The sequence below is a fragment of the Cibotium barometz genome, chromosome 1 (genome assembly GCF_041138505.1).
Source record: "Cibotium barometz isolate CiBa-2024 chromosome 1, ASM4113850v1, whole genome shotgun sequence".
NCBI lineage: Eukaryota > Viridiplantae > Streptophyta > Polypodiopsida > Cyatheales > Cibotiaceae > Cibotium > Cibotium barometz.
Window position 1 is genome coordinate 26,229,359 of NC_141046.1, and position 61,177 is coordinate 26,290,535.

The 61,177-nt window shown below is 42.8% G+C and overlaps 1 protein-coding gene across 4 annotated transcripts; it reads right to left on the reverse strand.

Moving 5' to 3' along the window:
- Nucleotides 1–27,690: 27,690 nt before the first annotated feature.
- On the reverse strand, nt 27,691–58,407 carry LOC147641797 (apoptosis inhibitor 5-like protein API5). Of its 4 annotated transcripts, none has more exons than XM_086799779.1 (16): nt 58,155–58,407; nt 57,840–58,001; nt 53,613–53,778; nt 31,216–31,281; nt 31,030–31,112; nt 30,804–30,878; nt 30,445–30,594; nt 30,292–30,348; nt 30,139–30,207; nt 29,884–29,994; nt 29,576–29,665; nt 29,287–29,393; nt 28,803–28,917; nt 28,618–28,683; nt 28,425–28,528; nt 27,691–28,299 (listed from the first exon to the last, which is right to left on the reverse strand). In XM_086799779.1, exons 1-16 carry the CDS (start codon nt 58,218–58,220, stop codon nt 28,116–28,118), a joined length of 1,671 nt encoding a protein of 556 aa, XP_086655905.1. In that variant the 5' UTR covers nt 58,221–58,407; the 3' UTR covers nt 27,691–28,115. The 4 variants fall into 4 exon arrangements, with proteins under 4 accessions (XP_086655905.1, XP_086655915.1, XP_086655928.1 ...); XM_086799789.1 differs by having other exon boundaries at nt 53,613–53,712; nt 58,155–58,406; XM_086799802.1 differs by having other exon boundaries at nt 53,613–53,712; nt 56,284–58,001; nt 58,155–58,378.
- Nucleotides 58,408–61,177: the final 2,770 nt, after the last annotated feature.

Here is a 61,177-nt window from a genome sequence, read left to right on the forward strand (position 1 = left end):
ATCTATAACTGTCGGGTTTTTTGAAGCTGAATTATATATTGGAGATAAAGTTGTATCTTGAAAGTTTTATGTGACCCTCATAGGTACAATGAAAGAGAGCATCATCCTTGAGAGGGGGGATGGATTACAACCATCCACTGATTGTGTATAGTCAATTAGCAAAAAAAAATATAGCACTCGAGCTTCCCCATGGAATGTGGTTACTATACCTTTGGTGGATAAGGGAACCCCGCACCTATCAGCATCCCAAGCATCATTCTTCACTTACAAGCCATCACCTTAAGTGACCCTTAGTACACAACACTCCTCTCGCCTCATCGTGTCGATGAGACCATCCCCTCAAAAATCATTATGGAGATCCAAAGCCTCATCCTTGGGAGGGGATGGATTACAATCATTGATTATGTAGTTAGTTAGCAGAAAAGAACTGCATGAGGGAACTCCAAACCTATATCAACATCCCAAGCCTTATCTTTCACTTACAAGCTATCGCCTCAAGTAACCCTTCTTAGTACTCAACACTCCTCTTGCCTCCACTATGGAGATCCAAAACCTTGGCGGTGGCGGTGAAGATAAAGACAACCTCCCAAACCTTAAACTCCTCTTGCCTCGTCATGTCGACCAACCCCTAAAACCACTATGGAGATCCAAGACCTTGGCAGTGAAGACGAAGACAACCCCCCAAACCTCAACCTCAACAACCCTTCAAGGAGGTCACCAAGAAGGATTGGGTACCTAAGAGTACCCTGGCTAGCTAAGGAAAATATATGATGCCTAGACCTAGCAGCCACTATTTTGCTAGAAGCCTACCTACTATAAGCGAAGATATGCCAATAAAAGTGAGAGCCAAATGCAATAGAGTTTTGCCCAAACCCTAAGCCTCTTGGATTCTCATAAAGATATTAGAAGCTCAAAGCTTCTACAATGGAGGCCCATGATGGAAACTCTTTTATTTGGGTCCCAAAAACCTTACAAACCACATCCCAATATCCAAAGCCAAAGAGAGTCAAGCGACCTTGAATGTCAGTTTGAGCCCAAAAGCTAACATTCTGTTCAGTCCCAACCAAGCTAGAAGCACAAGGCTTCTACAAAGGGAACCCCTATATTTAGGTTCCTAAGTCAAGAAAACTAGCACCATAAGCCTCTGTAATCATGCCATCAACAAATGCTAGACCAGAGATGGAGTGAAAACCATAGATCATATCTCTAACACCAACCCCAAAGCTTAAGTAGGAATGGAGAACAGTGGGTTTCACCTCAACTTATGTGCCGACACTACATTTAGAGAAGTCAAAGAAGTCTATGGACACACCAAGTAGTAAGAGGAAATACCTTGCCCATGTGTAGTGGCCTTATCCACATGTTTCCATCAATGAAGAGCCACACCCATGGTTCCAAATGTTAAATATTGTGGTGCACACACTTTCATGGCATCATTGAGTCGCCCTAAGGCTCAAAAAGATCACCACGATCCCATAACACCCATGTGCACCATGCGGTAACACTATCACCTGCTAGAACTGGAAAGACAAAGCTCAATCAAGCATGTTAAAAAAGCTAGCGGGCAGTGACATTAAGGCTTTTGTCATGGTGGATGGGCAAGCAACTCTCAACCTTCACTCCAATGAGGCCACACGGCGATAAGCCAAAACCCTGAAACCATGTTATACATATGTAACATAGCATGCTATTAATTGTACATACACATATACCAAGAAATGATTTAAAAAAAAAACTTGAGACCCAAAATAAAACTAAAAATGACCAAAAATTAAAAACACGTACATGTATCTAAGAGCACAACACATACACTCAGCCACATTCACCCGCATGTGCACCCACACATACATGCACACATACTCAACCCCTTCCCCGAAAAAAAAAGCTCCTTATGCTCTTTTAATTTCTCTTCCCCTTAGATCCTTTAAAATTCTTCCCCTAAATTTTTGAAATACCCCCTTCCTTGGAGAAAATTTCCACACACACAAACACACATAGACTTGAGACTTATACACACACACACACACACACACACACACATATCTATACACACACACACACGCACACACATACATACATACATACATACATACATACATACATACATATATATGAAATAAAGTGCCACATCATCACGTAGGTTCACATTGTCATGTTATCCAAAAAAATTTAAAAAAAATACCACGTCATCACGTAGGCTCTTGCCACATCATCACACCATGTTTCCACATCATTAAAAAAACTTGAAAAAAAAACAAAGTGCCACTTTATCACGTAGGCTCACATGTGTCATATCATCATGTAAGGTCACATGTGCCATGTCATCACATAGGCTCATGTCACCACATCATCACATAGGCTCATGCCACGTCATTAAAAAAATCCACACCATCATGTAGGCTCACATTGCCATGTTATCACATAGGCTCACATTAACCATGTCATTTAAAAAAATCTTGAAAAAAGTGCCACATCATCATGGAGGGTAACATATGCCACATCATTGTCCAAAATAAATAAATACATCTTAATAGTTAAAAATTATTTAAGATATATATATATATATATATATATATATATATATATATATATTCTTTCTTTCTTTCTTAAGAATAATAATATGAGAAACAAAGCAAGAGAACATAAGAGAAGAAGAAGAAGAGAGAGAGAGAGAGAGAGAGAGAGAGAGAGAGAGAGAGAGAGAGAGAGAGAGAGAGCGTGAAACCCTCCCCCAAAAGGAGAACTTGTGAAGAGAACCCAACCGAGGAGGTATGAATGATATCGTGGGAATAAAGACCATGTCTCCAATGTTTGTACCTATAATGATTTGTTCTTTTATCACCTTTGAGTGAAATTGCTTGCATATCAATTTGGTACCATTACAAAAAGTCCCCGTCGAGGGTCCAAATTGTGGAGGAGCAGCATGATAGGAGCATTAATATTTAGAAGCAAGCAGTGAGGAGGGTAACCACCACCTAAGTTTAAACTATTCAAGTACTCAATGGGGGATACAATATTATGTCATTCTTGGAAGAAACAACCAAATCTGCACTAAGGTATTCTCTTTCAAGACCAAGCAATGCACTCAAGGCTAGTTCATTGATCTCGTCAACCTCTAGATTTCGTGGTGCAGGAATAGCACGGTCTTTGAAGAAGCATGCATAATCCTCCACTCTCTGAAGATCTTTGTATACCCATTCTACCAAACTCAAAATGGAGTTCCCATGGATTAACATTCGTGGTGGAATTACCACTCTATCTTGATTGTTTGGATGGCCTATAGAGCCATCTCCAATTTGTAATGTCCATTTGACAAATTATTGTTCTACACAATCATAAGCACTCTATCTGACCCACATGTTTTGGGTGATCTTTAAAACATTCACATATCTCCAAATATATGACTAGCAAAATGTTGCATCAATAATATCCTCATGCAATCCCTTTGGCACAACTGGTAAGATTTGCATGAAGTCACCACCAAAGAGCATAACTTTTCCACCAAACACTATATCACTTTGCATAATGTCACTTTGCATAATGTCTTTCAATGTCATGTTCAATGCTTCATATGCGTACCAATGCATCATTGAAGCCTCATCCCAAATGATTAACCTTGCAAGCTTCAACACCTCAGCTAATGGGCTATTAGATTTGATACCACATGTACTAGAAGCATTGAGAACCCATGGGATTTTGAAACGTGAGTGAGTTGTACGACCGTTTTGAAAGTAATAATGCACATGCCAATGAAACTTGATTCTCTCCACGTAATCGAGATAGCAGGACATATAAAGATATGTTTTGCCTGATCCACCTGATCCATCAAGGAAAAATACACCACCCTGGTTCAAAGAAACAGCCTCAATGATAATATCAAATGCTCTTGATTGACAACTATTTAGACTCCTTTCCATGGAAATGGACAAATCAACCTGCTGAACAGAATTAAACATCATCTCTTCCATCAAGAAACCATTGTTGACAGTGGCAACACTTGATTTATCAAGAATAGGCAACCCTTCAAAATCATGTAGCTGCTTTCCATATTGTTGTAAGAGGTCTTGCATGTGCAACAGAGCTTGATTCTTTGCTATAGAATGACAAACACCAACATTAGCACACCTTCTCTGCTACAAGGAATGAAAAAAATTATCTAAAAGTTCGGTGGAGAATTTGTTCCAAAGCTATTCAGGTTATATAGGCTCACAAAAAACTAGTATAACGACAAACAGTTGATGTAGTTGGAATCCTGTTTTCTAAAATGCATCTTCTTGAAGACACATATACCACTCCTTATCACTCTCTAACATTCCTTTGGCTTCACATGCAGCCTTAAAGCAGGGATATAAATGTCCATTCATTGTTCATAAATCCTCAAAAGGTTTACAACCTTTGCACACTGTGAGTAACATGCGTAAGTAATATTGCTCACCTGCACTTGGGCTAACATTATACATACGTCTAATCATATTTTTCCTTTTCCTTTTAGTCCATGATCGAAGAGATGAATTCCACACCCACTTGCAAGGAAAATCAACATATAGCAAAATATTTGCATCTGCATACAATTGATTAGGTTTAAACCATTCGTCGAGGTGAGAGATGTTCTTTGGTTTTTGTCACAACTAATCACATCACGCAAATCATCTTGGTCATTGAATATCACATTATTGTGCATCGGGAGATGAAAATGCAACCTTTGTATATCAGGCTTTTCATCATGCAAATCATATTGGTATAAGTGCTAGCATGCCTCTGACATAGACACGTACCGTACATCCAAATATTGACTAACCTCGTCGATAACCCCATGTGTGTCTTACAACTCTATAGTAGCTCTATCATGTCCTTTGTATACATACTTATATAAATACTTCACTGTTGTAATGGTAGAGCATACTTCTATGTTAATATGGGCTTTGCACCTCATAGAGAGAAAAGGGTTGTATGGAACAACATATTGACTATCCACCCTATGATCCTTTACCTGGATGAAACTACCATCGTCTCACCGCATGTAAGTTGGATACCCATTATCATCAATGCTAGTAGTCTCAAAAAACTTTTGAGGAGGGTATCGATGTTTACAACTCCCATTAACCATGCAAAGAGATGTATATTTAGTTCCCCACAAGGTCTATGGACATTACAATGACTGATTATGTTGTGCAACTCAGGAAACATCACCTTATCGCCGGGAAGTTCAACACATACCAACATATCATAGTAAGCAATCTCAAGATTTGTATCCAGTTTTTGATATCAATAATATATGTACATGTGGCAAGCCTCTTTTTTGAAATTCAATAACAAAAACAAATCCTGATACCCTTCCAAATAATGCTTTTTTCACCAATAAGTGCATCATGTCCTTATGCTTCTCATAAAAGACCCGTGCCGTCAAGTCAGGCCACCTGACTAAGGCAATAAAGCATTGGTTATTTCATCCCACTTAGGATTGCAAGTAAAGGTAATAAATAAGTCAGGTTTATCCATCTTCCTAACAATTGTCATTGAATCCTAGTACAATTGATGCATATATCTAGGCCCCCATTATATATCTAGATATTATATATAGATGGTAGAACTACCCTACATCCAATAATGCCCCCAGAGATTTTATTGACCCCATTGCTTAAATTAACCATATCTGCAAGACCTTGGTATACTTCAGCATGCAATGCTTTCTGGTTATTGCGTATCTATACTAATCTTGATTCTTCCATGCTACTATATTCATCAACAATGTACTGCAAAAGTCGACCACCACATAGAAGGCCGGCATTTGTATCTTCCCTTATCTGTAGTCTATATGCATAATATTGCTATTGAGTTACGGTCTTTGTCTCCTCATTTGAACCTTGTCTATTCCTACCATTGACTGGAATTCCAACATGCCAACTATCCTCTCCTTGAGGAAATAGAAGAACATATAATATAGGCATATATGAACGATGCAAGTTAGATATTTTTTTATAGCACTTGTGCGTGACATTATTTGAATATCTCTATGCCCCACATGAAAATCATTTCCTTGATCCGGCATGAAAGCTGCTACCTCACTTCCTGTAGGAACCAAGTATTGCCTTGAGGTTGATCACGCTTCAATGATGACCATTCTCAAATCTACATGTGGACGACTGCAACATTTCTCTCTTTGTACGAAGTGCACAGGCGTACGGATTATGTCCATGCATCATTGTTTGCAACCTTTCAAGTACATTATGATTTAAAGAAGGAATCCCATGAAGTCTATTCTCTAATTTGTGCTTCGTATCATACACATATAGTTGGGCAAATCGAGAAGCCACATCTTGTGTTTCATCAGGTATTATAAAACCAACACGATGATAGGTAGTACCATGGATTCAAAAATTGAATAGTTCTCCCCCCCTAGTGAACTTATTATCCAAGTGAGCATCCAGTGAAATGAATGCCATGGCATTATTATAAGAGCATATATTTTTCCTGTATTCCTTACTTGCATTATCATTACCAAGTATCAACTTAACAATTCAAGAGATGGGTTTTCCAAAGGTAGTAAAGAGATTTTTCCACTTTCACAACAGTGTTTGCCCACATATTGTGCAAGCTTTCTTGCGCCTCACATTTCCAAATTAGTGTACCACAAAAATGACACTTATAGAAAGGGCTCCTAATAATTAGTGAAGAGTACAGTCTCTAGAATATACCACCATATTTGCTGGGTGCTTAACATTTTGAGGAAATGAAAACACATGCCTTATAGAGTGACATTCAGATTTAATACCCTTCACATCACCCACCAGAGCAAATAGAATGAAAATTATCATCCATAGGTAGCTCATTTAAATCAAATGAAAAAGGGCCTCGTGCCATATCTCTATGTGCCTGAACATTCTGATGTTCATTTGATAAGTTCTTGAAGTACCGTAGCATTGGCAATTGCTCTGTTACTTGAATCTAAGGGGATTCTAGCATAGAATTCTCTATGCTCCTCCTCATTTTTAACCCTTCCAAATGTTTCAATTCCATTTTCATTAAACTACGTTAAATTATTTTGTTTTTGAATGCAAGCTCATGTCCGTGAACGATTACGGTGAGACATGTGTGTTGCATTCAAAATTCAAAGCCTACAAACTTGCTTCAAACTCAAGTATATATACAACTCCTAACAATCTTCAACCTCCTTCGAAACACAAAATAATGAATACTAATTTGCTTTTCATAAACATTCTTAACTTCAAACAACAACATAGTATTACCTTATTACATTTATTCTACTTCAACAGCCATTATCACACATGTGACCCTACTCTTAGATAGACTCTGCTCAATAACAATGTAATTATTAGAGAAGTTTATAATAGATAAGTGAGTATAACATATACAATCCATATCCTACATAGATAAGTGAGTATAACATATACAATCCGTGTCCAAAGAGAGAGCGGAGAGAAGGACAGAGAGACAATGAGACAGAGAGAGAGAGAGAGAGAGAGAGAGAGAGAGAGAGAACCGAAATATAAAACATGTTGAGAGTGTTGGGGTAAAGGCGTTATGCCCACCCTTATAGTGTGTACAAGCCCATAAGTTATAGTACATAGTACACTTAGTACTTTAATGTACTAAGTGCACTATGTGTACTAGTGCAATATACATATACACACTCATGCTATTCCCATGAGTTGACTTATCCCCACAACTCTCTCTCTCTCTCCCTTGTTCTCTCTGTGTATGTCTCCCACATGAATTAACCTAACCCTAATTCATTCTCCCATTCAACTGGTATCAGAGCATAGGTTGCTGTCTTGATCCTCTGTAGTAGCTGAGTTTCTTCAGAAACGCCCTACCATCAAAGAGGAAAGCGTGGCTCAAATTCTGCTATGCAGGCTGTGTGTGTGTGTGTGTGTAGCTCCATGGAACCTGGAGGGCTGAAGTAGCTTGTCGGTGTGACCCAGTCAGTGTGAGCGTGGGCTGCCCAGCAGCCACGCTGGTCTGCCCAACATCGCCTTGCACACAGCCAAGCGTCTACACGTTTAGTGCGAAGGGGAGGCAGGCGAACACAGGCTGCGTACCAGAGCCAGGCGTCCAATGAAGGCGAACATACAAGCTTCTGCTGGGCGTGAGCGTTGGGCGTAGGCTGGCTGCTGGGCATGAGCGAAGAGGCGACGTCAATAAAAACATGCTTGTCGCGTGTAGCAGCCAGGCGAGTGTGGTAGCGGGACACCCAAGAGCACGCACGTTCTCTGAACGTGTAGCGAAAACACATGTAGCTCTACACGGCGAAGGCAGCAAAGCGAGCACTAGGCAAAGGCAGGCGAACACCTCTATGAGTCGCACGTCGCGTTAGCGTTGGTAGCCACAAAAAGCCTAGGCGCCAAAGGAAACATCAATCTACGCCAAGCGTTTTGCAAGGAGAGCTATGCAGCCCAGCCCGTACAGTACCTGCAGGTGATCTAAATCTGCAGCACAGCAGGTGCATCTCCATCAACACAAGCAGCATCAGACGTGCTCCCCCCTTTCTCCTGCAACAACTAAAATTCAGCCTGCAGATCAGAGAAATTCAAAAAATTAAGAGGTATTTGCCTTCAATTTTGGGAATTTCTTATCAATTCAATCAATTGAGTAGGTATAGGTGCCCAATTGCTCAATTTTTTAGCAAAATTGGCAAAATTGGGTGACATTGGTCACAATCAGGATCAATTTACAAGAAATTGGATGTCGAAATTTGGGGCTTTTGATGTAATTGTGCAATTAAGCAGTCATACATGCTGTATGATGTGAGAAATCGCACATTTGGGCAAAATTGCAGCAAATTGCAGTGCAAATCAAGGGGCTTTTGTGCCGATTGTATTGATTTGCAAAAATTGCAGCACTACAAAAAATCAAGGGGCTTTTGTGCCGATTGTATTGATTTGCAAAATTTGCAGCAAATTGCAGTGCAAATCAAGGGGCTTTTGTGCCGATTGAATTGATTTGCATGCAGGCACTCGCATTTGATGCTGTGGATAATGTGTTGATGCCTTACAAGCACTCAATGTGCCTGTAAATCAAGGGGCTTTCATGTATTGGATGTATATGTGGCCAGGGGGAAGCATCGCGAAGACTTTGGATGCCTTCATGTGCGTCAATGTACCATGTATGATCAGAAATTGATCTTAAATCAAGGGGCTTTTCAAGTTCGTATGCTTGTTGAGCTTGGCAAAGCAGCAGATGCTGTACTTGCCGGTACAGGTTTGGTACATCATTTGTGAGCAATTGGTATTGTTGTACAGTACTTTGGAAGGGCAACAGAGCACATTTAAGGTGCTGTCCAAAATCTGCAGCAACCAGATTTTGGTGATTTCATCACAAACAGTGGGAGAAAAGTTGCATTCTTGCTTCCGCAATGGGAGATAAAGCTTGGGAGAACAATTGTGAGCACTTTGTGTGCTTTTGGTGCAGTATTTGCACACTTGCAGGGAGTCAGGCATTGACAGGTTGCATATTGCTATGGCAACCACAGGTGAGAGGTCTTCATTGCTTCACATCAAGAAGCTTGAAGGCTCACATAACTATGATATTTGGCAAACCCAGTGCTATAATGTGTTGCTCCAGAAAAAGCAGCACAAGCCTATCAAAGAAAGGGGTGTAATGCCCGCTTCTCTTACTGCTGAAGAGTGGGAAGATATGGATGAGCTGGCAAGATCTACTATCATGTTGTCTGTGTCAGACTCGTTACTTTTCAGCATTCGTGAAGAGAAGACAACTTGGGGAATGTGGCAGAGATTGCAGGACTTGTATGCCCAACAAAGTGCCTCAAGCAAAGTGTATTGGTTGAAGAAACTCATAGGTCTTCAGATGAAGGAAGGGGCATCTATGACAGCCCATCTAAATGAGTTTAATGGTATTGTCAGCCAGGTCATTAATCAAAAGTTGGCAATGGACGATGAGTTCAAAGCCACTTTTCTGTTATGCACTTTGCCAGAGAGTTGGGACACATTCAGGACAGCCACTAGCAATTCGCATGCTATGCTGTCATATGCAGATGTTGAGGGTGCTCTTCTTCAAGAAGAGATGAACAGGAAAAACAACTCTGTTGGAAAGTCCAATGCAATGAATGCACGTGGGAGATCCCAGCAAAGGGGAAAAAGCCAAGAAAGGGGAAGGAGCAAGTCTCGCTCCAAAAAGGATTTGGAATGCCATTATTGTGGCAAGAAGGGACACATTAAAAAGCAATGCTACAAATGGAAAAATGATCAAAAGGAAAAGGGAAAAGGCAAAGACAAAGAGAAAGATGAAGCCAAAGATGTAAAGCCAAAGGGCAAAAGTGGAGTCAAGATTGAAGAAATCAATGTGTCACATGCAGGTGAAAGGGAGGATGAGGTCCTATTCATGTCTTCACTTGTGCCCATTCACTTCTTACAGGTGGTCATGGTATGCACTCATGGATCATTGATTCAGGTGCCTCCTTTCATGTCACAGGTTGCAGAGACTTGTTTGTCAGGTATACTGCTGGCAATGAAGGAGTGGTTTATTTGGGTGATAACCATGCATGCAAGATTCTTGGCAGAGGTGATGTGAGGCTTGTGTTTTCAGATGGCTCACAGCTTATGCTCCATGATGTTAGGCATGTGCCTGAGATCAAGAAGAATCTGCTTTCTACTGGACAGCTTGATGATGCTGATTATGTTACCACATTTGGTCGTGGAAAGTGGAAGATTAGTAAGGGCTCACTGGTTGTTGCCAGAGGCTCTAAGGTGGACACTCTTTATTTCATGCATGCAGGTGTTTGTCACCATGCTAATGTAAATGCAACCGAGCTGCCGGAAATTTCTATGTGGCATAGCCGGTTGGGACACGAGTGTCAAGGGAATGGAGCAATTGTCTCGTTTGGGTTACTTGCCTTCTCTAAAGTTTTCAAGTTTTCAGTTTTGTGAGCATTGTATATATGGCAGGCAACTGCAGTGCCCCCACAAGAAAGCTCTTGGACAGAAAGATGCTCAGTTAGAGCTTGTGCATACAGATGTATGTGAGATGCCTCAGCTTTCTTTGGGAGGGGCAAAATACTTTGTGTCTTTTATTGATGATGCCACATGCAAGGTGTGGGTCTATCCTCTTCGTTTGAAGAGTGATACATTCTCAGTGTTTCAGAAGTTTGTTGCTCATGTTGAGAATCAAACTGGCAAAACACTGAAGGCTTTGTGTTCCGACAATGGTGGAGAGCATATGTCCAAACAGTTTCAGGACTTTTGTGATGCTAAAGGCATCAAGAGGGAGCTCTCTACTCCTTATGATCCTCCACAAAACAGGACAGCAGAGAGGATGAACAGGACCATTTAGGAGAAGGTCCGTTCTATGTTGTCACATGCTGCGTTACCTCATGGTTTTTGGGCTGAAGCTGTTATGACAGCCGTTCACCTTATAAACAGGTCACCTAACACGAGGCTTGGTGGGAAAGTGCCAGAGGAAGTATGGATAGGGAAGCCTCCGTCATACAAGCACTTGAGAGTGTTTGGTTGCGTTGCGTACGTGCACATACGCAGGGAAATGCGCACCAAACTTGATCCTAAGTCTCACAAATGCATATTCCTAGGATATGGTGACAGAGGTGAAATGGGGTATAGACTTTGGGATCCCGTGAATAGAAAGATTATACACAGCAATGATGTCATTTTTGATGAAACATACATGTATAAGGAGCCTGCAAGGCAACAGGAGCCTAGCAGAGTCATCTTTGATGATGATGGACATCATGGACAACAACCAAGGGCTGTAAATCAGCCATTACAGCAGGAAAACCAGCCCTTAAATGGTGCTGAAAATGGTCCAAATGGACAGCCAGAGATGGCAGAAGATATCCCTATGGATATACCACAGTTAGAAGAAATACCGGGCATGATATTTCAGCCTTATGGCATGGAACAGAAGCCACCAATGGGTGATATGCAGGCTGGACAGCAACCTGCAAATGATGGTCATTGGGTACGGAGGTCCACTAGACCCTCCAGAGCCCCTGACAGGTTTGTTCCAGGGGTTGACTACTTGATGCTCACTGACTGTGGGGAGCCCTCATGTTATAAGGAGGCTTTACAGAGGGCAGACAAGGCTCTTTGGGAGCGTGCCATGAAGTCAGAGGTGGATTCTCTGCATAAAAATGAAACTTGGAAGTTGGTGCATTTGCCTGCAGGCAAGAAGGTTTTGCCATGCAAATGGGTTTACAGGCTCAAAGTTGCACCAGATGCAAAGCCAAGATACAAAGCCAGGTTAGTGGCTAAGGGCTTCAAGCAGGAATATGGTGTGGACTTTGATGAGATCTTCTCTCCAGTGGTCAAAATGACCACACTTAGAGCTGTGTTGGCTTTGGTTGCGCATGATGATCTGGACTTGATTCAGATGGATGTGAAGACTGCTTTTCTTCACGGTGATCTCCATGAGGAGATATATATGCAACAGCCAGAGGGTTATGCAGTAAGTGGAAAGGAGAAGCTTGTATGCAAGCTGAAAAAGAGTCTTTATGGGCTCAAACAGGCACCAAGGGAATGGTATCATAAATTTGATACATTCATGAAATCCCAGAAATTCAGGAAAAGTGACATAGATCACTGCTTGTACACCAAGAAAGCTTTGGATGGTAGTCTATTGATCCTCATCTTGTATGTTGATGCTATGTTGATTGCCGGGAAATCTCGTAAGGAGATGGATACCTTGAAGCAGAGGCTGCATCAAACCTTTGATATGAAGGATTTGGGTGATGCAAATCACATCTTGGGTATGCGGATACTTCGGGACAGAAATCAGCATGTGTTGTATTTGTCTCAGAAGGAATACATTGGCAAAGTCTTGCAGAGGTTCAATATGGACGGGGGGAAGAAGACTAGTACTCCTTTGCCTCCATATGTGAAACTCAGTGCTATGGACAGCCCACAGTCAGATAGAGACAGGGATGATATGGCCAAGGTTCCGTATGCTTCAGCTTGTGGCAGTCTCATGTATGCCATGGTTGCTACTAGGCCGGACATTGCATTTGCAGTGGGAGTGGTTTCTAGATACATGGCCAACCCTGGCAAGAAGCATTGGGAAGCAGTGAAAGGTGTCATGAGATACCTGAAGGGCACACAGGATATTGCATTTGCTTTGGCAAACAGGATGCATTAGTGCATGGTTACACGGATTCGGATTATGCCGGTCATCCAGATAACCTGGAGTCTACTACCGGTTATGTGTTTACATTCACAGGAGGTGCTGTGTCATGGATATCCAGGATGCAGAAGTGCACTGCCTTATCTACTACAGAGGCCGAGTATATTGCAGCCACAGAGGCTTGCAAGGAGGCATTATGGCTATCTCGGTTAGTGGTTGATTTGGGTTATACAGGGGATATTCCATTGTTGCATTGTGACAGTCAGAGTGCCATCCAGTTGGCAAAGAACCCTGTCTTTCATGCAAAGACGAAGCATGTGGATGTGAAGTATCACTTCATTAGAGAGGTGATAGAGAACAAGCAAATTCAGCTTGTTAAGATTCACACGGATGACAACCCGGCTGATCTGTTGTTGACAAAGAGTTTGCCTCCAGAGCGGTTTGCTCATTGCAGACACTTGATGGATGAGGCCAGTTTCAGCCTTGATATGGCCTTGTATATTATCATGTACATGCTGATTTTTTCTTTTCCTTTACTTAAGGGCACTTTGCCTTTAAGTGGGAGGTTGTTGGGGTAAAGGCGTTATGCCCACCCTTATAGTGTGTACAAGCCCATAAGTTATAGTACATAGTACACTTAGTACTTTTAATGTACTAAGTGCACTATGTGTACTAGTGCAATATACATGTGTGATAGGGGAGTCACACACTCATGCTATTCCCATGAGTTGACTTATCCTCACAACTCTCTCTCTCTCTCTCTCTCCCTTGTTCTCTCTGTGTATGTCTCCCACATGAATTAACCTAACCCTAATTCATTCTCCCATTCAGAGAGATCGAAAAAAAAGAGCGAGAGAACAAAATAGAAGAGAGAAGTATTGAATTTGAGAAAATAGGGAATTCATAAATATCACCAAAATGGAGAGCGAAATCTGAAAGTTGCAATACAATTTGTCCCTTGAGCAAAAGCATCATTACTCTCACAAAATCTCTAGGCAACTACCCTGGCTTCCAAGATACGGCTCATCTTTTTCATAATAGCATTGAGTCGATTAACAGATATCTTAAGACTCAATATCTCCAAGCCTAATGTACGTACTTTCTCTTTTAGAGAATTGACTTGTTCTTTACATTGCCCATTACATCCACCTAGACGTTTCTCAATTTCAACATGCATATTCTCCATAAAAGAAATCATGTCTAGTTGGTTAGCCTCCATGCGACCACTATTGTCAAGGACACGATGGAGATGATGAGTCTATTGCCATATATATAGACAGTGATGTGTGTGAACACACTTAGGACCGTCGGGGTACTTTTTCCCTCTTTAGGAGGTTTTTTTCCCCTACTTGTATATACGCCCATTATTCTAGGGCTAACTCATCTTTTGTACATTGAAACAATCTAATACACTGTGTGTTGTGTGCATTCTTGCTTCTTCTTCTCCAAGCTTTGTGTGCTTTTCTCTGCAACCCTAATTCCAACAATTGGTATCAGAGTAGGCATCGACTCCCAGGGCTACGCCGTTAGCACCCTCCGACTCACGTTCTCCGATTGAGGTGAGCTTTCACGAGCACTTGCAGGTCCCTATACTTTGCAGATAAACCCGTAAGACATTGCGTTCTCAGAAATTGCATCTGAGGTCGTTTCGGGCTCCGTTTTTGCATTACAAGTTCTGTACAGGTGTTTTCGTCATTTTGTGCAGAAATTTTGACAGTGCAGTTTTCTACAAAATAGGCATACGTATTCTATTGTGGACCATGCTACATAGCACGAGTTGTTTTCTGTTCAGTCTTTGCTTCATTACAGGTAGCTTTTGCATCAGTTTCAGCCAGTGGCCATGGCTGATAACAGTAATGATGTATTTCTCATGTTGTCTGCTGCTGCTGATGACAAATTGGATGGAGACAGTAACTACCCACTTTGGACATACATAATGCAGCATGTTTTGGTTGCAAAAGGAGTGTGGAACATTGTGCAGGGTATGGATGTACGTCCAGGTTCTGTGGATGTAGGATCTATTGAGGATGTTGCAGGTTCTAGCAGCTCTACTGTTGCTGCTGTTTTACCCACTGCTGAACAAGCTCGTTTTTGGGATGGTAAAGATGCGCAGGCGCATGCCTTGATTGCACTTTCTGTCAAACGTAACATCACTCCACATATTCGTTCAGCTAAAACAGCAAAACAGGCTTGGGATATTCTAGCTGGTTTGTATGCACGTCGTAACGAGGCAAAAATCTCTTACCTACGTAAAGAGCTAGAATCGAAGATTATGCAGGAAGATGATGACATGAATGTTTTTCTTGCTGAGATTAAAGATCTCAAGGAACAGTTGATTTCTGCAGGTGAGATTATTCCTGATCATTCTCTTGTGCAGACTGTTCTTGATGCTTTACCTGAGCCAATAATGCTTCTTACCCAATGAAGGGCGTTGGTAAAATTATACTTATTGCTGCAAATGGCAGCGTTTTCACACTTTCAGATGCTTTGTATGTGCCAGGGATAAAGAAGAATCTATTTTCTGTCTCTACGCTTGCTAGACTTGGACTTGTAGTCAAATTTGTGGATGATAGATGTACAGTTCATGATTTGACTTCTGGTGATACGATTATTGCATCTGGCACCTTGTTTCGTGGACTGTATAGGCTCAATTCTTATGACAAGTGTGTGGAAGATTCAGCAAATGCAGTTTCTGATGAAAAGGCAGTTTCAAATGCAAAACTATGGCATGCTCGTTTTGGTCATCTGAACTTTGCTAGTTTGCTGCATTTGCAGAAATTTGATATGGTTGCTTCATTGCCCCCTCTTGAGGCACCATCGAAACATGTTTGTGAAGGCTGTATTTTGGGCAAAATGCAGCGTTCTGCGTTTCCAAAGGATGGTTCTGTGTGGACCACTCGCAAATTGCAACTTATACATAGTGATGTATGTGGGCCTATGCAAACTCCGTCATTTGGTAAACACTTGTACTTCGTGACTTTCATTGATGATTACTCAAGGCATGCATGGGTATATCCACTGAAGGCAAAGTCCGAAGTGTTTTTGTGCTTCAAACAGTTTTTGCTTATGGTTGTAAATGTATCCAATTGTACTGTGGGCACCCTCCGTTTTGATCAACGGGGGGAGTACATGTCTAAAGAGTTTGATGCATTTCTGGCTAGTCGTGGGATAAAACACCAATGTACAGTGCCGTATACCCCTCAGCAAAATGGTGTTTGCTGAGAGAAAAAACATGTCACTTATGGAGATGGCACGATGTATGGTCAAGAGAGCCAAGCTTTGCCACATGCATTTTGGCTTGAGGCTATCATGTGTGCTGCATATGTACTCAACAAGTGTCCCACTAAGGCCTTGCAGTCTATTACTCCATACGAAGCTTGGCATGGCAAGAAGCCTTTTATTGGTCACTTGCGTGTGTTTGGTTGCTTGGCCTATGCATTAGTGCCTGTGCAACAACGTAGAAAATTGGATGATAAGGCTATCAAATGCATTTTTGTTGCTTGCAGTACTGAGAGCAAGGGTTACAAATTGTATCATCCGCGGTCAAAGCGTATCTTGATTAGTCGCTCGAGATGTTGTTTTTGTGGAAGATGTTGTGCAGCCTTTGTTATCATGTACCAAAGAGACAGGTGTGAGCTCACGGGATGTATTTGATACATTGTTGCCTCTGTTATAGGTGGGAATTCAAATGTAAGTCCTAATGAGGTAAATATTCAGCCTATGCAGATTTCAAACGACATCATAGATCAGCCTATTTTTGATGCAGATTTACAGGATGTAATTTATGAGGATAGGGCTGAAAATGAGCAGGCTAGAGGTATGCCTAAATGGCTGGTGCAAACCTTGCGTGATAGTAAAATTGATGCACCTATGTCTAGTCGTACTCGTTCAGGTTTTCAGCATGCCTCTTATGCATCAGATTGTTATGCTTTGGCTGTGTCTAGTATGTGTGAAGAGGAAGAACCTCTTTCATTTGATGAGGCACAAAAATCAGAAAATTGGTTGGCTGCAATGCAAAGTGAATATGATGCTATAATGAAGAATGGTACATGGTCTTTGTGTGATTTGCCTATTGGTAAAAAGGTCATTGGATGTAAGTGGGTTTTTAAGTTGAAACGAAAGCCAGATGGCAGTGTTGAACGCTATAAGGCTAGATTTGTTGCAAAGGGTTATGCTCAAGAAAAGGGCATTGATTTTGATGAGACCTTTGCTCCCACTTGTCGTATGACTACCATTCATAGCATTTGTGCGCATTGGCAGCTCATAATGGTTGGAATGTACATTAGTTGGACATAAAGACTGCGTTCTTGAATGGAGATTTGCATGAGGAGGTGTATGTATCACAGCCTCATGATTTTGTTCAAAGAGGGCAGGAAAACAAAGTGTGCAGGTTGAAAAAGGCTTTATATGGTTTAAAGCAAGCTCCACGAGCTTGGTATGAAAAGATACATGCATATTTGACTGCACATGGTTTTCAAAATAGTCCAACAGAAAGCACTTTGTATATTAAACGTGTGGATGATGTACATCTTATCATTGCTCTCTATGTCGATGACATGTTGCTCACAAGACCAAATGAGAGTCATATTGCTGATTTTAAGACTAGTTTGAATGCCTCTTTTGAGATATCAGATTTGGGGCATTTACATCATTATTTGGGGATACAATTTAAGCAGTGTGATGCAGGTATTGCTTTGTGTCAGACAAAGTATATTGAGACATTGTTGCGGAGATTTGGCCTTGAAGACTGCAAGCCTATTGCTACTCCAATGGAGACAGGTTTGAAGTTGAGTCTTCATTCATGATGCTGGAGATCACTTTGATGTCACACTCTATCAGACAGCTATTGGTTGCCTCATTTATGTATGCATTACGAGGCCAGACATTCAGTTTGCAGTCTCACAGGTGAGCAGGTTTATGCATAGCCCAGGGTCTCAGCATTGGAAGGCAGTTAAACGTATCTTTCTCTACTTGAGTGGCACCATATATCTTGGGTTGTTTTATCCCAAGAGAGGATCATTGCCGCCAGATTTACATGCTTTTTCGGACTCAGATTGGGATGGTTGCTATGACACAAGAATGTCCACGAGTGGTTTTTGTTTCATGCTTTGGTAGCTCATGCATATCTTGGTTGAGCAAGAAGCAACCTACTGTGGCCACTTCTAGTTGTGAAGCTGAGTACAGGGCAGCTTTCACAAAGTGTGTGTGGCTCAGACGGCTTATGGCTGACTTGGGTGTGTTGGACAGGAGTTTGCCACCTCTATCTACACTGACAGTTAGATACAATCTCAAAGGTAGTAGTCTAATAAATGAAATGTTTCTAGCTTAGGTAGCCAAGCATATCAATATTATAAATTGTTTAGACGTGGCAAAAATCGTTACTACATTGACATTTGCAATACAAATTATTAATATTAAAACACTCGATGATATAGAAAGAGATATAGAGAGTATTTTGATGTGCAGACTTCTCTCTCTCTCTCTCTCTCTCTCTCTCTCTCTCTCTCTCTCTCTCTCTCTCTCTAGTAGCTAACCAAACATATGAACAAAAAAAATTATTTATCTATGCATCACATATTGACAACAAACACATAAATAGATAGAGACAAAAAGGGCAACAATAAAACTAACCTCAAGTTGAAGAGAGAATTGTATTCGAAACCACCAACTTTGATGCTATCATCCTTATGCTTGCTTCTACACAATCACACACAGAGGCCAAAAAACTATGATCTCTCTACTTTTCTCACCCAATCCTAGAGCTACATTTCACACCAAATTTCACACCAAATACATAATAGAAGGCAGGAGTAACTATTTGTGTATTACGTGTGTGTGTGCGCGCGCGCGCGAGAGAGAGAGAGAGAGAGAGAGAGAGAGAGAGAGAGAGAGAGAGAGAGAGAGAGAGAGAGAGAGAGAGTGAAATGAAATGATATATTAACGTCCTCAAAAGGCCAAAATGACCTATGCGACCAAAAAGGTTACAACAATTGGTGGATCTGATACAATGTCTGTGTATAAGAAAAGCTAAAACAACTAAACAACTAACTGAAACCGAAACAACAACTATGAGGAAAAGTAAGGTACTAGGAGCTCCTAATGGATAACATCTGGGAAGGAAAACTCCAGCAACAAAGGTAAGCATCATATACATCACTATCCAAAGCTGTCTCTCATCGGTCGATGGCGGATATCCTCAATGTCCTCCATGGTGAGTGCTCTGACTGGACGTCTCCCATGCCGTGCTAGTATGGTCCTGATCCTCTGTTGTAGTCTCTGTCGGTGTCAGGATGGGCCTCTCATCTTGGGGCGCCTAGACCGCCCCAGCTCTATAGCCTGATCAATCAGTGTACCTTTGGTGCTGCTATACTCTGGGGCTAGCTGCAATGCCTCCTGGCCTGACTGCTCAATCTCTGGTCGAAAGAAGTCTGTAATCTGCCTCTGTAGGTGTCTCTCCCTCTCTGATCCCCTCCCTCTCAAGAGACCCTCTCTGTGTCTACGCAGCTCTAGCAAGTATAATCCGAGGCATCTCTGATCCTGGTATCTCATGACTCTGGAAAGTGGCAGTGAAAATGGAATCGTATCTCATAATATACTGGACAGTGACATATGTAATGTAACTCTGTCTCTGGCTCCATTTGTCACAACTGACAAATCCTGGCCTCAGCTGGTACTCCTCTGAATCTGCCAGTCTCAATCTCTAGCTGGTGTGAGGATGTGTGCATCTGAGAGAGAGAGAGAAATAGACAGAGAGAGCAAGAGAGAGACAAAGAGAAGAGACATCCATCAATAATCTTAAAGCTTATTACATTATCTTTACCAACTTCCTTAACGGAATGCACTTCAGTATTTGCCTAAAAATGAAGCGCTTTTCCTCAGAGCTTCTACATCTACTACCCACAATGTAAAAGCCATCTATAATCTCAATGCCTCTTTGATTAAGAGAATCTTGAGATTATTATCTAGCATATAAGGGTCTAAGACTATATAAATATACCGAGGATTAATATCATCCCACCCATCAAATCCAAGAACTTCCCATTTTGGGCTAGGCCGGTATCCAAAAAAGCCCAATTATGGCATCTCCTCAAACAAGATCGTATCTGACAATTTATTATTGTCATCATAGGTTAGGTCAACTTCTTTAAGATATTTAATGACATGTCTCTGCATAAAAAATAATCAAACTATACATTAATAACAATCATGATCTCTTTTATAGTTAGTGACAAAGAGAAAGAGTATAAGAAAAGAATAAAAAATAAAAACTATTTAAATACCAAAAGCAATATAGCACCAATGGTCACAGAAGAACACAACCATATTTATTTTCAAAGGAGCTTATGCTTTGGGATACATTTAATAACTTCATCAAATACTTATCGTACTTGTTCTCTATCACCATGGACATTATAGTCTATTTCATAAAGATCAATCAAGCCTAGGCTTTCTTTAATATTTATTAGCGTAATATTTTCATCTAATTTTTCTAAATCTAAACGTATAATAATTTGATAAACATCATTTCATCCAACAGCTTGAACCAGCCATGGCCCAAACTAGCTTAGACTATGAAAAAAGCGACGCTCAAATCCTGCAACCAAATTCACCCTTTCCTCAAAGGAAAGAGTACTCCTCATGTGCTTTAAAAAAAATGCAAGTCACCTCTTCCATCTCTGTCAATCATATATACATACATATAAGTAAGTAAGTAGATGCCATAATGTGTGTGAGTGTATAAATCATAATTGTAACATGCGCATAGGTGTAAAAAATCATAATTTTAACTACGATGTGTGTGTACATGTGTGTTTGGATTTGTACATTTGGGTGCTCACCCTTTGTGTGTCTACATGTGTGTTTGAATTAATACATGTAAGTACTTACCCTTTTCTCGGTGCGTGTGTGTGAGTGTGTGTGTGTGTGTGTGTGTGTGTGTGTGTGTGTATGTGTGTGTGTGAGAGAGAGAGAGAGAGAGACAACACTTCTTCATAATTTACAACATCATAATTAATGGAATAAGATAGTAAAAGGTGTCTTTCTTTAGCACCCCAACCATGATGATAAAGAAGTTTCTCTTACTAATCCACTCCCCCTAGGTGTAAGTTCAACTTGGATTCTTATAAACCTACTATACAAAACATAAGACATGGCAACACTTCTTCATTATTTATAACATCATAATTAATCAAATAAGATAATAAAATATGTCTTTTTAACACCCTAACCAAACTCTCTCTCTCTCTCTCTCTCTCTCTCTCTCTCTCTCTCTCTCTCACACATACACACACACACACACAAAGTTAATGCATGCCAAAGTTAAAGCACATAAACATCATACTTAAACAATAGAAGAAGATAATAAAAGTGTATGTATGTATACTCTCTCTCTCTCTCTCTCTCTCTCTCTCTCTCTCTCTCTCTCTCACACACACACACACACACACACACACACACATGCTAGCCATTCACATTACTAAAACATTTCAAAATACTAAAAACTTCAGAAAAAAGCGTGCACTTTAGAAACATAACACATTGGCCATCGTTAAACCTTAACCCAAAATAACCATCAATACCTGTTATTTACTGTTGGCACAGAGAGCAACCGGACCCACAACCGTGGACAAAGAGACAAACACTGCAGTCGTGGACAGAGAGAGGGACAGAGACGATCGTCGATCCTCTCTCTCTAATAGAGCCACCTCCAACCTCTCTCCTCTTTCTAGTAGACACACATGTGGATCTTCATAATACACACCACACTGCATGCTAATATACACAACATCATCCACAAACGAAACCATTGCACCATTGCAAGCGACTTACTTCCGAGAGTGCGACACGGACGACAAAGAAGGAGTTGCTGCCTGTTCGACGATGGTGTGAAAACAACCTGCCAAAACAGAAAGAAAGAGAGTGAGAGGATGAAAAAAACACACAAAGATTACGATTTGCAACTGTTAAAGGTACCCCCTCTCTCTCTCTCTCTCTCTCTCTCTCTCTCTCTCTCTCCTTTCCCATCGCTTTTACTTGCCCAACGCCCGCTTCCAACTTTTGCTAAATTCAAACATGTTGCATGTGGACTGTTGAACCATGCATGTCATCGATTGTTGATGCATGTGGATTGTTGACGCATGCTAGTGACTGTAGAACCATGCATGTAGACTATTGAAGGTACCCCCCCTCGCTCTCACTCTCTCTCCCTCCTTTCCCATCGCATGAGCATTCAGCATTCAGCATGGTCAGAGATAGAGATAGGGAGTGCCTACAATAAAAAAGGGATGTATAGGGAGGGCCAACCACCACACCAAAAGGGAGCACACGTCAACTTGAGAGCCAGTCGGGAGGGCGAACCACGAAAAATAGAGGAAGGGAGCACGTTCATCACTGGAGAGGATGCCTCCAATATCCTACACAACCACCAAAAAAAACATGAGTTAGAGAGAGAGAGAGAGAGAGAGAGAGAGAGATGCTCACCGCCTCCAGGGAACAGAGGAGAGCTTGCGTGCAATAATGAAGGTTGGATGTTGCGTGGATAGGAGGGGAGCTCGCTCGATTTGCAAAGGACAAAGATGAAGATGAAGCTGGTCGTCGTTGCATGAAGTTCAAATTCCCTCTCGCATTAATGAACGCGACGACCTGCAACCTATAGAGAGGCGGCCCAACAATGCAAGAGGGGCGGCGCTACATTGGAAAATTGGTGACCCTGGAGGCTGCAGTGTCGACGTGCATAAGTCAGGCAAAAAAATGCATAAGTCAGGCAAAAAAATGCGACACTTGAAGGCTGTAATTAACCCTGTAATATATAAATAGAAGGATCACAATGAACTTTCATATAAAGGGTACAATATATAAATAGAAGGATCACAATGGACTTTCATATAAAGGGTACAAAGTTTCAGGACACACTAAATCAAAACTCCAATACGGGAAGTTCACAAACAATGAGAAATGACAAGTATGAAGGGTCAACCATATTCAAAAGTGCATTTGAGACCCAAAATTTCCAACTGCGTACAAAATCATCTTGCATTCAAATTGTACGCATTCCATGTCCAATCTCATTTCTGTAGCGTATGCTTTCCAAGTTACCCCTAAACTCTATAAAAATTTCCTCTGGTTTTCTCTCACTTGCAAGCGAATCCACCACAAATTTCCATTCCTTCGCCTCCTTGTGCGCTTACTTTTGTTAACAACTCTAATTCTATACTGATGATTTATTAATCAAGATTATGAACTAATCAATCCCAAATTAACCAAATTCAACCTTTCGGGTAATCACACAACTAGCTTGACCTTGATTTTTTGATTGATTGTGATTGCCTTCTTCTTGTTGCAAGAAAGATAAATTCTTTCATTTAGAACTAACCAACCAAATATTTTCTAAGTGTTAGTAACCCTTTCCATTTGTAATCAGATTCAAATCGAGAGAGAGAGAGAGAGAGAGAGAGAGAGATATGGAAGGTGAAGGGGAGGCTGCTACCCCAATCACTTTGACAAAGAAGCAGGTGGCAGGGAGGAAAGCTGGACTTTCCTCTTGGAGATAGCTCATGGAAGAATCAAAGGGAGCTCACATGAAGGCCACCATCACGTTGGAGGAGAACTGAAGTACCTTCACTCTGCAGAGTACTTCAAAGTATTCAAGAGACTGGATGTGCAAGTGTGTATAACAGTTTGGGACCAATTATCCAAAGTCTGCCATTGGGGAATGGATTTTTAGAGGAGTATGTATGCACACCTCTAGAGGTGCATACAGTATGTATCCTTGTACAAGCTAACTACAAAGAAAGTCTACCGCACTTTGGTTTCTACTAAAGGCCGGTTTCACACTGCATAGCTTTTACCATCTTGCATACCCTTTGCATAGCATTCTGTTTTTTGTGTTTGGGACGCATGTATGAATGAAAACCCAAAAGGGCATTCATGCATGTGAGACCATGTAGATACCTTGCATTTGTGAGTTATAAGTGACAAGTTTAAAAACCCAAAGGTGAAATTCATGATGATGACATAGATGTGTTGGAAGTTCCCCCATCCAACAACCACCACAACAACAATAGTAACCCCCCCAATCATAGCTGCAAGCAATAAGGTAATGAGCTAATTTGGTTCAAACTACCAAAGATCTCACCTATCAAAACACATGACTTGGCAACAACCCAAGAACATGGGGAGTCAAGCTCTGCAAACGCTTGACTCCCACCATAACAACCACCACAACAATAATAGCAACCTCCCTAATCAAAACTGCAAGCCGCAGATACTTAGCTAATTTGGTTTAGCAGCCAAAATTTTCACCTATCAAAACACATGAGTTGACAACAAACATGGGGAGTCAAGCTTTGCAAAAGATGGCACAGGTGAACTCATGGAAGAGGCATATGCTTATGTGCTGAAGATGAAGGAGATCTACAGAACTCAAGAAACCTTTGAAGAGCTATTTGTGGACCCCATTGACAAGGATTTCAATGAGTCTCATTGGATCCTCTTGCAAAAGGAGATGCTTGATGGCACTGATGTAATGCTCCGCCGGCATAAGATCACAAGAAGGTCCATGCAAAAGAAGTTAGAGAAAGTAATGGCCAAGAACCAAAAGTAGGCTAAAGCACATGAGGAAGCACTCCAAGAGCACACATGAAGGGAATAAAGAGAGAGATTGATTTAGTAGAGAAATAAAGAGAAAAACTAACTTAGTGGAGATAGAAAAGAAGGTACAACAAGAAGCAGAGCCCACTAGGAAGAAAAGGCCAAAGAAGACATGTATTTAAAGGAAGAAGATATCAAGCACCTGAGCAAGGAACATGAGTAAGGACAACAAAGCTTTTGTATAGCCAACAACCACCCCAAAAATAATTGGATAATGTCTCAGAAATTCTCCACGAGGTGGTAGTGGATGGCCAAATACAAACATGGAAAATTCTAGAGAAGCAACGAGAGAGCACAAAGCCAACTTAAATTTCTATATCCAAAAAGAATATACGCATCAAAGAGCCTTGCAAGAAAAGGACAAAGAGATAAAGAAGGGCTTAGCTAAAGTTAGAGCAACCTCATCAGCAAAAGCAGTGCCAGGAATGAAAGAACTCAATACAAGGTTGAACCAAGTTTGATCCAAGAAGCAAAAAAAGGTGAGTTCTCATCTCTCTAAGTTTGCTTTCTCAGTCTTATAATATTTCTATTTCAACACTAACCCTCTCATTTCTCTATTTCAACATATCACTTCACTCACAATATTGAGCACACGATGCAATACACATACCCCTTGGTGGCCATGGCATTCTTTCACAGAAAAATCACATAAGAAACCCTAAGAACCATCCTCAAGTTGCCCCTCCACCCCAGTGGTACTTAACTTTAGCACATGGTGCCACATTTTGCAAGATCCCATGGTGCTCAATGATGAAGAAGAAGCCATCCTGGAGTTAAACTATGAGTTAGAAATGTAATGATGAATTGACACTAGAACCAACTTCAGTCCAAAAAATCCTCCAATGGTTCCAAAGTGATGGGGGACGCCTAGTGAACTACAACAATGTAGTACGCCATCCAATGGGGTATCTCACTGCATTTATCAATAATTGCTTGCCAAGATTAATATTTCAGGATGCCAAACATTTATAAATCCCCCTTCACTAGAAGCGACCAAAAACCAAGGATACATCATCAGCTGAAGACCATGGCCCCACATAAACACATATCCCCTCCCATACTAACACATAAGCCCCTGCACAAGCACCACCATCACATTTCACTATTTTTTTTCTCTTCTCTTGTTGCTTCTCCATTTCCTACTACCCCTCATGTAGCCTTGCAAAGCATAAGTACTTACCTAGACCATGAAATCAAAGTATAAATCCCCGCAGATGTGGGTGCCAAGGTCAGTAGTAATGAAGCGAAGGAAAGCAGTCATGGAGTAGTTGGAGATCATAACGTATAATGGTGAAATAAAAATGTCACGTCTCTCAAGTGCAGTGGAATATAGTATCTCATACAGCTCCGAGCCAGTCTCATAAGATCCATTGCTAATAGGGACATGGGCAACAGTATCTTATAAGTGTTAGACATCAAATCCAAGCTATGGAGTTGGGTTCAAATTTCTCCAAGCTTGATAATCTAGATCCTTATGCCTTGCAAGGGAAAGTACAGAATGGTAGGGTGCGTGGTTCTTTCCAAGGAGAGAGGTTAAGGGGCAATATCAAAAACTAGCACCAACAGGGAGTAAAAAGAAATGTAAGAAAAAGATTATAACCCCACAATTTTGGAGTTATTAGACCAAAGCACATGGAGGTCCTCAAAGAAGTGTTGAGAGTAGCCGCGAGAACAAAGGGCCTTTGAATTTGTGCTAATCCGTATCTTTGTTCTACTTTTGTGTGCATTGGTGGAATTGGTTTTCAAAATTGGGTAGGTTCCAAAGTAAGACATAGTCAAGTGAGGCCTTCAGGGTGATGGAGCTAGAAAAGTCTCTCAGTCCCGATGGATTTTCCACCAAATGGTATTTGTGAGAATGGGAGGTAAAAGAAGAAGATTGTTGGGCTATGGTTAAAGATAATATAACGACTCACACCTCTCTATTAATTGATCCATTCAAGGATGTACTTATCCCCAAAACATTTCTCCGATGTCAATGTTTGACTATAGGAAAGGCAAATGGATATAATAATATCACCACCACGCTTAACATGAGCCCTACATGCAAACCACCTTTCTTTGACAAAAGGGCTTGAAGGACTCCCCATCATCGGACAAGTTGGTGCCACAGCCTCTCCCATCCAATTTAGTCCTCATCATTTGCCATGTGAGACAAGGTGATGGCATTGTAGATATAAGCTCACAAGGACAAGCGAGGAAGACAAGCAAGGAAGAGTCTGCATAATGCTTGATGATGTGCTCCAATGCATGCAACTGATTGACCATTGCCATTCATTTTGGTTGGTTACTTTGGTAAGATAAGTTTTGAGCAGTGCTCAAAACGCCTCTAGAATTGAGATGAAATATAATCAAAAATTGAAGTCCTGAATCAACCAATGTGGCAAGTCCTTGTGCAGAAGGAGAGGTAGCTTGATGGATTAGGGAACAGCCTTGAGGAGGCCATCCCCGGCCGTCATGGCCAACTACCTCCAAAATTGCTCAATGGCTTAGCCTTGACACCCTTTCGTACACATTGGTCTAACAACATTTGGATGAGAACAAGGAGACTGTCAACAAGAGATATCAACCGTCTCAAAGACGAGAGAGCAGCTGTTAATCCTATTCGAGCCACCTATACTCACTGTGAAAAATGTACTTACTACAAAGGTCGCCATGCCAATGGCACCACAATCTCCTTGGGCACGTGCTTTCTGTGTATCTTACCTCAAAAACTTACATGTACCTAAAATGTACAAGCGCATCATTTTCAAACAATTGAACTATCTTCAACATTTGACATTTTCGAACATTTGCTGGTCTTCAACATTATGACATTTCACGTAAAACACACTGCAGCCACATTCATTATCACCAACCTTTTTCATTCACATTTTTTATAGCCCCAGAATGTATTCTTATTGCTTTGAAGGACAATAACCATAAAGAGAGACCAGCTTAAAAATGTGCAAATGCTTCATTAAACAATTTTACAAGTGTCAGCAGGCCCTTGCCTCAAGTGGCTATCACACCACACTGCCCAGCAGAGGGCATATGTTTGCATCTGGACACCTAAATAAATAATACGGTATATAACTCTCATTTTTCACAAGATTCAGATTGTGAGGTGGCATTAAAAGCAAGTACAAACTTAAAAGTTTGCTCCAATGTACAACGGGGTGAGGAGCAGTGCTCTTTATTTTAGCCTATGACTTTTGGATAGTCGATGAACAAGAGCATTCTCTTGTTAACACAATAATTCTAGGGTCTGCCTCCTATAACCGTAAACATCATTACAGCTGTTTGATTACTGTACATGCACGTCTCTCCATGCCTCTACGTTCCCACTTGCCCCACAAAAAAGAGAACACGGTGGTCCTATGTCAATAGAAACCTCTCCCTCTACCTCGGCCATGATGAAAGCCCCCCCTATCACCTCGTATTAATCCCCTACCACCTCTAGAGAGACCTGCAAGAGCGCGTGAAGGAGCACCATTTCCTCTACTTCTTTTCACTCCTACCTCTGCTGATCCCGGTCTATTCGAGATAGTCGCACCTCGTTTCGTTCTACAGAATCACACAAAAACACATTGCATGTGAGAGCGTGAACAATGTAACCAAGTACCCCCTCATACACTATTAAAATATGCAAAGATTGAGCAGTGCAAAGGTAGGTAAGGAAAGGAGGATACCCAGCCTTTGCAGCAGTAGGAATTGCAGACTCCTTTGGAGCTTCTTTCCATGAAAGGCTTATCTTTTTGTCACCAATAAAAGTAGGAGTTTTTTTCTGTAATGGCTGCAGGGAGACCAAAAGAAGGATTGACGGATTTGCATTCACAGAGGCTCCCCTACAATGGCTTGACAAAGGTTTAACAAAATGTATACCTGTATCAATGACAAAATGTTGTTGCATGCTTGCAATCTAGAAGCTATATTCTCTTGCTTCCCTCTCTGTATGACATAACCCACACATTGTCAATTGCACGCGTGACTGCAGAAAGCTAATGTGGCATGACAGGATAAATGCCCTCCAGGCAGCTTCAAAAAGAGAGAAACCAGGAGGAACATACCACTACATTCTTTGCAGATTCATCCTTTGCTGCAGCCATTTCCTTCCCGAACTCTGCAGCACTTTGTGTCAGTCTCTTGCTTGAGGTCTTCAATATGCCTTCAACTACCGTCAGCCTGTTCATCTCAAAACGCCCGAGTTACTCTCAGTCAGCAACTGATTCTCAAAGGTAACCCTCATTCAAAATTTCTCAGACCTGAATGAATCTACATCATCTACATGTAATGAAGGGGTTTCAAGCAGTAGCTTCTAGGCATCTGTCCCCAAAAAGTAGCTTTAAGTCAGGATATTGTTGACTTCCATATTTCCCTAAAGGGAACCTCCATTACTTCAGATCATTTGGAGGATGAACTCCCCAGGACATGATGATGGTCTTGAGTAGATCACAGGTGACATCAATATAGCACTGTTGACTGAAACCCCTTCTGCCTACTTCTTAGAACCATCACCAAAAGAGAGTATCATAAATGTATAACTGCACACACCTCTCTGTAAAATCTTTATACAGCTCAGTGAAATCCTCCCCCAAACGATCAGATGGTTGACCAGTCACTACCTTGTAGCCACACAAACTGTTCGTTGTGTTTGGTGTCTGCCCACAAGATTACAAGGTCAGTAAACAACTGCAATCACCTACTGCAAGGCCATATAAAGCGTTCTTGATGAGAGAGTATTTATAAAAACCCCTGATTACAAGGCAACAGACAAAGAACTCACAGATCTCACTATACTTTCTTGATACGTCTACAGATGCAGTTTCTAACCATTACTAACCTTGTGGGCAAGTTGGTGAAAAGCATAAAGCAGGCACTCTATAACTGTGTAGTTTAACTCTTCACCTGTTCTTCGGATAGGCATGTAGCTCTGCAAAAGTCACAGCTTAAATGCGTTCAGCCAATTTTGAGTAGGAAAGAAACACCAGAATGTACTCCTCCATGTGTGACAAGGAAGAAAGAAGCCACACAGATCCATGGACATCTTTAAAGCCCTTACATGCCAGCTACGTTATTCCTTGTTCATGATACCATCCATGTCATCTAGATAACTGCAGAAAGGTACCCAAAAACAAGGACATTTGTTACCTTCAAAAGCTTTACAATGGAAGGAAGCAGCTGTCTTGCATCCTGAGCTGTTGCACAAGGGGAGCTCTCTGCAAGGCTCTTCCCAAGTTCCAACTTTTTGTCTTCGGGAAACTGGAAAAGAACAGGCACAGCTCACAAAGACGGTTCAAGTTTCCCAAACATAGATAAGGGCAGGATTAATGCTCGCATGTTCACGGATGTCATCTCATGGGTTTGCTGCAGACCAAAGACCATCATTTTACAACACAGTCTCACCTTTTCAAATACAGGAAGCAAATGCCTGTTGATGTAGTTCAGAAACTTGCCAATGGATGCACATCGTTTCTGCACAGTTGTCCCAGAGGAGAAATGATCAGCAGTTCCCCACAGCTTGCTTCTCACAACTACCGTAGTTAAAAGAAGAATTACCATGTATAAAGGTAAAGCCATGCGAAAACAAGAAATCACCCGGTCCAAGTCAGAGACCTGTATAATTGGAGCATGGACCATTCCTTTAGTTGGCAAATCAGGCCTCTATTCAGAAACATACAATTAGAACACCAGACTTCAAACCACACCTACAAGGAACTGTGAATCTAGATCTGCGTGACCCTCCATAACTTCTAGAAGCTCCAGAACTCGCTCATCAGAAGCTTCTTTTCCAAAAATAGTAAGACTTTGGAGGAAGCCCATAAACAGGTCATATTCAGGTGTTGTAGCATCTTGAAGAATCTGAACATATTCACAGACGTGAGTGCATTTAGCAAATATTGACCCTCAAGCAGGCACAGATTGAACTCTCACATTCAGACATCCAAGTGGAAATCCTGCAGATGATTTGCATTTGCATATATAAATGTGATTGGTTTCCCAATCCTCAACCAGCCTTGCATTTCACAAGAAGTAAGGCCTTCCGGCTTCAATGCCAACATAGTACTTACCTTTTTTATCAGATCAGTTATGTGCCTTTCCATATCCTCCTGAGGTTGCAATAGCTCTTCTTTTAGAGGAAAAACCTGTCCATTGAATACATACAGGCAGAACGCACCAAGAAAAGCACTGTAAGATAACAAGCCCTAACTTGATCCCAAATGTCCATCGTTTGAATCAAACAGTTTACAAAACTGTAAAGAAAATATGACCAGGCACACAAGCGACCAAACAAACCTTTTCTTTTAGAAAGATGATCACTCTTTCTCGAATATTTTTGTCAGAGTCCTTGATTTGTTTGAATAGTCCAGACAAAGACTCTGCTCATGATGGAAAATAAATGAGAGAAGTTTAACTAACAGAGGCTTATGGAGATAGCTTTATTCCCCAACCCTAGTCTTCTCAAATAGAGTCATGATATACCTTTCTTGTCTTGCCGAATAACCATCATCAAGGCTCTTTGGACAGCATCCTTCTCCAGCATTTCCTCTAAAAGAACCAAGAGAAAAGCAATGTGTCACCAGGAAATTATCAAAGCACTAGTTGTTCATGGAATGCTAAGGGCTCAATGCAAGACAAAAGAGGGATGTTTTTTGAAAGCATGAAAGTGACAAGAAGCTGGAAGCATTGCTGATTCAAAAGCACAATCTCTTTGCCATAAGAAGACCAAAACGGAACATAGGTTCAGGGGGGCTTAAGTATTCTGTGTGGGTATGGACCATTTTCACCAAGACTACCATGGTAACACAAGTTTAAAAGCTCTGCTGCTAGCGCTACTCTTAAGGGCTTTTGTTAAATGAAGCATGGCAGGGAATATTAGTTATGGACATAACCATAAGGATGAGCAGGAGAGAATGTTTGTATGTTCACACCAGCTGTGTGGTTGGTCTCCTCCTGACATAGGTGTTCCAGCCTTCTCATCTTTGCCATATCAGAGGTGTTCTCCAAATTTTTGACATAAAGAAATCCTGAACCAGAGGCTCCACTGGTTCTAAACCTATAAATATGGAGGATTCAAAACTTTATATTCTCCAGCATTTGGGCCACTTGGCAACCAAAGAAATTTATCCATCTCTGCGAATGGCCGCTCACTTATGTGATGATCCCAGAAATGGCACAGTGGCCCATTATAGAGCATGGAAGCAGTGTACCGGTTTCCTGAACCTCTAAAGTCTACCAGGGAGAGGCTCCCTTTACTCAAGGAGAAGCATGGTATACAGGAGGAAACTTCAATGTGGAGTCACCCTCTTTCAGGTGTTGAAAGCCAAGGAGCTGCTCTTCTTTGCAATCCAAGGGCCGAATGCTTGGCACTTACCAAACTTCCACAGAATCCCCCAACAGCTAGCTTTCTATCACTTTGATCGCTACCACTCCTCGACTAGCCTAAATAAGCTCATCAGGTTCTATGTGCTTGAGTGGGCCATTGATACTGAAGGCATTCTTGCTAACATTACCAGTCGTCCTTTTCATAGATGATCTATGGCAGAGTGGTCTCAATGGCAGTCTCACACAAGACATACTCCTCTACAGCCTATATGTCAAGATGCAAATTGAATAACAGGTAACGCTGTTCACGCATTGGACCTCGCCTCCTCTAGTGTGAGTAGCTTTCTTCATGAGGATGTAGGGACTCGACTACAAGATTTTCACAAACAAGAGTGCAGCCAAAAAATGCTTTATATGGGAAGGAGATGTCCTAAGTGTCAATTGCATCCCACGCTTGATGCCACATGAGCATACAGTACAGACAAGTGCAAGGACCCACGGCACATTTTTTGAGCTCTTGTTCAGAACGAGTCCCCGTTGTGCAAGTCCCGCACTGTCCTATCTTGCTAGTCCCACACACTATATGTAACCCACTTGCAAAATGTGATGATGTATGAGGTGTCCGGGCGCTTATTAGACACTTGTCAGCACAGGACAACCCAGATAGAGTCTCTCTAGCATCGTCTCAAGTCCCATTGAGTGTGAGCGAGGAATGGTGTGTGAAGCCAAGGTAGGGCTGTGGGCACATAACCTATGGAGCCCTAGATAAGGGGTGTTTAGCCCATTGACTCCCCATCTTATGCATAAAGGCTGAAGTGACCCTCGAGCAAGGATCTGCAGAGCCTTCTCCAAACTAACCCCATGCTTGATATCCTTCATGGCTGTAGCATGCAAGAGGTTGGTCGTTGTAACACGCAACAAAGCCTTTTTTATACCCGTGAGTCTGTGCAATTCCACTTAGAGAGAGAGTAGCAAATAAGAGTCGACACAGTATTGGGTCGCAATTTACCCACTGAAGCCCCCCAAGCAGGAGTATTTGCTTATATAATCTTTGAAGAACTTACAATGAGAATGAAGGATGATTGAGGACTGCTAGACGCAAGGACGATGTACACCCGTGACCCAACGCAGGCTGATCCAGATGCTGTCCAAGCTCCTTTGAATGGCACTTCAATGACCACTATGCAACCTGTCATGGCCCTGTGAAAATGGAACAGTACAAGTGTGGGCATGGTGGTTGCAGAGTCAGAATATTTTATGATTCACATGGGAGGTGCCCGGACAGAGTTTAAGATGTGTGGACATCCTGTTAGAAAAAGTGATCTATGTCATATCATAGACAAGGTCAAAGGGATGTGGATGAATGTGGTGGAGGCTAGGAGTTATCCCACATGCAAAGGCAAAGCCCATATGGTACTTGGACCTATATAAAGGGTCATTTCAATGTAATGTCACACAACAATTCATTCTCAAGTACACAATCTCTTGGTCAAGTAAGTGCATCTTGTGTTGCTTTGTATTGCTTTTGTCATTTGTTTATAATCATGTTTAGCATTATGTTTGAGCCTCCTTAGGCTAGCCTAGTCCTAGATCCATGATTTCCAACATGGTATCAGAGCCTGGCAGGCTATGGCTTAGCTTAGTTTAGTTGTTTTACCATTTCTCTTCAATATGGTGCCCGTAAAAGGAAGTGCCATTGAGAAGAAGGAATATTGCATTAGTCTTTGCACCTTCAGGGATCTGGTAGGTTCAGCTCTCCAATAGCTTAGTTTTATCTCTCTTAGCTTAGCTTAGTATTTTTCATATCAGTAGCACTTCTATCTTGCAACGAGCGATAGAAAGTATGAAATAGTGGTAGGTAGCATCAGCACGACACCACATAAGAGAAGCAAAGCTTCACCGAGAACAAGAGGAGCAACAGTCCATTGGTTGAGGTAATAGCAGCTCAGCTTGGCGAAGAGAGAGAGAGGGCGCATCAGCGTCTACGAGTAGAAGTAGTCAACGAGTGTGCATGAGCAAATAGAGTGGAAAACACAAAAGAGAAGGAGAAGCTTCAGCAGATAGGAGCTGCCTTGTACCAGGAGGACGCCTCGGGGGTGATCTGCAGCAGGCGCAGAGAAGGTGGCAGCAGCCGCAGGTGTGAGATCAGAGAGCCGCAGCAGACGTGAGGACTGGGTTGCACAGCTCCTAGTGAGGACAAACAGAGGAAGTGCTTGAAGAGAAGCAGGCGGTGACGGCGAGACGAAGAAGGCAGTTGACCAGATCCATATCCAGCATCATCTGTGGAGCCTTCGAACGCTGACAGATCCTAAATCAGTGCAGCAGCCGCCGGACGAATAAATCTGGCCGTTTTCATTTGAAAATAAAGGATTTATTCTCTATTTAATGAGACTAAGGTTTAAAAACCTTTAAGAGGTTGTTCCTATGGCACTTAAGGAAGGATGTTCTTTTACCTCTTTTTTGGAAAATTCTATGCATTATGAAGATGCCTCAAGGATGGGAATGCACGCACAGTCTATGAGCAATATCAGGACGAAGAAGATGCTATGATGCAGATGAAGACGCAAAAATGGATGAAGATAAAGACGAAGATATCGATGAAGATGAACAAGATGCTGTCTATGATGATTCTTATGTCATGGCTCACATGTCATAATGATGAATGAATTATGCCCTCTCTTACCCAAATGTTTATGTATGTTCACCTCTGACCACCGATGATGTAGGTCATGTGATATGATGTATGCTCACAGTTCTCCTACGTTGGCCATGTAGCCCACAAGGGGGGATTGATGGGAGTTGGGTTTCCATGCTCAACACATGATGGTGCACATGAGGCACAATGTTCATGGATATGATGATGATGATGCTATGATGATGATGGGGTATGGGAGAGGAATGTTTTCATGTAGGAATGTTTTTCATGTCATGTCATTTTCTTTTCGCAATGTAGAAGCTATGCTCCCTATGAGCGATGCTAATTTCTTTTATGTACTGTAGAGCTATACTCCTTATGAGTTAAGCTTTTTCTTTCATGTAATGTTAGAAGCAAGGAAGGGCATTATGATATGCCATGATCAAGGAAGGGTGTTAGAAAAAGTGATCTATGTCATATCATAGACAAGGTCAAAGGGATGTGGATGAATGTGGTGGAGGCTAGGAGTTATCCCACATGCAAAGGCAAAGCCCATATGGTACTTGGACCTATATAAAGGGTCATTTCAATGTAATGTCACACAACAATTCATTCTCAAGTACACAATCTCTTGGTCAAGTAAGTGCATCTTGTGTTGCTTTGTATTGCTTTTGTCATTTGTTTATAATCATGTTTAGCATTATGTTTGAGCCTCCTTAGGCTAGCCTAGTCCTAGATCCATGATTTCCAACACATCCCTAGGTGTGAAGGGGGGAACTAGAAACATTAAGTTTTAATGTTTATTAAAGTTTGCCCCTAGGCCTTAGTGGCCCTAGGAACTTATTAAAGCTTGGGGCCCTAGGAATTAATTTGGGGGAGGAGTGTTTCTCTCTCCTCTCTCTCTCTCTTCCCTTTTTGGGGAGTCGTGTAGCAAAAGTGGAAGAGTTTTTTCTAGCCCATGAAGAGAAGCGTGGAAAAAGCATAGAAGCTCCAGGCGGCTGCAAAAGACCAGTTTGTTGCTGTTTTCTGTGGGCTGTGAGCTGTAACAGGCCGTACAGCAGCCGTACAGTGCTGTACGACTGCTGGTTTTGCTGTGGACAGAGGAGCGCAGGGTTGTGGGACTTTTTCACTGCTGGACTGGCTGCGCAGAGGACCTGTACAGGCTGTACAGTCAGTTTTTCAGCAAGTACATATTGTACGGCTGCCGTACAGTGTACGGACAGCCAGGTACAGCAAGTACAGTTGCTGCAGGCTGCTGCAGGTGGCGCAAACAGGTGCTGGACAGACTGTATACTCTGATTCAGGCAGGTACAAGAGTGGACAGCCGACTGTTTGTGCAAGTACAACTCCTGGCACGTCTCCCGAGGCGGTACAGACGGGTGCAGTGCTGATTTTCAGATCTGTATTTTCAAGGACAGCATAAGAGTGAACATCAGGAGGAGGATACAGGCAAGTACAAGCACATGTGTGAAGCAGGGTTGTGAATACAAGTGCCTGCAAGTACAAATTGGTGCTGTTGCTTCCTCCAGTGCTGTTTCACGAGCTGAACTTGGTAAGCTCTGTTTCTGTTCATCTATCTCTCTTTCTACTGCTTGATGTCTGTTGCAGATATGTGTTATCTGGCCCCTTGTGAGAGGAGGGGTATGGCAGATTGACAAGGGTTGAGACAGAGTTTGGACAGCACATGTATGTTTGAGCTGAGAAGATGTATCATGCACTTGAGTTATGCCAGATGTATGCCCATGGCTGGCCTGCTTAGTGATCTTGGCTGATCAGAGGGAGGCACAGTGTGTTGTTTGAAGACACAGATCTGTGTGCATAGATCCTCTGTGCTGAGAAGGATTTGTGGGCCGTCAGATTGGACTTACAGGTGTAAACTCTTGGCTGGTCTTTGTGTTGTACTCAGCCATTCATTTTATTATAATTGAATAAAGAAATACCGCAAGGGGCGCCAAGCTTTGGGGCCAACAGGTGTCGCTGTGTTTTCAGATTTGGGCACTCTAGCTCCAATCTGTGTTTTGTTTCTCATCTAGACTACAAGTGGACGGGTGATTGCTTCTACCGCACTCTGGTTTTCTATCAGAGGCCGGTTTCAAGGTTCCGTCCCCGGGACCAATCATCAACTTTCTGAAGGGGGTGAGCTCGTGGTTGCTTTGGAGAAAGCCATCGCTGAAAATTCAGCAATCATGTCTGATACAGAGGAAGAGTACTTCTATCATGAAGAAGAAGAGCAAGAGACTTCTCCTGAAAGAGATGTATCTGAGGATATTTTTGCAGGAGAACAGGCTACAGATGTTGAGCCTTATGAGGATGTAACACAGCCAGAAGATGTGCATGGTAAAGAGGATGATGATGCTCGGTTCAAAGATCGCTTGGCTAGTGTTATGGATACTTTTATGCAGCTCACACAGAGTGAGAGATTTGCTGAATTTATGAGATCTCGCACAGAACCCCGCACAGAGCCCCAGAAAAAGAAGAAGAAGGTTCGTTCGAAGAATCTTCCACAGGGTCATAGTGGTGCCATCCCACAGGAACCATCTTTTGGCCAGTTTCCGAATATGCAGCATGCTTATGGAGCAAACTCTCAGAGTTTCTTCTATGGACAGCCACCTATTTCTCAGCAGAACATGCATCCAAGTTATTTTGGTGGTGGCTCGGTGTTCCAATCCATGACTGGGGGTTACCCTCAGGGAGGCATGGGTATGTATGGGCCTTTTGGAGCCAATTTTCAGCCTGGCATGCAGGGGAATATGTATGGTGGTATGCAGTCCAGTATGGCTGGAAATATGTTTGCAGGCATGCAACCTGGGATGCAAGGCAATATGTTTGGTGGCATGCAGCCAAGTATGCATAATGGAATGTATGGAAACATGGCTGGAATGTATGGTATGCCTGGCATGGGAATGGGAAATGTTGACCCAATGATGGGTATGAATGTTGGGGGCAGCAATCTTACGAAACCACTTCCATATGATAATCTAACGCCTATGGGAAAGGCGAAGGATTACAAGGAAGGGGGAGCTGCAGTGAAGTTTGACACTTTCAGTGGGGCCAAGGATAAATTGAAGGCACTTACCTTTTTACAGCAGTTTGATGCTGCTTTTTCTGGTGGGAATTATACAGAGTCCTCTAAGGTGAGGAAAGCTGCCACTTTTCTCAAGGGCAATGCTTTGCAGTGGTGGTCTACTCTTCTTTTGCAGGGCATAGCACCCACCACATGGGTCCAATTTAAACAGGTTTTCTCTTCCGTATGGCTCACATCTACATTTGAGGTGGATGTTATGACTGCATGGCACAAGCTGGATGCTTCAAAGTGTGATAGTTTGGAGGATTATAACAAGAAGTTTTGGGAAGCTTTACTCCCAGTGACTTCTTACCGTGCCGTGCCATTATCTGAGCAGGTAGAGAAGTATTGTTGTGGGCTGCCCAAAGAGGTACGAGATTATTGTATAAAGACAAGAGTAACGAACATGTCACAGATGATTGAAAATGCTATGACAGCTAATGCGTTACTCACAGGTGGTTCATCTGGATTTAAAGGCAGTAAGAAATTGGGCAAGAAAGCTGAAAAATTTGGGCATGTTTCTCGTGATACTAAAGGGTCTTCAGAGACAAAGTATAAGAAGTTGCCAATGCCCAAGAGGACTTCTGAGGAAAGACAGGCTTTGAGAGATGCTCAAAAGTGTTTTTACTGTACTGAAGAGGGGCATATGTCATTCAATTGTTCCAAAAGAAAGTCCCAAAAGGACCCTGACAATAAAGGAGAGCCCAAGCCAAAGAAACAAAAGCCTTCTGCAGGCTTAGTTCCTGATCTTGTGGGGGAGCAGCTAGGTGGTGAAGCTACAGAGTTGTGCAGGGCATGGGGCAAAGTGAGAGATCAGAATGCTTTGATCTTCTTTGACACAGGTGCTAGAGCCAACTTCATTTCACCAGATTTGGCTGGCCGATTGGGGATTCGCGCAGAGGAGATGGGGCCGTTACATGAAGCTAATATGGCTTGTCCAGGGTATGCAGAACCCATTACTCCTATCATTGGGAAGCTTCGGCTTCATTTGCAGGGTTATGTGGACAGCGAGGAGTTCTTCATCATGCCTTTGGATGGCTGTGATGTTTTGTTGGGGATGCCATGGTGCCACAGAGTACATGCGGTGGTGGATACTTACAATAGGAAAATTACTCTGACTCATAGAGGGAAAGAGCATGTATTGGATGTAAAACTCAAAGGGAAATCTGTTCCTATTGTATCCGCTTCGGCGATTTCATCAGTAATGAAAAAGCATCTTTCCGCGTACTTGATTTATGTAAAGGATGCACAGGATGATGAGTCTAAGTCTAATTTGTCAATGTTAGATAAGGACAGGGCTGATTTCTTAAGTGGGTTTCAAGACTGTTTTTCCGAGTCATTGCCAGGAGAATTACCTCCTGAGAGGCCAGAAGATCATGCCATAGATCTGATTCCTGGTAGTACTCCACCGAATAGACCGCCGTACCGTATTAGTGCAGTCCAACAGGAAGAGATTATGAGTCAAGTGCAGGAGCAATTGAATAAGGGGTTGATTCAGCCTAGCTCATCACCCTTTTGCTCACCTGTGCTCTTAGTGCAGAAGAAGGATGGTTCTTGGCGCATGTGTATTGATTACAGGGCGCTGAACAAGAATACCATCAAGAATCGATTCCCCATACCGAGGATCGATGACATCTTGGACCGCTTACAGGGCTCCACAGTTTTTAGTCGTATTGACTTGAAAAGTGGGTATCATCAGATACGCATTAGACCCGAGGATGTGCATAAGACAGCATTCCGAACCACGTTTGGGTTGTATGAGTTCTTGGTTATGCCCTTTGGTTTAACGAATGCGCCTGCCACATTTAATAGAATGATGGACAGGATTTTCAGGCCTCATAGAGAGTTTGTGGGCACATTCTTTGATGATATGATTGTGCATTCACAAAATGAGGAAGAGCATAGAAGGCATTTGGCCATCGTGTTTGCAGAACTCAGAAACCATAGGTTGGTGGTTAATGGCAAGAAGAGTGAGTTTTTCTTGCAGGAGATACATTTCTTGGGGCATATTGTGTCTGGTCATGGAGTCCGTATGGATCCAGCAAAGGTGGAAGCAATACTTAATTGGCCAGCTTTGAGGACCGTGCATGATGTACGCAGCTTTCTAGGATTGTGTTCCTATTACAGGCGTTACATACGGCACTTTGCTGAAATTGCTTCGCCTCTTCATGCTTTGACGAAGAAAGCAACTCCGTTTAGATGGGCTGATCGGGAAATTACAGCATTCAAAAAGCTCAAAGAAAAGCTTACTTCGGACCCAGTATTGGTGTTACCGGACCTCCGAAAGGCTTTTGTTGTCCAATGTGATGCATGTGGAAGTAGCATTGGTGCAGTTCTCATGCAAGAGGGACATGTTATAGCCTATGAGAGTAGAGTTTTGCAAGATGCTGAGAAGCATTTACAGGTGTATGAGAAAGAGATGTTGGCTGTAATTCACGCTCTTTCTACATGGAAACACTACTTGCTTGGGGCTGATTTCACTGTGCAGACAGATCATCAAACCTTGCGTTATTTCCTCACGCAGACTAAGCTTTCAGAGAAGCATATGCGTTGGGCAAACTTTTTGTCAATGTTTCACGTCCAAATTGTGCATGTGGAAGGCAAAAAGAATGTAGTGGCAGATGCTTTGTCACGCAAGCCACAGGTCTCTGCAGTTTCACTTGCTTATCATCATGAGCTTGATGAAATGAAAGAGCAATATGCCCATGATAAGGACTTTGAAAGGTTGTATGATCAGATGTCTGAGGGTCAGCGGCATGAGCATTACACTCTCAGAGATGGGTTTTTATTGATGCATGGCAGACTGTGTGTTACCAGGCCATTGCGACTCAAGGTTATGATAGAAAGTCATGCTCCACCGTATGCAGGTCATAGAGGTATTGATACCACGGTCAAAGCAGTGGAGACTTTCTTTTATTGGCCAACCTTGAGAAGAGATGTTGATGCCTTTGTGAGGCAATGCATCGTATGTCAGAAGGTAAAGTTTGACCGTCAGAAGACACCAGGGTTATTACAGCCTTTACCTATTCCGGATAGACCTTGGGAGAGCATTGCCATGGATTTTGTATTTGATCTTCCACGGACACAAACGGGAAATGATGGCATCTGGACTATCATATGCAGGTTCAGTAAGCAAGCACATTTCATTCCCGTGAGGAAGACAATTAAAGTGGATCATATGGTGAAGTTGTTCATGGCGAACATCTTCAAGTATCATGGCTTGCCTACGTCTATCATTAGTGACCGTGATCCACGGATGACGAGTTTGTTTTGGAGAGGGTTGTTTGACAACATGGGTACAACTCTCAAGTTTTCATCATCATTTCATCCACAGCCAGATGGTCAGTCAGAAGAGGCTAACTCTACAGTGTTGGATCTTCTCAAGTGTTATGTGTCAGAGCACAAGCAACAATGGGAAAAGTATCTTCCTCTAGTGGAGTTTGCATATAACAACACTGTACATAGCTCGACAGGCAAGGCACCTTTTGAGATTGTAGGAGGGAAGAAGGTACCACCCATTTTGCATACAAAGGATAAGATCTTTGAGGCTGATCAGTATGTGGAGAGCTTGGATGAAGCTTATCGGAGAGTTAAGTTGGCCCTCCAGAAAACTCAGCAGAAGCAAAAGAAAGCCGCAGACCGTCACAGACGTGATTTACAGTTTGCATTGGGTGATTGGGTTCTTTTGCGCTTTGAAAAGGCTAGACTCAAGAAGATGAAGAGTAAAGAGCGCTTATTCCCTAAATTGAGTATGCGATATTATGGGCCTTTTCAGGTTTTGGAAAAGATTGGTGAGGTAACCTATCGATTGAAGTTACCAGATCACTGGAGGATTCACAATGCTTTTCACATGAGTCTTCTTAGACCTTTCCGTGGGGATGTGCCTGAGGATGTATCAGATGAGGCTCAGCCAGAAGTTGAGGAACTTGATGAGGTTCTGATTCCAGAGCAGATACTGGCACATAAAGAAAGGAAGGTACGAGGTAAAGTTTTCCGTCGCTATCTTGTGAAGTTCAAGAACTATTCACCGATGGATGCGAAGTGGATGGAGGAAGGTGACTTAACAGATTCACCTCAGGTTTTGCAGCTTTATCTCGATGCCTTTGAGTTAGAGCCGACTCTTATTGTGGCTCATTCAGGTTCAGCAGAGCATGGGTCTGGAGCATTACCTGATGCTCAAGAGGGGGGTAGCACCTCCACTCCCTTGATACAGACAGGCTCAGATGACATCTAGAGGTCGCTTGGTGCAAATTTTCTCTCACCCGAAGGTACTGAGGCTGACAGTACATCTGTTTATGGGACTTCTATGATATATGTGTACTAGTCACATGGAGATTTTTGTGGATATGTATGGTTCACAGTGGTATACAACTTGGACTATTACTATGCCATTGGTTTGCAGTGAATGTTGATACATGTGTATGGCTTAGAGAGATTGGGACGCTGATCTTGCCATATTGTATATTTCACTTTGGATATTTTGATGCATCACCAGAATGCAATCGAGGACGCTTGCCATTTTTCAAGAGGGGGGTATGTCATGGCCCTGTGAAAATGGAACAGTACAAGTGTGGGCATGGTGGTTGCAGAGTCAGAATATTTTATGATTCACATGGGGGGTGCCCGGACAGAGTTTAAGATGTGTGGACATCCCTAGGTGTGAAGGGGGGAACTAGAAACATTAAGTTTTAATGTTTATTAAAGTTTGCCCCTAGGCCTTAGTGGCCCTAGGAACTTATTAAAGTTTGGGGCCCTAGGGATTAATTTGGGGGAGGAGTGTTTCTCTCTCCTCTCTCTCTCTCTTCCCTTTTTGGGGAGTCGTGTAGCAAAAGTGGAAGAGTTTTTTCTAGCGCATGAAGAGAAGCGTGGAAAAAGCATAGAAGCTCCAGGCGGCTGCAAAAGACCAGTTTGTTGCTGTTTTCTGTGGGCTGTGAGCTGTAACAGGCCGTACAGCAGCCGTACAGTGCTGTACGACTGCTGGTTTTGCTGTGGACAGAGGAGCGCAGGGTTGTGGGACTTTTTCACTGCTGGACTGGCTGCGCAGAGGACCTGTACAGGCTGTACAGTCAGTTTTTCAGCAAGTACATATTGTACGGCTGCCGTACAGTGTACGGACAGCCAGGTACAGCAAGTACAGTTGCTGCAGGCTGCTGCAGGTGGCGCAAACAGGTGCTGGACAGACTGTATACTCTGATTCAGGCAGGTACAAGAGTGGACAGCCGACTGTTTGTGCAAGTACAACTCCTGGCACGTATCCCGAGGCGGTACAGACGGGTACAGTGCTGATTTTCAGATCTGTATTTTCAAGGACAGCATAAGAGTGAACATCAGGAGGAGGATACAGGCAAGTACAAGCACATGTGTGAAGCAGGGTTGTGAATACAAGTGCCTGCAAGTACAAATTGGTGCTGTTGCTTCCTCCAGTGCTGTTTCACGAGCTGAACTTGGTAAGCTCTGTTTCTGTTCATCTATCTCTCTTTCTACTGCTTGATGTCTGTTGCAGATATGTGTTATCTGGCCCCTTGTGAGAGGAGGGGTATGGCAGATTGACAAGGGTTGAGACAGAGTTTGGACAGCACATGTATGTTTGAGCTGAGAAGATGTATCATGCACTTGAGTTATGCCAGATGTATGCCCATGGCTGGCCTGCTTAGTGATCTTGGCTGATCAGAGGGAGGCACAGTGTGTTGTTTGAAGACACAGATCTGTGTGCATAGATCCTCTGTGCTGAGAAGGATTTGTGGGCCGTCAGATTGGACTTACAGGTGTAAACTCTTGGCTGGTCTTTGTGTTGTACTCAGCCATTCATTTTATTATAATTGAATAAAGAAATACCGCAAGGGGCGCCAAGCTTTGGGGCCAACAGGTGTCGCTGTGTTTTCAGATTTGGGCACTCTAGCTCCAATCTGTGTTTTGTTTCTCATCTAGACTACAAGTGGACGGGTGATTGCTTCTACCGCACTCTGGTTTTCTATCAAAGGCCGGTTTCACAACCCCAAAACTGAGGGATGCACATATGCTGGCTGAATGCTGAAGTTAGCCCTTCGAGGAGACATGGCAATGCTTGGAACTGCTGGGTACTGATGCTGAATTTGATGAATACCTGAATGGCTTATGGGGACTGAAGCGACTGCTTATATATGAGATAGACTGCTGGTCGGTTCATGCCAGATGCTGTCGGCCAGCAGCAATGGACAATTAATGTTAAAATCACAGCATTAAATGCTGCAAAAATTCAGATGCTTCCTGTTGTACTTGGTCGACTCCCTGTTGCTGCCCGACCTGTCCTGGATGGCATAAGATACTGGCCGACAGCCAATGGGCTTGAGTTAGGGCAGCCGACTGGCTGCCCAACCCTACCCAAGGCTTGGATGATGCCCTTTATGGGCTGGCCATGCCATGGCCTGGCCCCAAGGCTACCTAAATGCTCCTAATGCAACCTAATGCTAAGGCTCACACTACATGCACTATCTGATAATTCTCCAAGTGGGTGAAGAGGACTGACACTTTGACTGACCTCTAAGGCTCGCAGACTAACCTACGTAGCTCGTCCCTGACTGTCCCTAGACTGAGGGCTCACAATGGGACCACGGCATACAACAAAATATTCCTAGAAAAGGTGATTCCTACTGATGAATGGTGCACTGATGTAGAGCCAGTTTGTCACATAGCACTCCAGTGCAGGGTGCATGTAACATTCCCTCCTGCTTAGCTTGGCAGTAGGTTCATCGCTTCCAAGTAGTCCGCCAAGAGCTCGGGGTACTCGGGGAAAAACTCTTCATTGAGCCATACTGCTTCATGGGTATCTCGGTCTCAAAACTTCATGTAGAATTGTCTTTGTCTCGGACCAGATCCATGCTTCGGCTTGTGGAGGAGAATCTGTTCAGGCTCAATAACTTCGTCTTCGCCTACCGCATTCAGTTGTCGCTCATCTATAATATCCTTCAAAGCTGGACCAATATATGGCTTCAACCAAGAAACATGGAAAATATTATGCATAGTCCAACCATCAGGAAGCTTAAGCTTCATAGAGACATCATTAACCTTTTTAATGATAGGAAAGGGTCCGAAGCTACGAAATGATAGTTTTGGACAATGTTTGCCCACTTGCTTCAGACTTTGCTTCATAATCCGAAGATATACCTAGTCACCTTCTTTAAAGTTGACATCTCTTCTTGATTTGTTGGCTTGCCTGGTGTATGCTTCATGTGCTTTGGCAAGGCGCTCTTTAACAGGCTCGATTATCTCTGAAAAAGTTTTTGTGGTCTTGTTGGCCTCCAAGGAAGGTGATACCATTCTTGTCAGGAGTGATGAAAAGCGGCGACCAAATGTGCCTCGTATTGAGTTCGACCAATGCTAGATGAATGAGTGTCGTTGAGAATGGTCTGAACCAAAGGAAGAAAATGCTCCCACTTTGACTGCCTGTCATGGGACAATACGATTTGAGAACATCAAAAGCCCATTGATTGTATATTTCTGTCTGGCCGTCTGTTTGTGGATGGAATGCACTAGACAAATGCAACTTGGTCCCAAAGTTATCGAACCAATATATGGCTTCAACCAAGAAACATGGAAAATATTATGCATAGTCCAACCATCAGGAAGCTTAAGCTTCATAGAGACATCATTGACCTTTTTAATGATAGGAAAGGGTCCGAAGCTACGAAATGATAGTTTTGGACAATGTTTGCTCACTTGCTTCATAATCCGAAGATATACCCAGTCACCTTCTTTAGAGTTGACATCTCTTCTTGATTTGTTGGCTTGCCGGGTGTATGCTTCATGTGCTTTGGCAAGGCGCTCTTTAACAGGCTCGATTATCTCTGAAAATGTTTTTGTGGTCTTGTTGGTCTCCAAGGAAGGTGATACCATTCTTGTCAGGAGTGATGAAAAATGGCAACCAAATGCTGCCTCGTATTGAGTTCGACCAATGCTAGATGAATGAGGGTCGTTGAGGATGGCCTGAAACAAAGGAAGAAAATGCTCCCACTTTGACTGCCTGTCATGGCAATACGATTTGAGAACATCAAAAGCCCATTGATTGTATATTTCTGTCTGGCCGTCTGTTTGTGGATGGAATGCACACTAGTCACATGCAACTTGGTCCCAAAGTTATCGAACAATGCTCTCCAAAAATTTGAAGTAAACTTGGGATCCCTATCTGATGTTATTGTCCTTGGCAAACCGCCGATGGGATACCTACTACCAATGGCTGATGAACCGGGGTGAGCGATGTCTTCAGCTATGGCTGTTTGCTTGCATGGAATCAACATGCAAAATTTACTAGACCGGTCCACAATGATCATGCACTATGTGTTCCAAGATCCAAATGCCGCGAGGAGAGGTCCAACAAAGTCCATACACATATCCTAGAAAGAACCCTCTAAAACTAGCAAAGGTTGACGTAATCCTGCTTGTTTCATATGAGGTACCTTCACTTTCTGGTAAATTTGACATGCTTGGACATACTGATAGACATTCCGTCTCATCTTTGGCCAATAGAATGATCGCTCAAGTTTCTCCAGTGTACTGTTGATACCATGATGGCCTCCTACAAAAGAATTATGAGCATCATGGAGAAGTGCCTGTCGCTATTTCCTCAGAATGCACAGCCGGTTTTTGTGAAATAACCAACCATCATAAATGGTGTAGTGACCCGGTTCTAACTACAGGGCCAATCAAAATTGAGTCCCAAATTCCAAAGAATTCTCGTATTGTGCCTTCATACTGTCGAGATCTCTTCCCTGTATTTCAAGCACAGTGGACTCTGCAAATTTTGAATTGTGCCTTTTCGACTGAGAGCATCGGCAAAGGGGTTATTTGAGCCAAGGATGTATTCAATCATACCTCCAAATTGTTGGAAGATTTGACTCCACCTGGCTTGTCTATCACTCCATTGGGCACTAGGCATTGTCCTTCCTGCTAGAGGACAGCTCTTATGGCTAAATTGTTGGCATCGGTGATTACCTCAAAAGAATCATCCCATGAAGCCAATTTGAGAACCGAAGATTCCGAGGCCAATTTTTTCATTGCATGAAATGCCTCGAGTGCTTTGCTCGTGAATGAACACTTTTTGACGACGCGTCTTCACGCCCTTGAGCAGATCGGTGTGAGAGAAGCTGCAAGATCGAAAAAATTGTCCATATAGGTACTGTATACTTATCAAAGACCCAAAAAAGAGCGGATCTCTTGCGCATTCTTGGGAACATCCCCATTCGAGAATTGCCCTTACCTTTTCAAGGTCTAGGCTAATCCCATCTCTACTGATGACATATCCCAAATAATGGATTTCTTCTACCCCGAATTTGCTCTTTTTCGCATTGATGTAGAGCACATTGTCTCGCAAAAGTTGCGAGACCTTTTCAACATCCTGCACATGCTGCTCTACAATGGTAGAAAAAATGAGTATATTATCTAAAAAGAACATGCACTTTCCTATGAGCTCCACAAATACCCGAGACATCATCTTGTTAAACGTCGCAGGTGCATTGGTGAGATCGAATGACATCACCACAAATTCATAATGGCCACATTCAATCTTGAAGGCTGTTTTGAAATGTCATCCATAAAGATCCAAACCTGATGATAGCCACTCTTGAGATCTATCTTGGAAAAGAACTTCGCACCATTGAGTTGCTCAAGGATATACTGAATCCTGGGCATTGGGAACCTATTCTTCACTGTGAGCTTGTTAAGAGCCCTGTAGTCCACGCGTACTCGTGCGGATTGTCTTTCTTCTGCACAAACAAGATAGGTGCAGCAAAGAGCGAGGATGACGGCCAGATAAATCTAGCGCGAAGTAGCTGGGAAAGCTGATGCTCCAGTTCACTTTCCAGTGCCTTAGAAAGGCGATAGGGTAACTTATTGGGTGGTTTTGTCCTTGTCAAATCCCCACGGATCCCCTCGTGATCAATCTTGGTTCGAAACTCGAATCCTGCAAACAAACAAACAACAAACAAGCAAGGGGGTGCAGGCCTGACTCACCTCCCAACCATGACAGCCGTGGGCAAGCTCACAGTCTTGGCTGTCCCCACCGAGCCACGAGCTGAGCTAACTAGGTTGACGTACCGACCAATCTCCTCCTCGCGACGTCCCATACCGCCACGAAGCTGCCCTCGCGGGCCTCGAGATTGCTGCCGGCCTCGGCTGCATAAAGCAGGTGCACGTCTGCACTAGATCCAGGCTCCAAGACCATAGAGCTCTCACAAACTCGCGAGACTCTCTATCCTCCAATAACTAACCTTGGCCACCCTTTTATAGGCTCTTGGCCGGTCATCGGGCGTCCACACTCGGCCGCCCGCCCGTCCATACTTAGGTGCTAAAAAAACTCGAAAAGCTAGGCTTAGCTTTTGCTTTAGCTTTTGTGCTTTTTTTTTCGTGAATAAATATATATATATATATATATATTTTTTAATATATATATATATGGATATATATATTCTCTTGTCTTAAAAAAAATAAAACCTTGGAAACCTTAGAGAGGGGAGGACTTTTAAACCTTTTATAAAAAAAATTTAAACTCCCCTAAAAAAAAACAAAAAACGAAAGCACTAAAATGAATGCTTTCCTTACGTGTTTTTTTTTTTTCTCAACCTCTTGGATTAGCCCGACGGCGTGCTGTCTACAGGCGTCACCTTCGCCGTCAGCTTTACTGCCAGCGTCGCCTGTGGTTTCTTGCGCCAACCTGCACCTGTATGGGCCAAGCATCGTGGCATGGGCACTGGCCTGGCCTGGCCTGGCCTGGCTTAAGCGCTCCTGCGCTGCCTGGGCTGGCTACGCAAGCCGCCTGGTCATGCATGCCTGGCCGCCTGCGTTTGCAGACCTGGCCGCCTGCTTCCTTGCCTGCGTACAAGTGCCTAGACACGTGCGTCACAGTATACCAAACAGCCTGCAACTCGACAGCATAATAATACCCGCCACAGCCAACGCCAGTACTTGCCAGCGAACAAATGCTCTCTCTCTCACTCTCTCTCTCTCGTTCGCCAAAAAACAACGAAAAGCATCATGCTTTTTTTCTTCTTTTTTTTCTGTTTTCTCTCCATGCAAGTTATACTACACAACATCTTTCCTCTTCTTTGCAAACAGCATTCAACCCTATTACACTACCATCTCCCATCAACATGGGGTTCTTTGATGAAGAAGAAACACATACCAAAACTGAAAATTGCAGTATGCACAGAAAAAAACAGCAAGTTTTTTAACACATACCGTACTTCGACCTCTTCTTCTCTACCTACCGACTTGCTCGTTCACGAGGTATGCTCTGATACCACTGTCAAATCCCCACGGATCCCCTCATGATCGATCTTGGTTCGAAACTCGAATCCTGCAAACAAACGAACAACAAACAAGCAAGGGGGTGCAGGCCTGACTCACCTCCCAACCATGACAGCCGTGGGCAAGCCCACAGTCTTGGCTGTCCCCACCGAGCCACGAGCTGAGCTAACTAGGTTGACGTACCGACCAATCTCCTCCTCGCGACGTCCCATACCGCCACGAAGCTGCCCTCGCGGGCCTCGAGATTGCTACCGGCCTCGGCTGCATAAAGCAGGTGCACGTCTGCACTAGATCCAGGCTCCAAGACCATAGAGCTCTCACAAACTCGCGAGACTCTCTATCCTCCAATAACTAACCTTGGCCACCCTTTTATAGGCTCTTGGCCGGTCATCGGGCGTCCACACTTGGCCGCCCGCCCGTCCATACTTGGGTGCCCGCCCGTTAGTATATCCCTAACTCAGCTCGTCAATCAGCCTGCCTAGTTCCAAGCTTCCCCAAGCCTCGAAACTAGTCTTGCATGCGTATAGCACACGGTAGATACCCACTGTGCACATGACAGTCCTGGGGACCAACTCAATGCGATGATCCTTAGGACGATTGGGTGGGAGCTGCGGTGGAAGATCGTCCATTACTATGATATCCTGAAACTATGCTAGAAGCCCATCCAGCTTTAGCGTTAATGGGTTGCTAACTGAACAGGAGACTGCTGGCTACGAACATAAATCAATGCACACTCAACTCCTTTTCAGATAGCTCGTTGGGCCTAGATGTGTGAAATCAGGGGAATACTTGGAATGCCCCTATCCCCGCGAATTAGGACAAGCTCAAGAACACCATCAACAGTCGTGAAAGTGTCCTGCCTCCAATCAAGAATGGGTGCATACTCCCTAAACCACTAAATGCCAAGAATCGTATCACACCCCAAAAGGGGTGAGACAATGAAGTCTCGCTGAAATGTGGCCTTTTGAACCATGAATGAGAATTGTTAAGCCTTATGTGAGATGAGAATTGTTAAGCCTTATGAGAGATGTGTGTGTGAAGACCTGGTGTGAACCAGTCTACGTCCAGATGATAGGGTACAAGAGTACAACTCATCTTTTTAGCTGACTGAGGAGAAATGGCGTCCTTAGAGCTACCCATATCAAAGAGAACAATGAATTGTTGTCCCTTTGCTGTGCCATAAGCACGAATGAGGGCTTTCTTTTGCTCCTCAACCTCGCCCTCCTGCTTATCGTTAAATACCACCGTGGATACGGCGTTTAAGGCAGGCAAGAGTTGGATTGCATTGGTGGCTAATGCGGGAGGTGTAGTTGTAGCTGTTGTGGTGGCTAATGTGGAGGCAAAGACCTTGGCTACTTGCACAGCCTGCCACTTGGTACAATCTTTCTAACCATGCCCCACGATGTGCCAAAAGAAACATCTATTCTCCCCCTTATACCGTGTTTGCTCTTCTAGTTGGGGATATCCACCAGTAATGTCCTCTTTGGCCTTTTCCTCAAGTGTTTTCTTAGGTGCAAAGGGCTTACCCTTCTTACCTCCTGAAGTGCTCTGGGATTCTTTCTTATTGTCTTTGCTATTCTGAGCTCCCTTCCCCCCCCCCTGAGATGATGATTGTTGGGTTGTGGATGATTGTTGTTGGGGTTTGGAGCTAGTCTTGGGTTGCTTAGGCTTACCTGATCATTTCCTGATTCCGTGCAAGAGAGAGCCCTGTCATAAAGACTATGGCTCAAAATTGTGACAGTAAACCTAATGTTTGTATCCAAACCTCTAATGAATTGTTTCAATTTCTCCTCCTCGGATATACCTAACTGTTGTGCTGACGTGATTACTTTATTAGAGTAAGTTAGCACGGGTGACCCATTTTGGGAGAGTTTGTAAAACTCATCCTCCAAGTTGAGAAACCTTTTCTTTAGGTCGGACACAAAGGTGTCCCATACATACTGTGGAGCCCCTGTGTACGGGTCTACATGTATACTCAACCGATGCTACCACCAAGTGACCGCATATTTTCCTTTGGCTAAGCTTTTAGATCCACCAATTGATGAATGAATTGTAAAACTGCAGCATGATCACACTCACCATCATACGTACGAAAGTTCGATTGAGCGTGGTGGTTGAGGTGGTGGAGGAACTTGCGCCTTGGTTCGCCAGTGTAGGGAGAATAGACAAAACATTCGATTCGCCTCCATAACGGCTATCAACTACTGAATTTGGAGTTGCATAGCCTCACGATGAAGCCTTTCACGGGTAGCTTGGTCTACCTGCTTTCGGTCTTCTTCCTCCCTGCATTTAGCTTCCTCGGCCCTTCATTCATCCTCACGGCGAGCTTCTTTGGCTAGCCGTTCTTTATGTCATTGCTACTCCATGGGCCTTTTTGCTTCTTCTTTAGCTTTTTCAGCATCTTCTTTAGCTTTTTTTTCTTGTGCCGCTTCTTCCTCCTTGGCTTCAATTTGTTGCCTTCGCAGCCTATTTTGCTCCAAGAGCAATCTAATGAAAATCTTCATTGCTTGGCGAAAATGTTCTTGTAGGCGGTGTGTCTTCCCTATAGAATTCCTCTTCAATATCTTCCTTGTAACTTGGTGACGATGTTTCTCCTAACATTGTGGAGGCCTAGATGGTTTTTCCCGACCGCAATTTTACCATCCACGCAATGCTCTCACTTTAGGGTAGCCAAGTTGGGTTACAACCTACAACTCTAATACCAATGTAGCATGCAAAAGGTTGGTCGTCGTCGTAACACGCAACAAAGCCTTCTTTATACCCATGAGTCTGTGCAATTCCACTTAGATAGAGAGAGTAGCAGATAAGAGTCTAACACAGTATTGGGTCCCAATTTACCCATTGAAGGGCCCCCCTGCAAGCAAGAGTATTTGCTTATATTAATCTTTGGAAAACTTACAATGAGAATGAAGGATGACTAAGGACTGCTGGACGCAAGGACAAGGTAGACCCAACGCAGGTTGATCCAGATGTTGTCCAAGCTCCTTTGAATGGTACTTCAATGACCACTATGCAACCCAAAACTGAGGGATGCACATATGTTGGCCGAATGCTGAAGCTAGCCCTTCGAGGATACCTAGCAATGCTTGGAACTGCTGGGTACTGATGCTGAACTTGATGAATACCTGAATGACTTATGGGGACTGAAGCAACTGCTTATATATGAGATAGACTGCTGGTTGGTTCATGCCAGATGCTGTCGGGCAGCAGCAATGGACAATTAATGTCAAAATCACAGCACTAAATGCTGCAAAAATTCAGATGCTGCCTGTTGTACTTGGCCGACTCCCTGTTGCTGCCCGACCTGTCCTGGATAGCATAAGATACTGGCCAACAGCCATAAGATACTGGCCGCCAGCCAATGGGCTTGAGTTAGGACAGCCGACTCGCTGCCCAACCCCACCTAAGGCTTGGATGATGCCCTTTATGGGCTGGCCATGCCATGGCCTGGCCCCAAGGCTACCTAAATGCTCCTAATGCAACCTAATGCTAAGGCTCACACTACATGCATTATCTGATAATTCTCCAAGTGGGTTAAGAGGACTGACACTTGACTGACCTCTAAGGCTCGCAGATTGACCTACGGAATGCCTGACTGACCCTGGACTGAGGGCTCACAATGGGGCCACAGCATACAACAAAATATTCCTAAAAAAGGTGATTCCTACTGATGAATGGTAGAGCCAGCTTGTCACATAGCACTCCAGTGCAAGGTGCATGTGACAATGGCCCCCTCCTCCTACCGGGGAGTTAGCTCCATAGGCTGTATGATGATGATGGTCTCATTTTGTATCATATGGCTCGGATTTGACATCCCCATCTCATGGCTCTATTCACATGACTTTGACAACATTTTCCAGCCCACGCTAGCCTTAGCAGAGTAATTATTTAGCCTTAATCCATTGGTTTGAAAGCTCACCTTGGTTTTACGCGAAGCTCCTCCATTAACTGCTTTAATTTGCGCCCCCCCCCCCAAAAAAATAATAATAAAAATAAAAATCTCTCTCACACAATAGGCAACAAGTGGGGTCGAGCACACAATGCCTGCCTAGGAACGTTCAACCAAACACGCTCGTGCACTATGCAACTGAATCATGGATCTGCAGGGCTAGAGCTCGGCATAAAATGTCAAAACCCACAGGGTTCTCGTGATGCCTCTCAAGCCCCTGCAAGGTCACCATTCAACTGCTCATCGTGGGCTGACAATTGGATCCTGGATAGAGATGATGGGTAGATGTAATCCCCACTCCGCGGGCCCCCAAAATAAGGAACGTAGTTTTACATCTATAGAGGGTTGCTATCTGTATGATAATAAATAAGTTTTCCTAGGAAAAATTTGATGCCATGGATTAAAGATGACTACTGTGATGGTGTGCACAACAAAGCCATCAATCTTTTTCATCTGTAAGGAACATACCACCTGGTCTTAATTTTTCACTACTAGGATACCAGTGACTGGAACAGCCTCATGGACCCCCTCCTTCAGCTACACACACATGCCCTCTAATAGAAGAAGGTAGCATAACATCAAGCTATAGTTATGAAAAACTAGAATACACAGCAATTAGAGATGCATACCTGCACTCAGTAGTTGCACCAAGGCATCAACAATCTCTGGTAGATTTTTATGTGCATCCTTGCAAAGAAAAGGAAGACCGCGAATTGCCTGCACTCGTATCTGCACTAAGACACATTTCATCAGCATGAGCTGTAGCCACAGATTTGGCATGTAATCCACTCGTATCTGCACTCAGACACATTTCATCAGCATGAGCTGTAGCCACAGATTTGGTATGTAATCCATGGAGAAACCATACAACTACATCCAAACCATGGTGTTAAAAAAAGATTTTTTTAGTTTATACTGCTTACAACACATGAATTGTACACATCATTATTTATTCTCACAATGGTTGCTTAACTTTCTTGTAAACATTCAGTTAAAACTCCTCACTTTGTTTCAATGGGATTCAAATATATTAGCAAACATATCCAAATCTTCATCCAAGTTGCAGCTATGAACTTCCACCCATTGGAGATCGCACCCCTCATGGTCCTTTGCTCTACCATGTTTGGTTTTTCCCCCTTGAGCAGATCTTTCTGTGGTCACAACTTCGTATCTTCCCGCAGGCAGCTTGGTCTTCCTGCCTAAAGGCATTATAACTTGTTACCAACGGGGGCCCGCAGGGATTCAAATTCACTTCTCCCCTCATGGTCCTTAGCTCTACCATGTTTGGTGTTTTCCCCTTGAGCAGATCCTTCTGTAGTCACAACTTGGTACCTTCCCGGAGGCAGCTTGGTCTTCCCACCTAAAGGCACTATATCTTGTTAACAACAGGGGGCGGCAGGGATTCTCCCCTCCCCAAGTCACAAGCCCATGCCGCTAGGCTACACGCCCACTGGCTTTCATTAGTTCTACCATTATGGAGTCCAAACTTGCAAAGGATCCATCTGTTAATGAAGCATTTCTTCACTGCAAAGACGGAAGAGCTCCAAATACCACCACTACAGCTATTTCTTTGAAAGATCCAGTGTCACAATATGCCATTCCCACAGTTGCTTCCATTCAACTAGGCTCTCATCACCTATGAAGACAAGGGTAATGGCATGGTGAATCTGCCATACAAAGGATATGCAAAATATCCTCCTTTGGAACACGGAAGACTAAGCAGCACATTCTCCTGGAACTCTCCTCGAACTTTTCTCACATTGTGTGACTTTACTTTCAAAGCAAACAGTTGAGGAGTGCAACAATACCCACAATTCCATTACATCAATAAGTGGACTGACAACATCCACACTTTCCTTTCACAGAAGGGAAAAACTACTGCCATTGCTGCCTTCATCAAGAAGGTGCTCCAAGAAATGGACACTTACTTTTTTAATTTACATCTAATCATGCCATGGTGGGTTTCATAGACCATATTGGCCAGAGCGACAGGGAGTTCATGCCACAAGAAAAACACAGTTCCAGCACAACCACTACACACTAGAACATATCTCCTGTCACACGCACAGATGTGGACATACTTAACCTTTTTTTTTTGTTTAAAAAAATATTAAGGGTTAGGAGCCTTTTTAGGCATTGACTAGTTACTTTTATGGGATTTTTGGTAATTTATTGTCCAAGGACCTGGCCAACAGCAGTCGGGTAGATGTAGGGGCAGTTCCATGAGCTATAAATAGCAACGGTCAGTTCAGTCAGTATTCATCTGATCCCTCATAGGTGGGACAGGTCATAGGCATAGGAGCTTCCTATTGGAATTTGGAGGCCATGTTGGCCAGGATCTATGTACATCTTGATACATATATACAGAAAACACTATTTTCAGCAACATTTATCTAGCTTCTCTCAGTTCATCTTTGCATTTTTGCACAGTTCTTAATACAGGCTGTTCTTCCGCATGTTACATCTCCACACTCAGAACCATAACACATGGGACAAAAAGCTTTACTATTGCTTCTTGAATTGTTACAATGTCTTCAAAACGGTCCAATGGACTCAACTGGTCTCTATAGGAATGGAAGATGAGGTCGTAGCACACTGCAAAGATCACTGTCCGAGTTCACAGAGTGACGGCTTTCAAAGCACGGTTGGGTTGAAACAAGGCTCCCCTCTTTCCCACTCTCTTTGGGCTCTAAGTTTGTACTGAGACCTTTCTCTTAGTGACCACAGATGGGTTTATCCAGATACTAGGATATCCAAGAATTTCATGTCACACAAGCTCAAAATTTCCATGGACCAGTCAGTGTCATCATGCAGACTCCAAATTGAGGCTGTAAGTGACACCCACACAAGAGCATCGAGAACTAAAAGTAAGCATGGTATGTAACATTCATGAGATTAAGAGTCAAGACTTATGAGCACACCATCCTTTAATGCCCAGCATACTACATTATTAGAGGCCGCTTCAGCTGTCTACTCAGGGAGGGATTTGGTCCTTTTGCCAAGTCATGGAATATGAGGACCAAAGATGCATGGCACTTTTCTTGCATGAGATACACAGATAAGCAAACAAACTCATTAGGGGCGCAAAAGAGGCAAGAGGACTGAAAAAAGTTGAATTGTGCTATAACTTGTGGACTCCATTTCATGACCTTATTCAATTCTGTTAGCATACAAAGTATTAGGTTGGTAACTGACTAAAATGAACCATGCAAAAATTATCTCTGAGATCTACATTCAAGTAATCCTTTAACAAGAGAAGAAAGATATGGGCAAGAAACAGTTCCCTGTTTGATGCACAACCTGCCTGGCAATTCTTGAATCACTGTTAAGGGCTACCATCCCGAAGACGTGGCCACCATACCTTTGATGAGAGTGGCCATACCTTTGATGAGACAACAGCCCAAAAAGTTTGACGATGAAACAAATCTTAGTTCACCCTTTTTCCCCTTCAGAGAGGTATGGCATCGAGCTGTCCTTTGCCAGTTAAAAGGCCTGTCTTCATATTGCTATTGAAGTATGTCAGCAAGGTTGGAACACCTCAGCCTGCTGCAGTCTTAACCTCACAGGAACAGGCATAGATTTCTATAAATATCAAGGCACCCTGCAGAAAAGTCTCAGTTCACCCCCTGGCTGTCCCTGTTCACCCTTATCTTCATACAGCTACAAAAGCAGAGTGTCAGTGATGTCGGCAGATAATAAGATAGTCACCTTCTTTTCAGTCCAAGCAGTCCTAGCTTCATAGCTACAGATGTCTCTAAATATCAAGGCACTTGAGTTCCCCTTGCTGAAAGACCTACGTCCAAAGATGGCAGGAAGAAAGGAAAACCAAAGGGTTTCTTTAGAACTAAAAAATACAAACACTGAAACTCCAAACCTCCCTGTCAACCCCCTGCTTGAATCCTGTCTCTACTCAAAACTGAGAGTGCATTAATCACAAAAATGCCACCCTCTCTTAGACTTCCCAAGAATAACTTCTGCCTGTTAGTCCTTTTTTCTTTTTTGCAGAACCAGTTCAAAAGGCCTGTTATTTCCCCCAACCCTGATGGCAAATAAGCCTCCATTTGCAATAAACTGCATTGTTTAGCTTGCTTGCAGCATCACATGGAACTGCAACTGTATTTGCAGACTGATAGCAGTATTTCTCAAACAATGGCACCTCCATCTTGAGACATGAGTGTTGCAGAGTAAACCGCTTAAACCTAAGCTTGGATCAAGAGATGTTCTGCCAGGGGGTCAGAATTCTCTGTCTCATTTTAAATCCATGAACATCGACTGCTTCACTGCCAAAGGCAATGGATAAAGCCAACTCCACGAGAATGCATTGAACTAGTGATGAAATGGCTGGATTGGCACCCTCTTTGTTACACTGTGACTCAGTTTTCCCTTCCTTTGTGATAATATTGCTTGAATTTGCACTTTCCTTGTAAATAATATGCCCAGGTTGGCACCCTCTTCGTTAACTGTGGCTCGGTTTTCCCTCCCTTTGTGATAATATCGCTGGACCTTGCAGTTTCTTTGTAACTATATGGCTCAATAGATGTGTTTGCCATGTGATATATAGCCAAAGCTATAAAACAGGATATTCACCTACATGCATGAGATCAACGTCATACCATCATGCTGTGCAATTCATGGCAATGTCCATAAGCCATCACACCATCATGGCGATGTCCATGGAGCCATCATACCATTGCTATGCACTTTACAACGATCCATAAGACCGCTGTGTAAATTATGGTGCCATTATGCTGTGCAATTCATGACATTTGTTCCACGACACCATCATACCATCTGCTGGTGCCCTTTCTCCTTTCATATGAAGAAAACTTTGCCAGTGAAAAAGCAATGGAACTCACCCCCAACTCTTCGTCTTCGCACAACTCGAACTGCATATCCATGGCACGCGATGCAAGGTTGGGAAAATGCTTGAAAAAACGAGGTATGAGCTGTGCAGCAAGCTGCCTTGTTTTGCTGCTGGACTTGGCTAGCATCAGGATGTTGAGGTAGTCTAGCTCATTCTGCAACAAGACAATGCGTTTGGATCATGCATGAGAGGAAAACATCCGCTTACAAAAAGGGTTCATACAAAAGATCAAGCAATATGCATAGAGTTCTGACTGCAGAACAATTTTGAGATGTTGCATGCAAAAACAAAGAGAAAGGATCCCTACCTCTGCTATGTCTTTAGATTCGCTGAGACGTTGGCCGTGCTTGTAGAGTTTCTCCACCCCTGCCATGTTCGGCGAAGAGGGCAAGCGCGAGAGTATCTGGTAAACGAGAAAGCTAGGGCTAGGTTTGGAGTTAGGGTTAGGGATTGGGGGAGATAATTTGCTGTACACAGGGAGGAGGTTGGTCGTTCAAGAACGTCAGAAAGGCTTCCTGTCTCGATGTGTATGGGTCATAAAGCATTATTAGGTATGTTTAGTCTTACACACTAGGAGGACGGGGAATTGACGGGACGGACCTGAGGCACGGAAAAATAAACTTGTTACAACCTTAGCATGGACACCCTAAGGGTTAGGGCTATCACTCCATAGATCATGCATGAGTTATGCCATATAGAGAGAGGTAATAATCCCATAACAACAAGGTTATCAGTGAGTGGGTGTGTATGGAGCCTCGATGTGCTGGTATGGCTCTAGTCTCTACCCATGAGACAGGTACAAGATTGGTGACACCCCTTGTGATTTTCTAGCATTGTATTCATTATTCAAAAGGTCACACAAGCATCTCTAACCTAATGATGACTTGCAACGATCCTTTTACTACAAAAACCTTCAAGTCTCAATACTTGAAGTAAAACAATCATGTGAGACCACTATAGCCTTGTGGTCCTTGATACCCGTAAACTATAAATCACTTGCACACTCAATCCTATCAATGCCACGTGCCTATGACACAAGCAAAGTTCATTTGGAGGGGGTTACCATTCGCCCAACGAAGTTTCTTTCATGGAACCTATATTCAATATGGTTTTCCAAAGTATTATTTATCGTTAAACCAAGTACCAAATATCTCTAGATAACAAATCAATTTCGAACATCCTTGAGTCATTTCCACGGGTGGTGCCTAGTAGGTGAGTGTTGAATTATGCTTTGTTTTTTCCACAAATAGAAATGATGCAAACATCAATGATCTTGGTAGGCCAATCAACCCTTTAGCTAGCTAGTGAGTCTAGCTAGATCAATTAGTTAGTCCTAGAAAAGACAAAGTAAATCACTAACCTAGTCTCCCCCCCTTAAGAGATTATCCTCGAAAAGACAAAGTAGATCACTAACCTAGTCTCCCCCCCTTAAGAGATTATCCTCGAAAAGACAAAGTAAATCACTAACCTAGTCTTCCTCCCTTAAGAGAGTATCCACGGATAGAAACAATCCAAAAAGTTTCAAGCTCTCCTTTCTTGACAAGTTCTTGGCATGGCATTATTCTTAAAGAGAGGACCTAGTGTCCCTACCTTGTTCCAAGTGCAACTCGATGGTGGCTAAAAAATATTGAGTACCAATTTTTCTTTCCAAACATGTGCAAGCAAAGGATTTTTACAATCCAACCCCTACAACAAGAGCACATTTTATGCAAATGTCACCACATGAAAGAAAGTCAATATATAGTAATAGAGCTTTATTAGACCTTACCTTGCCCATATGATTTGAGATCCTTCTCTATACCATAGCCTTCTCTTTCTTCTAAGCAACTTCCCTTTATTCAATTGGCACTCTTACATCTTATATTTTCCAATGCTTTCTCAATACCAACATTGTACTCAGCCTATCATAATATGATTCACATACAATCTTTTAATATTATACAGTATGAGGCTAAGAACAAAACTTATGGAATATCTACTTGAAAAACAAGAATAAATAATAGTACAAGGGTCAAGGAGCCCAAGAAAGTTTGAGAGTCGTACTCACAAATGTTATTTGCATTAATGAGAATGTCCCTCAAGCTTAGTTTAATGATAGCACGCTCATTAAGACTACAATCCACATGTTTTTCCCATAGAACAATTTATGCATCATGGGGAAGATTTTTTCGCAAATCAACACAGAACCATAGGCAAAAGCAATTACAACAAAAAATATCTTACAAGCTCATGTGTTGAAGCCAAGCCATAAGACCAATCTCACTTGTTCTTCTTGGGTCAATCATTGTGCACATCACCGATTAGGTCTCCTTGTATTCATCAATCAATAACATGCATGCCACCTTGGTCTTATGATTTCCCTCCTAAACATAGAGATCTCTTGCCAACATTCCACAATGTGGCAAAGCAACATATATGAGATGTGATTGCTCATTCATCTCCCAAAACCAGCTCCAAAAGTATTCTTAACAAATTGATGTCTAAATCACATACAAGAATTCAACCCAAAGCATATTCATTTGACAAGCCTAGAATGCCTTCACCTCACAAAACTTGTGAGATTTTATGGTTAACGTACCAAATCACTCATGGTGTTATATGCATAAACTCCATGATGTACCCATGTAGTCCACCAATCAAGATGAGACCAATACTGTTTTTATGCATAAAGCAAGCTATAGCAAAAGTAATCTTGCACAAATCTCCACACATCACCAACATGATTGTAGCATTGTGTTATGTTTGACACACCCAAATCATCCAAAATGATGAAAAATTTTATTTGAAGGATCTTTAGCTTGTTACTACCTAAAAAATCAGCCGCCACCACCAAGAGACATTGTGACTAATTAGTGGTGTGTTTAGCAACTAAGGCCTTTGCACGGAAACATTTTGACAATCGAGGCAATAATTTACCCAAGTAAGCAATTGTCATATGATAATGAATGTAGTATTTCAATCTTGCCAATTCTCATTAAATGAGGGTTGCATCAAGCCATGCTTGATCTTGTCTTGCAACAATCCACACTCTTAGCAACCTTTAAATCTTTGAGCATTTGATTCTCAGACCTTAAAATAGATTGCCCTTCAAATGTATATACTTGTCTAGGTTTACAAAGAGAGTTGTAAATAGAGTTTTTTAATTGGTTTCAATAGTCCCATGGTAAGCCATAGAGTAAGCCTCTCAGTCACCATTTCTCTATTTTTTTAAAAATCATAATAGGCCCTTACATGGGACCTAGGGGCATCAACCCTAGCTGATAAGCCTATAGATAGATCCTTAGTCCTTTGTAAAAAAAATATGTGAACTATACCATGCCAGTATTATAC

Coding starts and splice junctions, on each gene's coding strand:
- LOC147641797 (XM_086799779.1), bottom strand. CDS start 58,220: ATGGCAGGGGTGGAGAAACTCTACAAGCACGGCCAACGTCTCAGCGAA. Junction 31,282..53,612: donor GGTGCAACTACTGAGTGCAG/GTATGCATCTCT, acceptor TGGTTCTTTTAG/AGGAAATGCTGGAGAAGGAT. Junction 29,666..29,883: donor CCATTGTAAAGCTTTTGAAG/GTAACAAATGTC, acceptor TGACTTTTGCAG/AGCTACATGCCTATCCGAAG.